This window comes from Juglans regia, chromosome 2 (genome assembly GCF_001411555.2).
Source record: "Juglans regia cultivar Chandler chromosome 2, Walnut 2.0, whole genome shotgun sequence".
Lineage (NCBI taxonomy): Eukaryota > Viridiplantae > Streptophyta > Magnoliopsida > Fagales > Juglandaceae > Juglans > Juglans regia.
Window position 1 is genome coordinate 7,063,305 of NC_049902.1, and position 72,089 is coordinate 7,135,393.

General features: G+C 37.5%; 4 protein-coding genes across 6 annotated transcripts; 2 read left to right on the top strand and 2 right to left on the bottom strand.

Moving 5' to 3' along the window:
• Positions 1-10,443: 10,443 nt before the first annotated feature.
• On the bottom strand, positions 10,444-20,851 carry LOC109013311 (U3 small nucleolar ribonucleoprotein protein IMP4-like). The gene is made up of 4 exons (XM_018995349.2): positions 20,745-20,851; positions 18,264-18,352; positions 10,672-10,785; positions 10,444-10,541 (listed from the first exon to the last, which is right to left on the bottom strand). The coding sequence occupies exons 1-4, from the start codon at positions 20,849-20,851 to the stop codon at positions 10,444-10,446; spliced, it is 408 nt and encodes a 135-aa protein (XP_018850894.1).
• Positions 20,852-23,453: 2,602 nt separating this feature from the next.
• Positions 23,454-29,046, top strand: LOC109013305 (ribulose-phosphate 3-epimerase, chloroplastic). 3 transcript variants are annotated; one of them, XR_001999574.2, is made up of 10 exons: positions 23,454-23,763; positions 25,547-25,661; positions 26,061-26,201; positions 26,289-26,402; positions 26,788-26,866; positions 27,391-27,500; positions 27,607-27,663; positions 28,232-28,301; positions 28,406-28,515; positions 28,866-29,046. XR_001999574.2 is itself a non-coding variant. In XM_018995341.2 (9 exons), the coding sequence occupies exons 1-9, from the start codon at positions 23,651-23,653 to the stop codon at positions 28,453-28,455; spliced, it is 849 nt and encodes a 282-aa protein (XP_018850886.1). In that variant the 5' UTR covers positions 23,488-23,650; the 3' UTR covers positions 28,456-28,790. The 3 variants fall into 3 exon arrangements, 1 of the variants encoding a protein (XP_018850886.1); XR_001999573.2 differs by having other exon boundaries at positions 23,488-23,763; positions 28,406-28,694; XM_018995341.2 differs by lacking the exon at positions 28,866-29,046 and having other exon boundaries at positions 23,488-23,763; positions 28,406-28,790.
• Positions 29,047-30,762: 1,716 nt separating this feature from the next.
• LOC109013304 (NEP1-interacting protein-like 2) lies at positions 30,763-42,097 on the bottom strand. The gene is made up of 5 exons (XM_018995340.2): positions 41,624-42,097; positions 40,870-41,048; positions 39,481-39,564; positions 31,456-31,614; positions 30,763-31,264 (listed from the first exon to the last, which is right to left on the bottom strand). The coding sequence occupies exons 1-5, from the start codon at positions 41,721-41,723 to the stop codon at positions 31,142-31,144; spliced, it is 645 nt and encodes a 214-aa protein (XP_018850885.2). The 5' UTR covers positions 41,724-42,097; the 3' UTR covers positions 30,763-31,141.
• Positions 42,098-56,754: 14,657 nt separating this feature from the next.
• On the top strand, positions 56,755-61,936 carry LOC109013303 (protein NEN1-like). Its single transcript, XM_018995339.2, has 6 exons — positions 56,755-57,128; positions 57,737-57,894; positions 59,297-59,343; positions 59,447-59,510; positions 59,912-60,639; positions 61,353-61,936. The coding sequence occupies exons 1-6, from the start codon at positions 56,795-56,797 to the stop codon at positions 61,585-61,587; spliced, it is 1,566 nt and encodes a 521-aa protein (XP_018850884.1). The 5' UTR covers positions 56,755-56,794; the 3' UTR covers positions 61,588-61,936.
• Positions 61,937-72,089: the final 10,153 nt, after the last annotated feature.

The following is a 72,089-nucleotide window of genomic DNA, read 5'->3' on the forward strand; positions in this document are numbered from 1 at the left end:
ACAGAGTCATTCTTTTCTGTCATTCCGTGCGACGCTGGTTTCAGTTTTGGTCTAACGAGGTCGACGGCACTAGAGGTAGCGGGGCTGAGCAAAGCTCGAAGTGGTTCTTGGTCTGCGGCGTGAGGTTTTCTTCATGCAGAAGATCTAGCGTATAAATATATATATATATATATATATATATATATATATATATATATATATATAAATAGGTGGTAGAGAACACCCTAAAAATAAAACCCTAGGGAAAGAGACGTGCATGCATGGGAGAGGAGACGTGCGGGGCGGAGAGGAGGGAAAACATGGAACTTAAAATATGAGAGTAGTTATCCTAATAACAATAAAATCTTAAATAGTAATAATAATCATAATACGATAAAAATTCTATTAAAAACTTTACACTTTATTAATAATATAAAAAAAATTGATAAAATAATAATAATAATAACAAATATAATAAATTTATAGCTATATGAAAAATTTTACATAAAACTTATCTTATATCCTAATCTTAGGATCGGGTTGTTACAATCTCATATTCCATTAAACTATTCTCTTTAATGATTGTACGACGATCGTAGAAGACTAATGTGTCTATGTAAAATGGTCCAAGAAGAGTTTTATTTTGTTTCCATTATATGTTGATGGCATTCTATTGACTGTAAATTATATAGGGATAATTGTTGCCACTAAGGAGTGGTTGTCCGTCAAGTTTGAGATGAAAGACAGGGGTGAAGCATAATACATTTTGTGGATTAAGATCTATAAACATTGTTCAAAAAGACTTATATGTTTGTCTCAACAAACTTACAGAAAGAATGTTATTGAGTGCTTCCAAATGAACAAGTGTAAACCCATTGACACTAGTAGATCTTATACATGTGTTCCTTATGCTAGTACTATAGGCAGTCTGATGTACGCAATGATGTGTACTTAGCTAGACATATGATATGCAGTTGGCATGGTCAATATATTTTAGTCTAACCCCAAACTGACTCATTAGAAATCAGTTAAGAGAATTTTGAGATATCTTAAAGGGATTGCAAACTATGTATTGTACTATCAAGGTTTAGATTTACAATTGAAAGATTACTGCAATGCTAATTGGGATAGTGACTTGCGTAGCATTACATGGAATAACAATAAACAACTCTACATAGCCTTATCCTCCATGGAAGCAGAGTACCTAGCATGTTCAGCATGGCAAATGAAATATTTTTAGTTATACTTTTTATTTTTTCATATATAAAAAATTGTTTTTTTTTTTCGTAATAGTTTTAGTAAACTTGAAACTTGAAATCCCACAAAAAACAATCTATCAGATGCAAAGACTTGTTTAAAAATTAGCTAATTATAAAACAAGAAAAGACCAAAATCCAAGCCTATGTAAATCGAAGTCGGATTTCCTGGATAATGACTCCAACTCTGCCCGTGCTCAGCCCTAATATTACTCAAATCATCCATTTGTATCAAACCTCTTAAGCACATCTTTTATTTTATGATATAGATTCTATATTGTTAAAAATACACTAGATACATTGGTTAAAAAGCCTATTTACTTTTCTCTTAAAATATATTACTGATTTATTTTTCAAATGGATGTATCCATAAATCCTTTATTTCACAATAGTTGCAGTTCCATTTATCTCATTTTCTGGCATTGCTATTTTTCAATGAAAGCAACAAATACGCTTTTGGATGGTCAAATACTACTTCAATTGATTTCGTCTGTGTATTTACTCCAATAATACTTTTACTAAATCCAAGCAAAACTCATAAGTACAGAATCTGCCCATGTGGTCTTTATCTAATCATTGAAGTTGTTTTTTTTTTTTTTTTTTTTTTTTTTTTTAAAGCTTTAATTAAAGTTCTACAAGTGATAGCCAACTTTGCTCATGATTTTAATGGGATATTTGTTTCTGGAGATTTTATCATTTCTAAAGTTGAACGATTTGGTCCTTTTTCGTAAATGTCTTCTCAGCTCTACCCTTAACTGTTATCATTTTTTTTAGCATATTTTTTACTATAAAAAATTATTGTGCTCTTTGGATGTAGATAAAAGGTCAAAATTCTTGTAATTGTGATAAAGAAAAATGCAAGATTTTTTTTTATTTTGTTCATTTCTAGCAACTAAATGGACAAAGACTCAAAAGGAAAATGCTTTGGGAATTGATCATCTTTTTTTTTTTTTTTTTTACTTAATAATTAATTAAATATTTTTTAATGATGGTGTGAATTTTTTTTAAATATTTAAGGAGATTAAAAAAATGCACAAAAAAAACACTCAAATAGCCTTGTAGTCTATGGCTGTCTTCCTTTTGTTATATATATATTTAAAAAAATATAGAAATCGGTCTTCTATTATGGAAAATTTTAAAAAACATACCTTTTGTGTGCCAGTCTACGATTGATCACTTGATTTCTAAACTAGTTTGAGCTTCTCTTAGGCATCGTACCTGGCTGAGCTTCTCTTCACCATCGTACCAGGCTGAGCTTCCACTGTCTTTGTACCAGTTTTAGCAGATATTCGTCTCTTCGTCTTTGTACTAGTGAGCCAAGATTGGTCTTGGTACCAGTGAGCCAACTTCATGGAGCTTGTCGTCGATAGGTTGTTGCACATTGAAGCCATGAAAAATCAAGGAACAGATATGTGCATAATCAATCTGCTACACTTCCTCTTTCTCGGTTGGGTAAAAATTTCCATTACTTTTGAATTTTGGATCAATTCATTAACGTTGGTCTGTTGGTAGATCTGTGAATATAATCGATCTGAGTTTTGCTGAGAGTATGGGCAGTCATTATTTAATAGGATCATAATCAAAATTAATTAAAAATTAGAAATGTAATTTTGCTTGAAATATGCATCACTGTGAGTTTTTTATTTGCTTGAAATATGCTTTATTTACATTGGCATACTTGCAGTTGGCTACTGTAAGCATGGAAGCCACAACAAGTGGTCGGGTCAAAGCATCCCAAGTTTTGTCCACATGGCTACTCGAACACAAGTCTATTGACTTGAGAACTTCGCGACCCATAAGCCAAGTCCCTTGACTCGCCGCGAAGAAGTAGTCGGGTCATAGCACCCCGAGCTCTAACCACATCGCTACTCGGACACAAATCCCTCGACTTGCCGAACTTCATGACAAATAAGCCAAGTCCTTGACTTGCTGCAAAGAACTGATCGGGCCATAACATCTCGAGCTCTACCCACATGGCTACTCGGGTACAAGTCTCTTGACTTGCCGAACCTCGTGACTCATAAGCCGAGTCAATTGACTCTCTGCAAAGAAATGGTCAAGCTAGAACATCCCGAGCTCTACCCACATGGCTACTTAAGCACAAGTCCCTTGACTTACCGAACTTCATGACCCATAAGCCGAGTCCCTTGACTCTCCGCGAAGAAGTGGTCGGGCAAAAGCATCCCAAGCTCTGCCCACATGGGTACTTGGACACAAGTCCCTTGATTTTTTGAATTTCGTGATCCATAAGCCGAGTTCCTTGACTTGCTGCAAAGAAGTGGTCGAGCCAAAGCATCCCAAGCTTTACCAGGTGGGTACTCAGACACAAGTCTCTTGACTTGCCGAACTTCGTGACCCATAAGTTGAGTCCCTTGACTTGCTATGAAGAAATGGTCGGGCGAGAGCATCCCGAGCTCTGCCCACATGGCCACTCAGATACAAGTTCCTTGACTTTTCGAACTTTGTGATCCATAAGCCGAGTTCCTTAACTCGCCACGAAGAAGTGGTAGGACCAAAGCATCTCGAGCTCTGCCCACATGGCCAGTCGGACACAAGTCCTTTGACTTGTCGAACTTCGTGACCCATAAGTCGAGTCCCTTCACTTGTCGCGAAGAAGTAGTCGGGCCAGAGCATCCCGAGCTCTGCCCACATGGCCACTCGAACACAAGTCCCTTGACCCATAAGCCGAGTCTCTTAACTCACCGCGAAGAAGTGGTCGGGCCAGAGCATCATGAGCTCTCCTCACATGGCCACTTGGACACAAGTCCCTTGGCTTCTCGAACTTCGTGACCCATAAGCCGAGTCCCTTGACTCGCCACAAAGAAGTAGTAGGGCCAAAGCATCTCGAGCTCTACCCACTTGGCGACTCGGACATAAGTCTCTTGACTTGCTAAATTTCGTGACCTATAAGCCGAGTCATTTAACTCGCCGCGAAGAAATGGTCAGGCCAGAGGCCACTTGAACAAAGGAAAAGAAAATGCGTAGAGACAAGAGAAAATACACAATCAAAGAGACACAAAGTTCATGTAATATATATATATATATATACATTTATATATACAGACATTACATCAAGAGGCCCTGCCGGGCAAGAAAATAAAATGAAAAAAGGAAAAAGGGAGAGTATAGAAAGCGCAGCTATCAAGGTGGAGGAAGGGCATCTGAAAAGGCGAGCGGCATCACGTCCTTCCCGAGGTCCCGACGAACGCAAAGGCTCAGGGGTTAGGCTCGAGGGAAGCCAGGTTCAGAGTGCTCGGATCGATCGTAGAGTGCTTTTAGATATAGTCTCTTAGCCGCTCGAGACTCTCCTTGTAGCCATATCCCCAGGCCTCATCCTGGACCAATCTGGCACCGTTGATCTGGGACATGACCGCTCCCCAGTATGTGCGGCAAGACGCCAGGCTGGATTCCATGGTCGATATTTTAACATCTCAGGCCAGGATGGTGATGGTCGTGGCACCCAGCTTCGCTTCAAAGGAGCGGACCTGGGCCTCACGTTGCTGTACAGGGGCTTTCTGGCAATGAACCAATTAGGTTAGTTTGAAGTGCATGGACAGCAACCGTGAACGCCACCCGGCGTAGGGTAGATGAGAGAGTGAAATCAAGAGGTGTAGGGCATCGACTTCAGAGAGAGAGAGAGAGAGAGAGAGAGAGAGAGAGAGAGAGAGAGAGTAGATGAGAGTTGAAACTTGAGAGTGTGATTCCGGGGGGGAGGGGGGCTAGGGCATCTCCGGATAACGATGCCTTTTATATCTAAACCTGGGTACCAAGTCTGAAACTGATATCGAATGTCAAAAATTGCATCCAGGCCGGATTCCGGCCTGGGTTTAAGAAAGCGGGTACCGGCCCGGGATTATTGCGGGCCGAAACCCGGTTATCCGGGTTCCAGACTAGGCCAGGAAAAAACCAAGCCCGAATGAACAATCTTAGCTCAAAAGAGAACATTGCATGCTTATGCTAATTGCTGCTATTAAGGAGAGAGCAAAAAACATATGTTTTCTCATATGCAAACAAAAACAAAATCTCCAACAACAATTTCAGGATGTTCTTCCATTTCTGAATATTCATAATGAGAGAAGCCAGTTAAGCACATTAGCATCCGAGATCGATCGCAAAAATTCAAACAAAACAAAACTTGAAATTATTTTTGAGGTGGAATTAAGCTCCTAGAAACTTTCGTTTCTTCATCGTGTTCATGTATGGTCTAATTACCCATTCAGTCTGAGCTTCATCCTAATCCTTGTTCCTAAATTTATCTGAAAACAGGAATATATATAAATATATATATATATATATATTTATATAAGTAACAGCCAATGCATACAAATATATACAATGATATACAAGTGCTATGAAAAAGACTCTTAACCATATCACTTTCTTTCCAACAAGTAACATAATTTCATTAAAGTGCGCAAAAGGTGCAACCCAAGTATAAAGAAAAGTATGTTAAGACTTCAAATGTTAAAAGTAATCCAAGAATCTCAACAAGAAGCAATGAATTATTCCTTCTTTTTTTTTTTTTATCGGTAATACCAATTAGAAGCAATGAATTATGAACCAAAGCCCCACCTAAAATAAATAAAAAAAAAAAATTATGAACAAAAGCCTTTTCATGTATTATCCGTACACGCTGAAGGGGTTGTGGCAATGTTTGGATGTTAAAAGTTGGAGAGCTTTTGATGAATATTGAAGAAATGAAGTTGAGATGATGAAAGTCTTATAGGTTTTTGTGAAAGTGACTTGTACAAAAAAGAAAGGTTTTTGTGAAAGTGTTGGTGCTTTCTATAGTATCTGTGAAAGTCTGAGATGAAAGTGTGGGCCCCACCTCAAATTGATGTGTTTTTATATTAAAATGAATTTTTTTTTTTATTGGTAAACAAATTTTTATTGATCAAAAGAGAGACAAAAATGCCCAAGTATTGAAAAACAAAGTTCTAAGCTCATGAAAAGATCTGCCATGAAAATCAATTACAATCGACCAATGGAGTAAAGTATTGAAAAACAAAATTCTAAGCTCTTCCATTGATCTCTCTTGATCTTCAAAACATCTTGCATTCTGCTCCCTCCAAATGCACACCATAGACATATAGGTAACATCTTTCATATGGATGCAATTTGAGAGTTGCCCCTAATACCTCTCCACAAGGCTAAAAAATCATATACCCTTTCCGGCATCACCCACGCTAATCTCACTCGTGCTAAGACTTCGGACCATAAGGTCATGGCAATCTCACAATGTAGTAATAGATGGTCAACGGACTCACCGCTCTTCTTACACATGTAACACCAATTCATAACTATAATGCCAAGTTTCCTTAGGTTATCTATAGTAAGAATATTTTCCAAAGTGGTTGTCCATACAAAAAAAGCTGCCTTTAGATGTGCCTTTGTCTTTCAAATACTCTTTCATGGGAACGGGGCTGAGTTGTGCATGTTCAAGGAATGATAGAAAGAGCGGGCTGTAAAAACTCCCTTGTTAGAGGGTCGCCAATATATCTTATCTTCACCTTCTCCCGCCACACAAATGGAGTGCACAAAGTCAAAAAAGGCTGAAAAGTCATCCATCTCCCAATTTTGGGCATCTCTATGGAAAGTGAGGTTCCATTGGGAAGGGCCATTGGAAAAAGTGACTAAATCTGCTATTAATGTTTCTTTCCTTCTTGCTAAGCTATAAACTTGTGGAAAGACATGCTTGAGTGCCCGATCGCCGCACCATAAGTCATGCCAAAATTTTGTTTTCGACTTTGAAGCTAGTATGTGTTGCATAAATGTCTCACCCTCTTCTAATACGTTTCCAAAGCCCAACTCCATGAGGTCCACTCACCTCATTAGAACACCATCCTCCCCATGATTCACTGTGCTTCAAAGCAATGACAATGCGCCACAAGGCCTCCCATTCTTGGTGGTATCTCCATAACCATTTGCCAAGCAAGGCTTGGTTGAAAGATTTCAAATTCTGTATATCCAAGCCTCTTTCTTTGATGGGGGAGCAAATTGTGGCCCATTTTACCAAGTGAATTTTAAACTCATCCTTAATCCCTCCCCACAGAAAATCACGTTGAAGTTTCTCCATGCGATGAGCCACCTTGGCGGGAAGCGAAAATAATGAGAGGAAATATGTTGGTAAGTTAGAGAGTGCTTTTTATGAGAGTTATCTGGCCTCCTTTGGATTTGTATAAGTACATCCGCTTCCAACCAGCTAATTTCCTCTCCATTTTTTCTAACACATCATCCCATATAGATTTCGATTTGAACGCCATGCCCAACAAAAGGCCAAGATATTTTATAGGCAACTGAGATATCTTGCACTCCAAGATGGACTCCAAACTCTCCACATTGGGTACATACCCCACTAGCACTTCTCTGATTTAAGCCAAATTCACCTTCAACCCTGACACGGCTTCAAACATAGTAATAGAGCCCTCAATGCTCGAATTTGCTCATGTCTGGCCTCACAAAAGATTAATATATCATCAGCAAACAATAAGTGAGATATGTTAAGCGAACCTGAACTTGCCTCTTCCACTGAGAATCTTGATATGAACCCAACCTCTACCGCCCTTGATATTATCTTGTTGAAACATCACAAAAACAAAGAGAAGATGAGAAAGTGGGTCTCCTTGTTGCAAACTTCGAGAGCTTTTGAAAAAACCTTTTGACATATCGTTCACCAATATGGAGAAATAGGCCATAGAGATACACTGATGGATCCAGGAACACCATTTAGTGCCAAAGCCACATCTCTCAAGCATATAAATTAAGAAACTCCAATGGACATGATCATACGCTTTCTCCATGTCTAACTTACATAGAAGTCCCGGCTCTCCCGATTTAATATGACTCTCCAGACATTCGTTGGCTATAAGTACCAAATCAAAGATTTGCCTACCTTGAACAAGTGCATTTTGAGGTTTCGAAATCAAGTTTTCCATCACCTTACTCAATTTGTTCGCCAATACTTTGGATAAAATTTTGTATAGCCTACCCACCAAACTAATAGGACGAAAATCTTTCACTTCTACGGCACCAGGCTTCTTGGGAATGAGTGCTAAGAAAGTTGCATTGAGATTTTTCTCGAACCGCCCGCTTCCATGAAATTCATGGAAAACCTCCATGATATCATCTTTAAGCACATCCCAACAAGTCTGAAAAAAGGCCATGGAGAAGCCATCAGGACCTCGAACTTTATCGCCCGCCATATCTTTGACCACCGACCTGACCTCTACCTCCTCAAAAGGCCTTTCGAGACGTTCCACAACCTGCGAGTCAAGAACATCAAAAACCAGCCCGTTAAGTCTTGTCCTCCACTCAAATTGTTCCGAAAATAGCTTATCATAATAATTAACAATGTGGTCTGAGATCTCGTTATGGTTGGATAAGACCGCCCCATCTATCAACAGAGTATCTATAGCATTGTTCCACCTATGTGAGTTGACCACTTAGTGAAAAAACTTGGTGCATCTATCCACTTCCTTTAACTATAACGCTCGTGATTTATGTCGCCACCATATTTCTTCCACAAGAGACATCCGTTCAACGTCCGCAATCACTTGGGATTTGCGGGCCTGCTCAGTTTCAGAAAGAAATCTCTCCTCTTCCACGCCCTCCAAGCCCTTAAGCTCCTCCATTAGAACAATTTTCTGACTTTCCACATTACCAAACTCTTGTGTATTCCACTCCTTCAAGTCCTTTTTCAAAGACTTAAATTTGCAAGCCAGCGTATAACTAGCATTACCATGGAAATGGTAAGAAGACCACCATTGTCTTATTTTGTCCAGAAAACCCTCTGACTTCAGCCACATGTTCCCAAATTTGAAGTACCATGGACCTCTTCTAATGCTCCCACAATTTAAAAAAATGGGAAAGTGATCTGAACACAACCTGGTTAGTCTCTTCTGAATGAGATCCGGATAGTGTGTCTCCCATTCCGATGAGATTAGAAATCTGTTTATCCTTGACCAAGATGGAAGATCTCGGTTGCTAGACTAGGTGAAGGAACCACCTGCAAGAGGGATATCCTACCTTAAAATGATTTTTTTATAAGACAACAATTTATTAATATAAGTAAATAGGCATAGCCAGAGGTATTCAAGCAGTATTCCTAGTTACATGAGGAAGTGAAATATATTGAGATCAGGAGTTTTGCAGAGCTATCATCCCCCCACCCCCCAAATTTTCTTCCTATCTTCTTTTCAGATAAAGGTACCAGATTACTCGTTCATAGGCATAATTGTCATTGATAATTATGCAGAATGACGATTCGACAAATGCAAATCACAGAAACGAAAGGACTCCTGCCCACCTTGCAATGAAATCTTGTATAGCTAGACTTTGAATTTAAAAATCAAAGGGTACTAATATAACTTTGAGGGCATAAAAGTGAATTGGATAATGAATAGATGCCAACCTTCTAGTGAGCAACTAGTAGGACATAATATTTGCCACAGATAAATACATGGAGAGAGCGAAAAGCCCATGAGAAAGGAAAAAGCATAGAAGAAAATTGGATTTACGAACTAACATACAATGATGAAAGTGATCTCAGTTTGTTTTTGGTGACAAACAAGGATCAAAAGGAAGATTCACGACAAAAAGTATTTTGGACATGTAAAACAGAACATTTTTTCTGGGTGCACAAAATCAAAAGCCATATGGAAGTATAATAGTCATAAGAGACATCCAATTGGGTGCAGTGAAACAATTTTGACAAAAATACATGCATAATTCTTAACATCAATATTGACAAATAAAATTAAGCTTCACTGAAAAGTGAACCAAGGAGCATAAAAATGTACTTGATAAAGCCGCTATTCAAACCGAGGACCAATTTCTTTAAGCTCAATTGATTCAGGACCTCTAGGCTCTCATAAATGTGATGCCTATAAGTTCATAAGTCATTAATAAGAGTTCAAAAGTCCCATGTATGCCACCTTGCAAGGGGAAAATACACCAAATTACCCTAAGCAATCTACTTTGAAGGGTACCATACAAAAATAGTTTGGGGTGAAAAGTATATTTTTCCTTATTTTTTTAACAAATCACTAGTTATGTAACTCAAAGCTCGCCTTCTGTACAAGTCCCATAATATATTTTCAATTTTACTTGAAAATCTGGACATTTTGAATGAACAAGGTTGAATCTCTCTTGTTATCAAGCCATCAATAAAATGTGTCACTACTTGAGGAGGCAACCTAAATTTGGGATATTAAAAATTGCGAATAAGACAGTGTACAAAGAAAAGCCATTCACTAACTTGACCACCACGATTCATTCGTTGTGCATTAGGAAAGATGAACTTCAATTCTGCCAGAACATGATAATGAATTCTAGTCAGTGAACAAAACTAAACCACTTGCAGAATACCAATGTATGTAAACATAAGTATAACCCATAATAGATGAATTGAGAAACACGGGCAAATAAAAAACTGCACTAACCTTTACAAACTGTGTAAGTGGAGCACTTGGATTACGGGATGTAGTTATCAAAATATTAGGATCTCTTTCCATTGCGTTCGCATACTCAACATCAATGTGTATCATCGAGACTGAAATTCCAGCACAAGTGCCTGTTGGAACCCTAAGGCTAGAAGAGGAACACAAAGTGAAGAAACTGCCAAAGTAATGTGAACTGGAAGCTTGCGGAATTGATGAAGAGCTAGAACTCAAAACGGCAGCGCATGGGTTGATCTCAAACGCACCGTTTGGGTTGTATGGGGAAAACACACAGTTTAGATAAAAGGGATAAATAGACTAGTTTGATTATTGTTGCTTTTGTAGTACGCACAGTTTAGATGAACTGAAACGGTGTGTTTTATTACTGTTTTTTATTATGTAGAGACCAATGGTCAGTTTAGCTAAAGATTTGAGAGTTTGTTATTGAGTGGGTATTTGAGTGGGGAACGAAGTGTAGTGGGGTGCTTTTTGAGTATTCTGGAATTTAAGAGTTTGTAAGGGAGGTGGGGTCCCTCGAAGAACCCGTAGCTATGAACCAGTGGCCCTTCTGAGCGTTTTATCATACACCTTCCGGGCATTCTCTTTTATTCTCCATATGGCATCCACTACAATTTCTTACATCCCTCACTACAACCAAACAACAAAGGATCAATTACTTATATTTCTCTGGAAGTAGTTTCATTCATTACATCCATTGAGTAGAATCACAGAGCTTTACAAGGAGGTTCCTAACAAGTGGTATCAAGTAGCACCGATCCTGCCAACCTTTACTTCCGCAAAGACAACCCAGAAATCCAAAAAAAAAAAACTCATAAACCAGAAATCCTGCCGAAGTACACATCCATTCACAATCCAGAAACCATCCAAACAGGCATCCATAAACCATACCCAACCCAAACAGAAATCCATAAACCAGAATACCCATACAAGACCATGGCTGATGCCACTAGATCCAAACACATGCAACAACAGATTGATAGCTTGGAGGAAAGCCATCAAGCAACAGCAACCCACCTCAATACCATTGATGAAAGACTCGACCAGATCACTGAAATGGTTTGCACCTTGGTAGCACACCAAGGGAACATGGCTAGGGACCTGCAAAACCAACAAGAAAATGATCAGCTGCAGCAAAGCGGTCCAAATGTGAGAGGTGTTCGCCTAGACTTTCCCCATTTTAATGGAGACAATCCATCAGCATGGATTTCAAAGCTTCACAATACTTTGAATTCCATCAAATTACCCCTGCCCAAAAACTTTTGTTGGCCTCATACCACATGAAAGGGGAAGCTTTGGTATGGTACCAGGAGGCCTTAGACACAGCCCAGTTTGTGAGTCATTGACTAGGTTAAAATAAAGCACCACAGTAGCAGCCTATAAGGCTAATTTTGAGGCACTATCGAATAGAGTTAGGGGCCTATCTGAGCACCATAAACTGAGTTGCTTTCTTTGTGGGTTAAAGGATGAAATAAGGTTGCCTCTTCGCATGTTTAACCCACACAATCTAACTGCAGCGTTTGGATTAGCCCGAATCCAAGAAGAATATTTCATGAGCACTAAGAAATCAGTGAAGTTGCCAGGTGAGAAGGGCTCGTTTAATCCGAGTAGCACTTATACCTCCTATGGTGGCAGTGGTATGAGTGGCACTTACACCCAGAAAAACAGTAGCCCCATCAAGAAAGTGTTCTCTACAGCGTGGGATGAAAAGCGGAAAAATGGGTTGTGCTATCATTGTGACAAGAAGTGGAACCCCAATCATGTATGCAAGAATCCAAAAATTTATTTCATACAAGGGATTGAGGAGTAGGAAAGTAAGGAAGAACAAGAAGAAACAGCTGTTGTACTTGCTGATGTCATTACTGAATTAGACTCAAAACAAAAAGGGGTCATGGTGGAACCCGAGATTTCTTTAAATGCGATCACGGGGACTCCTAGTTCAAAAGCTATGCGACTTGTTGGGTGGATTGGGAGTATACAAGTGGTACTTTTGGTGGACTCCAGGTCTACGCACAGTTTTTTGGATCCATCTATTGCACGGGCTGTGAAGTTGGGTGTCGATGAGGGTAAGAAGATTGTTGTCAAGGTTGCAAATGGACAAATGGTGCAAGGTCTAGGCCACTGCAGCAAGGTTAAAACAAAAATACAAGGTATTCAATTTAACCCTTCTTATTATATTTTGCCTCTTGGTGGTTCTGATGTGGTCCTTGGAGTGGATTGGTTGGAAACCCTTGGAAACATTGTGTGGAGTTTTGCTGAGTTGAGTATGAAGTTTGAGCACTTGGGTAAAAAGGTGGAGCTATTGGGGCTGAGGTTAGATGGCCTTACAATTGAAAATGGGGGAAAGGCCATGCGTGCTTCGATGTATAAAGGAAAAGGGTTTTTTTTACAGCTATTACTTGAGGAAGATACGGAGAAAACCGCAGATTTGAGGGAGGATGTCCAACAATTACTTACTAAGTTCTTCCAAGTTTTTGAGGTACCAAGAGGGTTGCCACCTTCAAGACCCCAAGACCATAGAATTCCCCTTAAAAATGGAACTCAACCCATGACGGCTAGACCTTATCGTTATCCCCATTACCAAAAATCTGAGATAGAGAGATTGTGGTGGAGTTGTTAGAGTCCAGGGTGATAAGACCTAGCACAAGTCCTTTCTCTTCCCCTGTGCTCTTGGTGCGTAAGGCAGATGGGAGTTGGTGCATGTGTGTTGACTATAGAGCTCTTAACCAAGTGACTATCAAGGACAACTTTCTCATACCCGTTATTGATGAACTGTTTGATGAATTATATGAATCGGTAGTGCTCCAAGTTGGACTTGAGGTCTGGATATCATCAAATCAGGGTGGTGCCTAAAGATGTGGCAAAAACAGCTTTCAGGACTCACGAAGGGCACTACGAATTCCTTGTGATGCCCTTTGGGTTGACTAATGCCCCATCAACCTTTCAAGGTTTAATGAATGAGGTGTTCTGGCCTTATTTAAGGCAGTTTGTTCTAGTGTTCTTTGACGATATTCTAATTTACAATAAGTGCTGGACAGATCATAAGGAGCATTTGGGAGTAGTGTTGGAGGTGCTGAAGAAAAACCAGTTATATGCCAAATTGTCAAAATGCCACTTTGGAGTTACCGAAGTGGATTATTTGGGGCACGTGATTAATGAAAAAGGGGTAATGGCAGATTCCCGTAAAGTGGATGCCATGTTAGAATGGCCTGTACCGCTGAATGTAAAATCATTGAGGGGTTTCTTGGGCTTGACGGGGTACTACCGCAAGTTTCTTAAAGGATATGGAACGATTGCTGCTAAGGGTGTAAATCCAAACCGAAAAACCGGTCCAGACCGGACCGGACCGGTTTTACCGGTTTTGAACCGGTCCGGTCCGGAACCGGTTCTTGGAATGTGAAAACCGGCCGGTTCCGGTCCGGTTCCGATTTTAATATTTTTCGGCCCGGACCGAACTGGACCAGACCGGTTGATAAAAATATATATAAAAAAATAATATTTCTATTATTGTATATATCAGTTTTATACAAAATATTATATATATATATTAATATATATAAGTTTTATATATTATGTATAATTATAAATTTTTATGTGAAATTTTTATATCTAATATATATAATTATATATTCATATATAAAATAATTTCTGATTATAATTTATAAATTATTACATAAAATATTAATACTAAATTACTAAAAGTTTATAACTAATATTAATAGTCGAATATAGACTAATGACTATAGTTATACTTATAATTAATACTACAAGTTTTTACTAAAAGTTTATGACTAATACTAATATTAAATATATAGTATATAAGTAACACTAATATATAACTTATAACTATACCAATAGTCTAATATTAAAACTATTATATAGTCTAATATATTATTTAGCTATATTAATAGTCTAATGTTAATACTATTATATAGTCTAGTAGATTTTTTTAGTAAAAGTTAAAACAGATTTTTTTAATAAAAGTATAAAACAGATTTTTTTAAATCAGTTTTTTTTTTTTTTATAAACATTTTTAATGACAAATTGTGAAATTTATATTTAAAAAAAATTAGAAAACCGGACCGGACCGGACCGAAAATCGGTAAAACCGGAAGTACCAGTTTATGAGGGTAACCGGTGCGTAATCGGTTTTGAAAAATATAAAACCGGTACATACCGGTTCGGTCCTAGATTTTGTCTAAAACCGGACCGAACCGGACCGGTTACAACCCTAATTGCTGCTCCATTAACAGATTTATTAAAAAAAATGCCTTTATGTGGGATGAAGTGGCAATGAAAGCTTTTAAGGAGCTGAAGTTGGCTATGACACAACCCCCGGTTCTTAGACTCCCAGATTTTTCAAAACCATTTACCATTGAGTGTGATGCAAGCGATAGAGGGATGGGAGCAGTCTTATTGCAAGCTGGGCAGCCCCTTGCTTATATGAGCAAGGCATTGAAAGGTAAGAAACTTCTTCTTTCCACTTATGAGAAGGAGCTCCTAGCATTGGTGACAGCTGTAAGGAAGTGGAGGCCTTATCTCTTAGGGCATTCATTTGTAGTAAAAATGGACCAGCAGGCCCTAAAGTTTCTATTGGAACAGCGGGTGGGGACCGTCACTCAACAAAAGTGGGTAAGTAAGTTAATGGGATATGACTTCACTATTACGTACAAACAAGGAAAGGAAAATGTTATGGCGGATGCCTTGTCAAGAAAAGAGGAAAGGGAGGAGTTGAATGAGGGATCCTTAGCTATGCTGTCATTTCCAACACCCGATTGGGTAGAGGAATTCAAAGAAAGTTATGAAGGGTCAAGTGAGCTAAGGGAGGTCCTACAATCTCTCAAGGAAGGCACGATTCTTGTTCAAGGCTATAAATTACAGCAAGGGTTAATTCTAAAAAAAGGGAGAATTGTTCTTGCAGCCAAGTCTGCCTTTAAAAGTAAGGTGTTGCAGCATATACATGATCATCCCTTAGGGGGACACTCGGGATATTTGAAGACCTACCAAAGTGCTAAGAGGGATTCTTACTGGAAATGGATGAAGGACATAAAAAAATGGGTACGGGAATGTGAAACCTGCCAAGCAGTTAAGTACGAGACAACACCACATGCGGGATTGCTACAACCTCTACCAATACCTCAGCAAGCTTGGACTGATATTTCTATGGATTTCATAGAAGCATTGCCCGTGTCGAGTAAGTTTACTGTGATCCTAGTTGTGGTTGATAGGTTCACTAAGTTTGGGCACTTTATACCCCTATCCCATCCTTATACAGCAGCTACTGTGGCTACTTTTTTTATGCTTCATATGTTTAAACTACATGGTTTACCCCGTACTATTGTACTGACCGGGATCCGGTATTTGTGAGTTCATTTTGGCAAGCCTTCTTCTCACTGCAAGGTTCAGTTTTGAACCACAGTTTAGCCTACCACCCTCAAACGGATGGGCAGACCGAAGCATTAAACAAGTGTCTTGAATCCTACCTAAGGTGTTATACTGGGATTAAACCCAAAAATGGTCACAATGGATTCCCTTTGCGGAATGGTGGTATAACACCACCTATCACACAGCCACCAAAATGACACCATTTCAAGCACTATACGGCTACCTTCCACCACCACTCATATCCTATATACCTGATACTTCATCAAACCAGACAGTGGACCAAACATTGCAAAATAGAGACCAAATCCTCAAGCTGTTAAAGGAGAATCTTGAAAGTGCAAGGAACAGGATGAAAACACAAGCAGATAAACATAGGACCGAAAGGAAGTTTGAGGAAGGAGATTGGGTGTACCTTCGGTTGCAACCATACCGACAGAAATTCGTGGCCCATCGCCGCAATATGAAGCTTTCTCCTCGCTACTATGGACCTTTTCAGGTGGAGAAAGAGGTGGGAGAGGTGGCATATCGTCTCAAGCTACCGGATACTTCTCGGATCCACCCCACCTTCCACGTATCTTGTCTAAAAAAGAAGGTGGGAAGCTTGATCCAACCACTGGTGACTCTACCTCCAATCGACACGAATGGGGAGGTTCGGCCAAAACCCAAGTTAATTGTAGATCGGCGATTACAAAAAGAAGGGAATCGAGGAATCACAGAGGTATTAGTGAAATGGAAGGGAACAACGGAAGAGGAGAACACCTGGGAGAAATTATGGAAGCTCCAGCAGCTCTATCCCCACCTTGTGGGCAAGGTGCTGTGAAGAAAGATGGAGTTGTTGGAACCCTAAGGCTGGAAGAGGAACACGAAGTGAAGAAACTACCGAAGTAATGTGAACTGGAAGCTTACGAAACTGATGAAGAGCTAGAACTCAAAACGGCAGCGCATGGGTTGATCTCAAACGCACCGTTTGGGTCGTATGGGAAAAATGCACAGTTTAGATAAAAGGGATAAATAGACTAGTTTGATTATTGTTGCTTTTGTAGTACGCACAGTTTAAATGAACTGAAACGGTGTGTTTTATTACTGTTTTTTATTATGTAGAGACCAATGGTCAGTTTAGCTAAAGTTCTGAGAGTTTGTTACTAAATGGGTATTTGAGTGGGGAACGAAGTGTAGTGGGGTGCTTTTTGAGTATTCTGGAATTTAAGAGTTTGTAAGGGAGGTGGGGTCCCTCGAAGAACCCGTAGCTATGAACCAGTGGCTCTTCCGAGCGTTTTATCATACACCTTCCGGGCATTCTCTTTTATTCTCCATACGGAATCCATTATAATTTCTTACATCCCTCACTACAACCAAACAGCAAAGGATCAATTACTTATATTTCTCTGGAAGTAGTTTCATTCATTACATCTGTTGAGTAGAATCACATAGCTTTACAAGGAGGTTTCTAACAGTGCCAATCATAGTCAAAAGTGAAAATTCGCATGTGTCAGAAGGGAGAAAAACAACACATAATAAAATTCTAAATAAATTAAATTTCACAACTTCAAATCGATCAAATGTTCAAGTATCACCTAATAAAGCAGGGAAACAATTTTATTTTACACATAAAAAAAAAAAATAGGGAAACAACCATATCTAAGTTAGAATTCAGACTCCAATGAAGAAGGAAATAAAGAAATATAAAGAAATCCAATTGGAAGCACCCTTTTGGTGTTTATTCACCAATCAAGAATGACACCCACTTATAAATGGATTTATGTTTTTGATAAATTTGTGAATAATCCCACGTGTCATACGTCCAAGAGCCAACAGTATTCTACTTTTTTGGACATTCTGCCGCAAAGATAATTATATCCAGTTCCAACAATATAAATCTCGGTAACTTTGAGAAAGAAAATTTTTTAATGTTCTAGATAGTTATGCAGCTCCATGCTTCCAATAATCAAAGTATGTTCAGCCCAAGTCCAATTCCATCCAAATTTTTAAATCTACGGGCGACCTAAACACCTCCCATCTTCATCTATCTTCTGCTGCCTTCCATTGCCCTAGCCTCCATCCACTCAACCAGTGACAAAAAGCCAAACTTTTCAAAAATATTCCACCATAGAATTCAATTTACATGTTGTAACTTTCTGTCTGCTAACCACGAAAAATAAAAGATTTAAAAAATAAATAAACACCATACCAGCTATGTTTTCATCCTCAAGGTCTATTTGGTGCCGAAGCTCCGCCTCCTCGTTCCGTAGCTCCGTGGGAATTGTTAGGAATTTGGACCTCCTAAATTCACCTCTTAGGATCCACCCTTTGGTGAAATATGAAGAAAAATAGAGAAATAATAACAACACAAGAATTTACGTGGAAACTTCCAAAACAGAAGAAAAAATCACTAGACCCAGAGAAGAAAATACACTATGTAAAAAATTATTACAATCACAATATTTTTCTCCTCACCCCAAATGACACCCACAAAGCTTCCCCATTAGCAAAACTTTAATTCTCACTTATTTCCCTTTTACAAGAAAAGACTAATAGAGGAATTTTACTAGAGTCATAAGTTACTAAATAAGCTTATGATTTGGTGTACTTTAACTAGAGGCTAAGCCCTCTTATTTATAGGCCATGGGCCTTGGCTCCTCCATCACTCCCCACCGATGTGGGACTCCAAAGGAGCTAACCCAACAATCTCCACCTTGCGAATTTGGCTGATCCCACAGCCACGCTCCACCGCAATGAAAATCTTCATAGCTTCTGCTATCATGCTCCACCATAAAAGCATACCCACTTAGAATAAACCAATTTCAAGCATTTCAATTTCGGGGCACATGTCGAAAATAATCTTACTAAAAAATTATGGTGCAACTTCCACGTTTGACTTTCCTGGAAGTTCATCAGCCATCGACATAAATTTCCACCACACCCTACATTAATGCCAAACCAATGCCTGTGTGCAAACTTGTGGACTCGCTAACATTAATACATCCTCTATCATGGCAACTTTGGAAATTAACGGCATGCCATGAGGATGTACATGTCCCTTTAACAGACATCGTCTTCCATGGAGAGGGACACAACGTTAGTTTCATTACCAGTATCTTCATTTACTGACTTGGAGCCACTTGTCGAACCTGCTCCTGCTCTTTGACAATTTTTCTTGACGTGCCCAGATTGTCCACACCCCCAGCAGACTACTTTCATCTTCATGGAGTTCTTCTTCTTCCCATTACCAGCTATTACTAATGCTAAGTTCACAGGTAGACCATTTCTTCCACCACCTAGCTTCTCTCTTCAGAAAAGAGTTTACTGGTAACCTCTGAAAAAATTATTTTCTCCTTTCCATGTATCAGAATAGGCTTCATATACTCATAGGAAGATGGAAGAGACCAGATGAGCCTCAAGGCTTGATCCTCATCATCAATTTTAATTCCAATAGATTCTAGCTCAGAGACAATGCCATTGAGAACACTTAAATGATCTAAAATAGTCGTACCTTCACTCATATGCAGTGTATAAAACTGCTCCTTCAGGTACACCCGATTTGAGACGCCCTTTGTCTGATACAACTCTTCTAGCTTTTTCCAGAATTCCTTTGCCGTAGATATTCCATGTATATTTGCAAGAACATTCTTGGCCAAGTACAGACGTATCGCACTTGCTACTCTCAAATCCAGATCTTCTCAATCTCCATCGCTCATTACAGATCTACTCTTTGTTTCATCAGTCACGCTAGTATCACTGCTGACTTCAAGGGTTGGTCTGCCCTTCAACGCCTTGTGTAATCTTGATTGAATCAAAACATCCTTGACTTGAACTTGCCACAAGCCAAAATTGATTCTCCCATCAAATTTCTTCATCTCATATCTGATAGAATTTGAAGCCTTACTTCCTGACATTGTCTCGATGAATTTTACCGTATAAATGAATGGTACTCACTAAGTAAGTTCTCAGGAAAAATTATTCTTTCCTAGACAGAACTTCAAGGTTCCCAAAAAAGATTGGAGGGTCACACTGGACCACTTAAATATCAATCTCCTAGACAAAACCTCCTTAGACTGTACGTATCCACACTACCATACCAAAACTCCACCCACCAAAAAGAACCTAGTGGCTCTAATACCACTTGTTAAGAATTTGGACCTCCTAAATTCACCCCCTAGGATCCACCCTTTGGTGAAATATGAAGAAAAATAGAGAAATAATAACAACACAAGAATTTACGTGGAAACTCCCAAAACAGGAGAAAAAACCACCAGACCCAGAGAAGAAAATATACTATGTGAAAAATTATTACAATCACACAATTTTTCTCATCACCCCAAATGACACCCACAAAGCTTCCCCACTAGCAAAACTTTAACTATCACCTCTTTCACTTTTACAAGAAAAGGCTAATAGAAGAATTTTACTAGAGTCACAAGTTACTAAATAAGCTTATGATTTGGTGTACCTTAACTAGAGGCTAAGCCCTCTTATTTATAGGCCATGGGCCTTGGCTCTTCCATCACTCCCCACCAATGTGGGACTCCAAAGGAGCTAACCCAACAGGAATCGGCTTACCCTCTGTGGAATAAAAAATCCCTTGTGAACATTAAAAGATAAAAAACAAATTACACCTAAACGCGCGTATGTATTCAATAGTAAGAATGGGAAAAGTGTAACTGAACCTTGCAGGGCTTCTTTGATCTTTCGCTTTTTCTCATAGAGGAGACGTTCTTTGCCTTCTAAGCTCTTTCTGTACAGATACTCTCTCCTCAGTCGTATATTTCTACGGAGCATCTTCTCCAAAACAATGGTTTTACACAGATTTCAGAAAGGTAGGACAGGAGGAAGTAGAAGAAGGTGAAGAAAAACCCGAGGTTAGGCATACGGTATCGTCTTCCTATTTTCACGTTTTCCTGGACAAGTTCTATCAATGTTTTCGAGAGAAATGATTTCTACAAATCCAATATAAGCCTTTGTAAGAAGTAGACTCTATTTTTAAAAGATATAAAAAATTTATTATTTATTAATGAAATTTATTTTTTTATAAAAAAATTTATATGAAATTTTTTTATTTGAGACTTGTATCTAGTATTACTCATGTTTTAAATATTGTATTAGATGCTAGATCGCTCAAGACACTGAAATAAAATATTTCTATATCAGTACTGTTTTATATATCATTTTGAAATAGTTGATATATAAATAAATTATATATATAAATATATACAAATTATATTTTAAAATAATAATCTATATATGAATAAATTATATATAACTATATATATAAATTATAAATAACTTAATCTGAATTGAAAGTTAAAAAATAAACTTGTAATTTGAAAAAAAAAAATTACAGGCCAAAATATAGGTTGATATGGCCGATATTTTGACCGATACGAAATATATATAGTTTAATTAATTTAAAAAAAAATAAAACATAAATCAAAATAAAAAATAATAATAATAATAATAGAGTAATTTTACATACAGCAGTAAAGTGCGTAAACGCCGCAATAATCACTTTGAAAAAGAGTTCGGTTCATTATTAAAAATTAATTTTTTTCATGTGGATCTCATATTTTATTTATTTTTTTCAAAACGATTACGCAGCGGTTGCACAATTCACAATTGCAAATATCTTTTCTTAAGAAGATTTTGGATGTTGAACTGAGTTGAGTTGATATGAAAGTTGAAAGTTAAATAAAATATTGTTAGAATATTATTTTTTAATATTATTATTATTTTTAGATTTGAAAAAATTGAATTGTTTATTATATTTTATGTTAAAATTTGATAAAGTTATAATGATTAGATAAAATGAGTTTGGGATCTGACCTAAAAGTCTTGTTATTGTACTCTACAATTTACACACCACTTTAAAAATAGAGTTTTTTTTAATGAAAAATCTAATTGTAAGCGATTCTGCGCACTAATACGTATACATATTCAATATAATTGATCAGAAAGTAGATTTTATTGAAAACAATATTAATTTAAATTTAGAATATGAAGGCAATAACATTAATATGCAGATTAGTACGCAAACTTACTTGTACATAGCAAAACTCTTTTTTAATAACATAAGGAATATATTACCACTTAGAACATTCTCATTGGATTGGCCAAATGCATCTTCAAATTTTAGCTAATATTACATGAATTTTCATTTGTCTACTCCATTTAAATTCAATTCCACATTGGATTATCTATTTACTCTCTATATAATAATAAAATATTATTATTTTAATAATTAATTAATTTAATTTAATTTTATCACATTTTATAGTTCTACCAATTAAATGTTAATAATAATTATACTCTAATTAAATTAATATTAAAAAAAGTATTATTAAATGTTAATAATAATTATATTCTAAATGTTAAATTAATTATATTTTAATTAATTTAATTTGTTTGCTTGGAGTAAGAAACTAATATGTTAATGTTTGATGAAACAATTATAGTTAGCTATATTTGGTGAAGCACTGTAGCTGAAATTCAAATTGTTTTAGAGATGTCCAATTTAATGTAAGATTTTTTTGACACAGATTATTTAAATTTTAGCCATCCTTCAATTTTGACCAAGCCAATAAAAGTGCTCTTAATTGTCGGTGTAGCAGTGTCCAATTGAAAATACTCTTTGTGAAGTTTTTGTTTTTTTCTTGGACATATTTGGATAGATTTTGAATCTAAGACTTTAATTTTAAAGGTTGAGGATTTATGCCAAAGCATGGGCACGGCAAAGTTGGCTCAAAACCTAACGTAAGGCCATATAACTTCGGTCCGACTAATGGCCGAATGCATGAAAGAACTACTGAGGAGATCAAAACAAATTGGATTAATTGCAAAATTAGCACATGTTTTTTTATGTTTTTTTAATTTGATATCTCTATTTTTTATTTTTTATAAAATTGGTATCTGAATTTTAAAAATCTTGCGACTATCAAATTTATTGCAAAGAAATTCTCAAAAAATAAAAAAATATTGCAAAGAAATTAATTAGAGGTCACATATCATTCTTTGATTAGCTAATATATGACATCAATATCAACATTATCCAATTGAAGGCTGGCATGTGAAATAACATAGCATGGCAATTTCTTTATTAATTTTTTAACGAGAGATTGACATAGATTTTTAATTTTAAATTCGTGAAATTCAGTTATTAATTTTACAAAAGCTGAGAAATGAGCTTTTAAATTACAAAAGTATAAAAATTCAATTATTAATTTTAAAATCAATTTAAAAAAAATAAATAAACTAAAAATCCAATCCAAACAATCTCTCTCAGTCTCTCTCTCTTTCTGTCTCTTCTCTCTCTCTCTCATTCCCGAGTCAGCAACATAGAGCGCCAACCATTGCAGATAACCATCCGACCCAAAACATGAGACACGTGTCATAGTGCAAAATTTTCCCAAGTTTTCCCAATTTTGGTCTTTACCTTGAAACTCTACGCTGAAAGATTGGTGAGAGAGGGAGAGAGGGGGATAACAAGAACCAAACTTTCTCTTGCTACCTAAACGTTGTGTCTTCAGGTAGAAACCCATTTATAGATAGAGAGACGCAGAGCCTGACACGCAGAACGAGGAAAGGATGTCAACAACTTCATTGTGTTCATCGATCCAATCCCAGATCAATGGGTTTGGTGGGGGTCTTAAGCTTCAGAAAACATCTCTCTCTCAACCCAACTCACTCACCTTCTCCAGGTATAGCTTACAATGCAATAATTCTGGTGTGCTTTCTCTGTTTGGGATTTTTATGGGTTTAGTTGTTAAGTTGAGTTCTGAAGGATAGAATGGCATATTTGTGTGTTAGAGTGAGACCTCAGACCCGGTTCAGAAACATCATGGTTTTACAGTTTAACTGTTAGAACCCTGAAGCTGTAAAGATTCCAGATTTTTTATTTCAAGATGATTGTGGATACTGATGTGGACAACCTATTCTGGGAATGTTTCTGTAGCCTTTCTGCAGGATTGTTGAAAGATTCAAGTCAGTTTAATTGAAATATTGTGATTGCAGGAACGAGACTTATGAAATTGGTTTCCTTCATTTTTTTTTTTCCGTATTTAAGATGGGTATTTGTGATTAATGCCACTAATCTAATGGTAGTCGTGGTTAAAAGATTGAGTTGAGTCTCTGAAATAACCAATTTTTTTTTGTATCTTTTTCATTGCTTTGGTGAGTCATGGATGAAGGGAATATATCATGAAGAGTTCATTACAAGGCAATCTTATTCAAAGCACAAATGTGCATAACCCAGAGTATACAGGAGGAAATACCCAACTATGTGGAAGAAGGGAAAAAACATAATTTCATGAAATCTAGAAAACTAGAGACACTGAAACATTTGTTTGTGACCATCCAAATATAAAAAGAATGGCAATGATCAGGTGACTAAGCCATATATGTCTTTGTATCTATATGACTACAAGAAGTTTAAGATGCAATGTTACTTTCTGCATCTTCAATGCGAATATCATACTTAATAATGGCTATATCTGAATCTAAAAAGGTGGAACTATTCGGTCGCCTTTTATGGATACGTCTCATGATATTACATTAGCAAACAAATTTTTCCCTTATACAGATTATTTCTGTAAATCTTATTCATGTAGCCTCCGTAGGGTCGACGATAAGTATTTGACTCAAGGGAAAGCTTCAATTTGCCAGATACTGTCTATAACCTTAATTGAAGCACGAATGGGCAAGAATCTCTTAATCACTTCTTGTTGCCTATCAGTTTTAACTTCATTTCTATATTTAGGAACAGCTTGGATGCTTCTAAACTTCCACGGTGCATTTCACTCAGGAATTCTATTGTTCTAGTTTCTGGCTTTTCCTTCTATGCTTTCATTTTTAGGCTGGAGGTTGTCTTCATTTCCAAGGTGGAATAATCGCACCAAAAGTAGATTGTTCAATATATGAAATTTCATGTTCTATTTTTAAATATTAAAGTTTCTACCTTTTAGAAAGCTTTTCCAACAAGCACATGAGGCAAGGGATCTTACATTTAGGGCAATTAATCTTGTTTCCCTAATATCAAACTGTTTAAGTGTTATTCCAGGTTTAATCTGTGTCATAGATTTTAAAGCTAATGTTGAAATCTTATTTCGTATGTTCACTGTCCTATAACATAGACCACTTTTTTATCAGTAAGTGGCAGTGTAGTGTTTCAAACCGGTACCAACCGGTCAGGAAAGGATAACATAGACCACTATAACTTTTTATGTTTGAGTTATATTGGATATATTGTTTTTTTTCTTTATCTCTCTATATTTTTTTTAAGTAAAAATTTATTAATATCAATAGGCGTAACCACGTACACTGGATGTATACAAGTCCTCTATCTCTCTATATGAACACACAAAGTTCTCTTTTACTTTATCTGCTTGGGTTTGGCATAGCTTAAATTGAAGTTTCTATGAGCCATTTAAGACATGTTGCTGTCCATTTCTAATAAACTTTGGTACTTGTGTTGTATGATTTCAGGAGGAAATATAAAACTGTGGTGAAGGCTACATCTCGGGTTGATAAGTTTTTAAAAACTGATGTCATTGTTTCTCCATCTATTCTGTCGGCCAACTTTTCAAAGTTGGGAGAGCAGGTTCCATTTAATGTTTTGATAGTTATCACCACCTTACCTTTTGGTTTGATTATGACCATTCTGTGTTAGTTAGACACTCTTGACTGTTTTGTTAAGTTTTATTGTTATATCTTTTTAACCCCTAGGGTTTGGCTCAAGTGGTAAAGGCCTTGGGCTTAGGGGTATGCTCCCCCCAGGTCTAAGGTTCAAAGCCCCTTGGGTGCAAACAATCCCTAGGGGCCATCGGATTGGGGAATTTTTCCCTTGAATTACCTGCGGGAAACTCCTTACCGAGGGCCTATGCACCCCCGGGATTAGTTAGGACCCTGCTCCCGGACACCCGGTACCAATAAAATATATATATCAATTTGTTATTGGTTTTCGTCGGTGTTTTTCACATACGACTCTCAACTTATTTAGGTAAAAGCAGTGGAGTTGGCAGGTTGTGATTGGATTCATGTTGACGTGATGGATGGTCGTTTTGTTCCCAATATTACAATTGGACCTCTTGTGGTTGATGCCTTGCGGCCTGTGACAGATCTTCCTTTGGATGTGCACTTGGTAGTCTTTCCTTCTATATGTACTTTGTCAATTTTGTCACTGATAAGCCTATTTTCTTTGGCTAATGTGGAATCAAATGTTCAACAGATGATAGTGGAACCTGATCAACGTGTGCCGGATTTTATCAAGGCAGGAGCTGACATAGTTAGTGTTCATTGTGAGCAATCTTCCACCATCCATTTGCATCGCACAGTTAATCAAGTATGATTTTTCTCTGGTTTTTGTTATTATGTATTTTATTAGAATGGTGACACAATTGATACACTATTGTTAGATTAGTTTGCAATGTCTTGGGTCTCTGAACTCAGAAGTCATGAAATGTGATACATCATCCCTGAAAGTCTAAGCTCCCAAACTAGGTGACCAATGTCTTGGATTATACTAAAGCTGGTTGGGATTCTTACCATTCTTTTTTTTTTTTTTTTGGCTGTCTGTAACGACTTGTGTTATTCTTTGTTACGCTAGAAGAAGATCCCCCGTCCTTACTGGGAGGGGGTTACAAAATCTTAATTGGATATCCTTCCCCTGTTGTAGTGTTCTTATTTGCACTTATTTGACTGCACTCAATTTGTTGCTTATGACTCAGATCAAAAGTTTGGGAGCCAAAGCTGGAGTTGTTCTTAACCCTGGTACCCCATTAACTGCAATAGAATACGTCCTTGATGGTGAGTTATTTTTCTTTTATTCATTCATTCATTCATTCATTCATTCATTTTTATACAATATGCCTATCCGGATGGCTGCAATGCGCAGTTTGTATTAGGATAAGGTGCGGGCATAATCCAGTCTTGCCTACGGGCTATTGAATAAGTAATGAAAATGGCTAAATAGCTTATTCTTAGTGGTGAAAAAAATAAAACTTTAAGCCGTTTGGACAGACATAGTAGTGTAACATGTAACGTGTAGCTCCCAAAAATCAAAGTCTAATTCCCATAGAATTTGAGAGACAAACTGATACGCCCTACCTAATTCCCACATTGAGTGGGTGAAATTTGATTGAATTCGATGTGAATGATAAGTTGCATTGAGTACCAAGTCTGATACAGGTGCCTTAATAGGTGGAACAGAAGTTTATAACGATTTTAGGGAGTTTCAATTGTAATTTCGACTAGTTTTTTTAGATTATAGACACAAATGTGGCTAGCATTTGAATATATATGGAACTAACAAATCTTTTGCATGTTAACAGTGGTGGATCTGGTCTTGATTATGTCTGTAAATCCTGGGTTTGGTGGGCAGAGCTTTATTGAGAGCCAAGTGAAGAAAATCTCAGACTTGAGAAGAATTTGTGCAGAGAAGGTAGGGTTTTCCATTCATATGAAGTTCATTCTTGGTGGCTTTCCTTTATCTGTATTTTATGAACTTAGAAGTCATTGACATTTTGTTGGTTTGTCTGTTTTTGTAGGGAGTAAACCCATGGATTGAAGTAGATGGAGGAGTTGGTCCAAAAAATGCGTATAAGGTGTCTAATCGAAATTCTTTCTGCCCTTAGTGAACATATAATTTACCAATCTTTGGCGGAAGCTATCTGAATTCCTTTTTATCACATTTGAACAAAAGTTTGGGTATACTAAGGTTATTATATATCACACTTACATTATATGGAACCAATTCCTTCCCCAAGGGTGTAATAAAACATCAAATAAAAATAAGAAGAAATACAACGAGAAAAAAGAGGAAGGATTAAGTATAAACATACCATGCCTTTCTTTAGCTTTTGGAAATCATGTCACTCTATTCATCTTCGTTGAAGGCAACTGTGGAGCCAAATATTCTATAATATTGACGTTAATTAAGATTATTCAATTGGAGAATGAAAAGGATGGGTAAATCCAGATATTGTTCAGATCTGTCATCCTTTTTTTCTTTTCTTCTTTATGAAAAATCATACTTTTTACAATTTCCAGGAATTCAACCCATTCTCCGGTTGATCTCGATGAAATCTTAGAAAGATATCATGTAATAGAGTTGTATGCTATTCTCTTGTTTAATCTACAAGACCAATCTATAGTTGTTTTCCGCACTGCCAGGTTATTGAGGCTGGAGCTAATGCTCTAGTTGCTGGTTCTGCTGTCTTTGGAGCCAAAGATTATGCTGAAGGTATGGCAAAAACTGAACCTAGACTAGTCAAGATTTTTAATTGAATAATGCGCATAGTTGATGTACTGAAATCATTTTTGTTCTTTAAATTGACTATCTTCCAGCTATTAGAGGAATCAAAACCAGCAAAAGGCCTGTAGCTGTTGCAGTGTGAACTGACCTCGAACAGATCATATTCTATGCAACTTGTGATACTGTATTTCTTCAATTACGTGTATGTTACCTTGTTACGCCATCTTGAGTTACTCGATTAAATTCTGAAAGATGAACTCCATGGTTCAATGGTGTCAAAAGAAGAACCGTGATTCTAAGAAGTTATCCCTAAAGTTGATAAAGAAGTGCATGTCTTTTGGTGGCGGTTCATCCGACCAGATAACACTCTGAATTTCTATTGTAAATGCTTTTTGATAACTGAATTTCCTTTATAAATGTGTATGATGCACAACTACTATATTTTATGATAATATTTTTTTGTTGTTTGTTTGGAAATTATCTTGTGCAAGACTTCCATTTTGTTGAAAAGTTTTGCTACCTAATCTGATCATGGTATCTTTATACTTGCAGACAATACACAAGTCAATAGGCAGCTTACTGCTAGTATCAAGTTGTCAGAAGTGCTGTGAGTTACTGTAAATTATCTGTCATCAGCGATGAATTAGTAAGATTTCAAATGTGGTAGTTGTAACCAGAATAAAACCCTGTGAGGAGTTAATAATTCAAAATACTTGAAGCCCTTTGTTACAAAGCATTTGTCCCAAGTCTTCAAGACTCTCAACCTATCAAAAAGTCTTCAAAAACTCCCATTTCGTAATGCATTTTTTTTCATTATTTTAATCAGTGGAAGAGTATGATAGAGACTACAGTTTACTCTTTCAAGGACTTGTCAAAAAAAGTTTACTCTTTCAAGGAATCTCTAAAAAACTTGGGAGTCTGCTAGCGTGCCGTCCATTTTTGACTGCTCTGCATGCCCGCTAGCACAAAATCACTTTTTTATTTTTATTTTCTTTTTTTAATATTTTTAAATATTTTTTAAAAACCCTGTGAAGATATTCCAAATACTTGAAGCCCTTTGTTACAAAGCATTTGTCCCAAGTCTTCAAGACTCAACCTATCAAAAAGTCTTCAAAACTTCCATTTCGTAATGCATTTTTTTTTCATTATTTTAATCAGTGGAAGAGTATGATAGAGACTGCAGTTTACTCTTTCAAGGAGTCTCTAAAAAACTTGGGAGTCCCAAGCGTGCCACCCAGCTTAAACTGTTCGCATGCTTGCTAGCACAAAAGCACTTTTTTATTTTTATTTTTTAAATATTTTTTTAAAAAAAATATAAGTCAATACATTAAAAATTACTTTCTTAATCATTAAATAAAAAAAAATTAAATGCATGTGCGGTAAAAATGAAGACAGGCATACTAGCATCTTTCAAAAACTTGTTTAGCCCCAGGCCAAGTTCTTGTACAGCAATAGGACAAGACCATTGCCTACCATAAATGATTCCATGAAGGAAATGATAGATCACTATTTCCACTTTCTTCATTGTGCGAGCATTGGATTACCACCTAATGACAAGGTTATTTATTTGAGAAGTGCTAGAGAGTATCAACTGTAGTGGTGCATACAATGCACACACTACGTGGATGGCTCTCATCCACTTATTATTTTTTTTTTCTTCTTTCAAACACAGCGGCTTCTCTCTCTCATCTTTCTCACCGGCGTCTCTCTCATCTCCGCTCTCTCTCATCTCTGCTCTCTCTCTCTCTCTTCTCGCTCTCTCTCATCTCCGCTCTCGCTCTCTCTCTCATCTCCGCTCTTGCTCTCTCTCGTCTCGCTCTCTCTCCTCTCTGCTCTCTATCTCATTTCTGCTCTCGACTTCTCTCGTTTTCGCTCTCTCTCATCATTTCTCTTATCCATCTCTAATTTTAAATTTAACAAACGTGGTGTAGATTTTGACACATAATGTGTACAAAAATGACTGCTATGAATAGTAGCTTCTACTAATAATATTTCTATTTATTTATATATGTAAATAAAATTATTTATGTAATTACAAAGTTTAAGAAAAATGGTTATTTTTGCCTACTTATAGAAAATAACATTCCAAGAGAGGTGGCACTGTAAACTCACAATCCTGTGTAAAGGGATTGATATGTAAATTCAAATTCATGGGTATCTGAATTGAAGAGACCAGTGAAGTGGAGTAGGAAGCCTTCCTCTCGGAAGTAAGATAATCCTGGAACGGCTTAATTAGACCACACTCGGAATTAGAATTAGAATTAGATCTCATCTTATCTTCTTACAAACTGCAAAGAGCTTTTATCAACATTCAATCACCCATCAAAGGAGACATACGCAGATATTTTTCGGAACTGAATACTGCAAATATTGTTATAATTTTTTTTTTTTATAAGCAAGAAACTTTATTGAATGAATGAAACTAGGCAACGCCCATGTACATAGAAAGTATACAAAAGAGACTTCAAATTACATTCTAGAAAGCTGAAAAGAAAGCAATAACACATGAACATTCCCTCCCTTTAATACAATAGCAGCCAACCATTGAACTAAAGAAAATATTGTGATTATGAAACAAAAAAGTACCTGAATCACTTGGCCTAACTGAACAACCCCAACAAACTACCTAATTATGTGGGACACTAAGCTATATTTTCTGCTAATAACACTATATTACAAACACAACATTTCTTTTTTTGACAAGTTATTACAAACATTACATTTTGCCAACAAAAGGAAAAAAAAAAACAAACAAACAAACAAACAAACAAACCTAAATAATCACATATAGGGCTTTTCTGTACACTAAGCAGGATTCCCACATACATTTAAACTTCTTGTCTGCATACAGGGCATGAACCATGTTTGATGAGCCATTTATCCACACATTTCAAGTGAAAAATGTGGTGACACCGGGGCAGGGTCCTAACAATTTCTCCCACTTCAGTATCCTGCAAAATGCACATATAATTATGGCTGAATTGCAATAATATTAAGAAATTAACTTTCTAATAAAAACTAGCAAATTCAATTTATGAAAAGATCATTGCAAAACCCCTACTAACACGGCCCCTGCTATCATAACTACAACAGAACATGAATGAACATTGTGAGATCCTAATCTTTGCAAAAAGAGTAACACCTGCAAACAGATTGTACAACAGATATTTTGTGCTCCCTTGATTTCCTCCAATATCACATGACACGGTAATTTCTTCAGTGAATCCTCTGACAACCCTCTGGATGCAACTCCACCATAAACACCATGCATCTCATCGTAGCCTATATTAACAATGCCATCCTGCCCATTCCAACAAAAGACCATTTTGAAAGTTAACGCTCAAGATAAGTTTACCCAAATACAAGCTTTACAACTAGCCAAATTGTAAAAGATAGATCTAATAAAGCTAAGGCATTCCCAGAAAGAGATTATCAACCAAAGGGTATATAGATTATCAAAAGAACCACAGATAGAACGTCAAAAAACATTATGACACCTGAAAATAGTTACACTATTGCTCATAAATAATTCAATGAATGGCCACGTGCAGAGTAAGTTTAATATGCATGGTGGAAGAATACACAGCATATTTGTTTTTTTTTTTTATAATTAAACAAATTATATTGATCAAAGAATAGGCAAAGCCATGTACAGAATTCTAGAAGATAAAACAAAAAGAAGCCCCTAGGCTAGGTATGCGCATTAAAATCATGTAGGTCTATGCCATTGAAATCAACAACAATGGCTCATGTACATAGTGCTCTAAAAAATAAATCTTTAAGCCCCTCCAGCGATCTCTCCTTGTCTTCAAACATTCGGTCACTGCACTCCTGCCACAAACACCACATACATATAGTGATCATCTTCCAAACAGCTATAATCTGTTGAACACCTCCTAGATTTGTCCAGCTGGCCAGAATTGCCACCACCGTCTCCAGCATAACCCAAGCCAAGTTTAATCTACTGAACACCTCATACCATAATACCCTAGCTGTCTCACAATAAAGTAAAAGATGATTTACAAACTCGCCCCGTTCTCTACACATACAACACCAATCTGTAATGATTACTCTTCGTTTCCTCAGATTGTTAGTTGTGATAATCTTCTCCAATGAGGCTGTCCACACAAAAAATAAAAACTGCTTTGGGGGGCGCCTTATGTCTCTAAAGCCTCCTTCACAGGAACTGAATATTGGGTCCTTGTGTGAGAGCCTTATAATAAGAACAAACCGAGAATACCCCTTAGAACCGAGAATGCCATCAAAGCAGTTTGGAAAATGATATTTATCTGTATTATGTGGTGCTTGTGGCAGGAGCGCAATGAGTGGACGTTTGAGGACAAAGAGAGATTGATGGTGAAGCTAAAAGTTTTCTTTTTTAGAATTCTTTGTACTTGGACCATTGCTGTGGACTTTAATGGCATGGAACTTCATGATTTCTTAGTTTCTAATGCGCCTACTTAGATAGGGCATATGACTTTTGTAATTGGCAGTTTTTGCCCATTCTTTGATCAATAATACTTACTTATAAAAAAAAAAAAAAAATACCCCTTTACCAGCGGGTATCCACCACAATACATCTTCTTACTAATTGCTCGGTTTTATGGAGTACAAGAGGCTGTAAAAATCTGCAAAACTACTCATTTTCCAGTCTTGTGCTGCCCTACTAAAAATGATGTTCCAGTGGACTTGCTCCCCTGATCTTTCCACGACTTCCGCCACCGATACATCTTTATCATTTGCAAAATGGAAAAGTGATGGAAATACCTCTTGTAAAGGACTATTATCGCACCAAGTATCTCCCCAGAATTTAATCCTGGACCCCTCCCCCAACTGAAGTCGAGTGTGCCGATTCAAGACCTCCCATCCTCTTCTAATGTGTTTTCACAATCCCACTCCATGCGCCCCTCTTACTTCTTTAGTGCACCCCCCCCCCCTCCTCTCTCTCTCTCTCTCTCTCTCTATCATAAGCCTCCATATTTGCTCTCAATCACCAAGTTCTATAGGGCTTTCTATCATAAGCCAACATATTTGCTCTCAATCACCAAATTCTATAGGGCTTATGGTTCCTTATGATATCTCCACAGCCATTCGCCAAGTAATGTTCGATTGAAAATCCTAATATTTATGATGCCCAATCCACCATTAGAAATGGGGTGGCATATCGTCTCTCACTTGACTAAGTGAAACTTGAACTCCTCCCCCACTCCACTCCACAAGAAATCCCATTGGAGTTTCTCAATTCGAGACGCCACACTTGCAGGTATAGGAAACAATTATAGAAAATACGTTGGTAAGTTGGATAAGGTACTTTTAATCAAAGTAATCCTACCATCTTTCGACAAATATATCATTTTTCATCATGTCAGTCTTTGCTCTACTTTCTCAATCACACCATCCCATAAAAAGGATGCTCTTGAGGGAGCTCCCAACGGGAGGCCCAAGTAAGTCATAGGAAGTGAAGCATTTACACCCCCAGCATATTGGCCAACTGTCGTAAATAGAGAACTCTTTCAATTGGCATCATCTCTGATTTGTCGAAGTTCACTCTTAAACCGAATACTGCTTCAAAGCAAAGGAGCAAGGCCTTCAGTGCTCAGATCTAATTATGATCAGCCTCACAAAAGATAAGAGTATCTTATGCAAACAACAAATGGAATATGTTAATGATTCCCCTCTCCAGGGTTCTAATCAAAAAGTCATCCACAAAACCATTAGTAACCAAAGCCAAAAGTCATCCTGCTAAGCGCCTCCATCACAATAACAAACAACAATGGCGATAATGGATCTCCTTGTCATAGGCCCCATGTTTTATGAAAAAAACCGGCTGGACTACCATTTATCAACACTGAGAATTTCACCGTTGATATGCACCAACGGATCCATGACCGCCACTTCTCTCCAAAACCACACCTCCCAAGGAGATAAAGAAGAAAATCTCAATTAACGTGATCATAAGCCTTCTCCATATTGAGCTAGCAAATTATCCCTGTTGTGTCAACCTTCATTCTACTATCCAGACATTCATTGGCAATAAGAACCGCATCTAGAATTTCTCCCTTTTACAAAAGCATTTTGGGATTTTGTAATGATCTTCTCCAAAACCTCACTTAGCCTGTTCGCAAGCACTTTAGATATTATCTTATATACCCCATTCACTAAGCTTATGGGCCGGAACTCCTTAATCTCTGTAGCCCCCACCTTCTTTGGTATCAACGCAAGAAAAATGGTGTTAAGGCTTTTCTCAAATTTACCAACCAAGAATAGCTCAAACACCTTCATCAGATCTTCTATTAACACTTCCCAACAAGTTTGAAAGAAACCCATTGAAAAGCCATTAGGCCCCAATGCCTTGTCTTAAACCATTTTCCTAGGGGTGGGCAGCGAGGGCCCGGCCCCATCCGCCCCGTCCCAGCATGAAGGACCCATAGCGGGAGCGGGGGGCAGGCTGACCCCAACGGGGCCCCGCCCCGCACCCCGCTCTGCACAGTCCCAAAAATAAAAATAAAAATAAAAATAAAAAATTATTTTTTATATTTATATAAATAATTTATATAAATATATATAATTTGTTAAAAACTTAAATTCAAGTTAATGGATTGTCTTGGCCTCCTATATAAAGGTTGGCCTAGAAGGCCAAACCAATCTAAAATAAAACTCTAATGAGTTTATATTTTTTTGAATAAAATTTATAATTATATTATATTATAATTTGGGTCTAAAATAAAATTTAGACCCAAAAAAAATTATAAATCCAGTGAATCACTAGATTGAGCGGGGGGTGGGGTGGGGCTGAAACCGCACCCCCCCCCCCCCAGGCGCATGGTGCGGGGCGGGGAGGGGGTGCCCCGGCCCCTCACCATGCAGGGGGTAGCACCCCTACATTTTCCTCACTACTTCGTAGACCTCCGCCTCCTCAAAGGCCCCCTCCAACCGAGATACATCATCTGATCCGATGGAATCAAAAGCAAAACCATCAAGGGTAGGTCATCATCCCACCTGCTCAGTTATTAGCTGCTCAAAGAAATCAACTACATAGTTATCGATTACCTGCTCTTCCCAACACTCAACCCCGTCAATTTTCAACATCTCAATGTTGTTGTTTCTTCTATGGGAGTTGGCAACTCTATGGAAAAATTTCGTACTTCGATCTCCTCCCCTTAGCCACAAGGCTCTCGACTTGTAAGAGGTTGAGTTTCATGTAGTCTCTCTAACTCTTGGATTTCCATCACCATGCTTTTCTTACGCTCCCATGTATCTCCAAAAGACTGCGTATTCCAAAGCTTCAAATATTTTTTTAGTGCTTTCAGTTTATCCGCTAAGATGAAGCTAGTGGTATCCTAAATCTGATACAAGGACCACCATTGTCTCACCCTTTCTACAAAGAGTAATGCTAGAGAGAAGCCACTATAGTAGTGCACACTTTGCACTCACTGCGTGACTGCTTCTAGTTGATTGTTCCCAACACTCAATTGGGGAGATGTGTGGTCTAGATGATGCCACATCATGTGTGCAAAATAGATGCTCCCAATAGTGGCTTCTATCTATATTTATTCTTCTACAAAACCTTCTGATTTTAGCCACATGTTTTCAAATTTGAAATACCAATGCCTTCGTTAGAGACCACCACAATCAAGCATGATAGGCCAATGATCCGAACAAAGACAAGGCATACGCTTTTGCCATACCTCCAAAAAGTGACTCTCCCATTCTGGTGACATTAAAAAACGGTCTAGTCGAAACCAAGTCTGATTATTAGACCGCGTGGCTAAACCCCTTGCTAAAGGCAAATCCACGAAATTCAAGTCAAATATGCACTCCGAAAACTCAGTCACTGCAGGCCGCAATCTTCTATTCCCCAAACACTCGCTTGGGAATCTTGTTACATTAAAATCTCCCTCAACACACCAAAGGAGGTCCCACCAGCTATATACTTCAACTAGTTCTTCCAATAATAAACTTCTGCTGTTGTCTAAATTTGGACCACAAACACCTGCAAAAGCCCACAAAAAGTTATCAGATACACTCTTGAAAGAGCATGCCACCGAGTATTGCCCTATAAATTCCTTCATTTTCTCCACCACCCTTCTATCCCACATCACCAAAACACTTCCTGATGCCCCAACAGAGGCCATATAAACCCAACCCACATGGACACAACTCCATAAATTTCGCACAATTCTTCCATCAATCATTTTCAACTTAGGCCCCATTTGGATTCAGAGATGAGTTGAAATGGTTTTAGATAAGTTAAATAAAATATTATTAGAACATTATTTTTAATATTATTATTGTTTTGTGATTTGAAAAAGTTGAATTGTTTATTATATTTTGAATGAAAATTTGAAAAAGTTGTAATGATGAGCTGAGTTGATGTGAGTTTTAAATCCAAACGGGGTCTTAGTCTCCTAGAGACAAACAATGTCTGTATTCCACTCACGAAGCAGGTTTCTTATTTGAAGTCGCTTATTAGCCTTGTTGAGTCCGCGAACGTTCCACAACACTATTCTGGGTTTCATTGGGGGAAGGTCAGCCCCTTCCCTTTCGACTTGCCCTTGCTAGAGCTGCCCTCAGAGTTCATAGACCAAGTCAGCCTCTTCATCTTACACTTTTTTTTTATCCAGCTTTTCTATGACCTTGGTGCCCCGCTTCAATAGCTGTAAGCAACGCCATAAATTGATCCTCATACCCTTTGCACTCCAATCACACAACTTTTTGTAATTCTTTTACCTTATGAAAAACCCAATCAGAGACATTACAGTGGACTGGTAACATGTAATTCAGGGGGATAGGATCACCTCCTGCAAATCAGCAGTGTGCCTTGGGTCTCCTCCACCAAGGAAATATCATCTAAACCCAACTGTCCACTTAGTGCCTAGGCTAGACTTTGGGATTTTTCTTCATGTTACTGCTCCCTATCGAAAAGCAGAAAACCATCAGAGCTCACCCCATCTTCATCGTCCAACTCAAAGGCCTCAAGGAACTATGCAGGTGAGAGAACTTAAGTGGGACCAGGTCCCACAACACAGATCGGCAGACTCTGTCCTCCCTTCAAAGGAGAACCACCACCCTATGCTGCCAAAGAAATCGTTTTGGGCTCTACGGTCTTATTCTGCTCTTTCGGCTCTTTCTGGCCTTCATCGAAGAGCATCACTGTCTTCACCGGCGTTGTCTGTCCTTTCTTCGACAGTGAGACACTGCTATCTTCACTATCCTCTTTCGAGGCAACTATTTTGGGCTCATTGGGCTTGTTCTGAGCATACGCTGCTCTCTGGCCTTCATCGGAAGCCACCACCGGCCTTGCCGGCGTCTTCTGTGTCGCCGGCGGCTGGTCCTCCAACACCAGTGTACGACGTGGCGTGGTGGCTAGTGGCCGAGCACCACTAGTGCCCCTGATTGAGGCACTTGAACAAACCTGCCATCTGGTTTTTTTGGGGGCTTGGGCCCATTAGCTTTTTTGGGCTGAGGCCCAACCCTGGCTCCCTCCCCCTAGGCTGAGACCTGCTAAGTGGGCCCATAATGGGCCTCAGGAAGCCTGCTACCTATTTCCATCCCCTTCCTTTTATTCCCCCCCCCCCCTTTCCTTAAAACACCCAACACTTCTCAGCACTTCTTCCATCAACTTCTGCAAATTCCACATTTGTTCCTACATTTCTACCAGAGAATGTCGCACATCAACTTCTTCCTGGCCGACACCCACCTTGCCACAGCCCACTATTCATACAAGAGGGGCTCAATGCATATTGCTAACCTTGCATCTCTCACCACAGTCCCCACCTCCCTGTGCTTTGAGCCGCGCCGCATATACAAGGGCCTCTTTGTAGGACCTAGTGTTCTAGTTCCTCCATTGGTCTCCACCATGCGAGCCACCCCTGTATCTTTCCAGAGTGTACTCCCATAAGACTTCCCTTGGTCTCCTCCTCCTCCACCCCTTCCCCCTCTCCCCTTCAGGTACCATAAAAAAGTTTCTTCTCCCTCCTTGGCAGTACTCTGCAACCATCAAGTATCGCCCACGCCTATTTGAGCACCTTTGTGCTATAAAATTGTGGTATCCATCTCTACTTGCCGTATAAAAATTCCTCCACTACTCCTCCAAGCCATTTCACCATATTTTGTCCTAGCAATAGAGTTGACTCTCCTTTCCATCCTCTCTGTAATCCTTAACAAACCACCCTCCTTCACCAATATAAAATGTTTTGATTCTATTACTATCTCTCTAATGAATCCCATCATAACTGTAATACTATTCAGCCATTAACGCACCATCAAAACAAAGGATTCTACGTGTTTTTTGCATGTGTACAGAGAGAGAAAGTGTTCAGGAGCGAGAAAAATTTTGTACTTAGTAGATCTTCAACTAAAACTCACCAAAAATACAGCATATTTGTTTCATCAAATATTGAGTCTTTAATGATAGAACAGATGCGTAGGTATGTAATATTAAAAGTTTTAATACAACACCATCAGAAACCTCATACCGATAATGTCGATCAAATATCGTTAAATTAAATTAAATTTTCCAGGAATTTAAACTATTAATCTTTACTTTCCACCCCTAAACCCTTAGGACATTTTGATGCAGTCAATTTTTTTTTTTTTTTATAAGTAACAGATTATATTAATAAGAAAGGCATAGCCCAAGTATAAAGGGGATATACAAGATTTACGCAGTCAAGATTTTTCCACATCTTGCAAAACTGAAATACCCATGGAATGTTAAAAAGAGAAAAACATATTGAGTAGAAGCATCTTATCTAGAAGAAAAAGCACAAGGGAAGATGAGGTAATTAGTTTTTTCAATTTACTTCATTAACCAACCTACAAAATAAAGACAGGACATAAAGTGAAGAAAAATCAAAGTACTGATAATTGATCAGCATTCATCACGAAGTGGAAAGATGCAATCCTGAGACCAAAATTTACAGTTTCCATGAAACAAGAAGCCTGATTATAGACTGGAGTTGATCACAAAGCAGAAAGATATAATCTGGAAACCAAATTGGCAGTTTCTATTAAGTAAGAAGCCCATCCACTTGCTACCACCCCAATATGTTGGATGTGTATATGAACATCCATGAATTCAACAACTACTGCCTACTGCTTTATGAAATTTTGTAAGGCAAAGAAAAAATATTCCATAGGAGGGCAAGGAAATAAGAGTAAAAACCTGCCAACCGTAAGCAGTTAACATTGCTGGTGTAAATTGTTCCTCTACAAACCTCCCACGAAAAAGCTCCTCTATGAAATCTGCCTGGACCCAAAAGGTAGACAACTGATCCATATTAATAAGTTAAGACAAGAAAACTTTTCACAAATACTAAGAAAGCTCTAAGGTAATAAAATGTGAGAGAATGGATTATAGCAGTATATATTTCATCAGGAGGGAGAAAACTGATCCTTAGCCAGATTGAGGAGAACCACCACGCCACCTCCACAAAAACTAATGAAATTCTATGATGCTGTCACCTGAAAGAATAAACTTCTACAAACACAGAACTGTCTATAATCCCAAACATCAGGCTGCAAAGTTTATGTAAGGGCCTGCAACTATTTTTACTGTTTCGTTGATTGGCCAGGTTTTGAAACCACGACTCAAAACAACTTTTATCTGTAAAAGTGAGTGTCATTTTTTTTTTTTTTTTTGAGATAAGTAGTCAAGTCTTTCTGTGGCATCCCACGGTGTTCAAGACCTTCCTTGCCATTTTTTAGATTGCATGAGAAAATGATGCAATGATAGCCAATCTCTTGGTCTTTTCTAGTGGCTCCTCTCAATGGAATGTAGAATTCATTAAGGCAGCCCAAGACTGGGATATGGAGACTATCACAAAGTTCTATGAGGCATTTGTATTCTGTAAGCATGACAGAGGGTACCATAGATAATATGAGCTGGAGCCCCTCCAAGAAAGGTAAATTCACGGTCAAATCATTTTACCAAGTTCTAACAAGCCCTGGAATGACCATGTTCCCATGGAAGAGCATATGACAGACGAAAGCTCCTTCAAAAGTAGCTTTTTTTATATGGACAGCATCTCTGGACAAGATCCTCACCACAAATAATTTAAGGAAACATTGAGTAATGGTGTTGGATTGGTGTTGTATGTGTAAGAAGAATGATGAATCAGTAGATTATTTGTTTTACGTTGCGAGGTGACCAGGACCATGTGGGATGATTTTTCGCAAGAATTGGATTGTTATAGGTCATGCCCCTTAGACTGGTGGATTTCCTTGCAAGCTAGAGAGACCTCCGAGGCAACTCACAAGTGGTAGTGATCTGGAGAATGGTTCTTATATGTATGTGTTGGTGCATTTGGCGGGATAGAAATGATAGAAGCTTCGAAGATCATCAAAGAACAATGGATGAGCTTAAAGTTAGGTTTTTATGGGCGGGGCTATTGTTTGTAATGGGCTAAATGTCCATGATCTTCTATTTTCGATTGTAAACTCTAATTAGGTTATTCTAATGTATACTTCCTGTGTACTTAGACTTTGTCTACTTCTATGAATAAAACTTCTTGATTACCCATAAAAAAAAGACAACTTGGCCGAAAAAACCAACCATTGATGATGAGCTCCGTGATCCATATCGTTCTAAAGACCAGTAAGCACGGGAAGCCTCCAGAACCTCTACAGAGAGCACAGCCCCAGCGATGGCACCAAGTCCAGCTCCTCGGAGGATACCACTATCAGAAGCCTTGCCTGCTAGAGCACCAGCAATTGCTCCTGTGAAAGCTCCAGCTGCAAGAAGAATACATAAAGATACATCAGTAAACGCAATGAGATAACACAACAAGAATTACAAATACAAAGTTACATCCCTTCCCCATAAAGAATCCAATATGGTTTCTCTTTCTTTTTCATTAATCGTAAATATCACCAGGTTAGACAATAAATTACATCAACCCACAATTATAAACCTCCCCAAAAAAAAAAAAGATGAAATTGTTGCAATTTTCATCGTCAATAATGAGTCAAATGAGTTCGGAAAAATATTATAGTCCCTAGTTCACCGAGAGAGAGAGAGAGAGAGGCCAGTAACAGCAGGATTTCATTTCTAAAAGTTTTCTTAGTATGATGAATCAAAATTCATAAACAACCGAGATAAAAACTGAAAACTACACACAACATACCCAAACTTACAACAGAAGAAAAACAACGAAATCTCAGCGAACAATAACATGATCATCAATTTGCGTATACATTTCAGCATAGAAAACATTCAAGCCCATATCCTGATTTAGAATTTCAGTCAAATCCCACAATTATATATAGCTCAGTTCCTGCCAAATGAAAATTTTACAAAATCAAATTACCAACAGCGAAGAAGCCCGTAAGAGCTCCGGACACAGCGTAGACGATCAACCGAGGTAAAGAACGAAAAGCCCTAGCCCCATCAAACCCTGTATTCTCCATGATGGGAAGGTACGGCCGAACCCACCTCGAAACGCAGGAACCACAGGCGTCCGAGCCGCACCAGAAGTGGCTACAAGAGTTGTGACCACCGAGTGACCGAGACGTCACATTCAGTCATATGCAGGGAAAAGAAGGAAAAAGATGGGGAATCCTACAGATTCTCGGATTCTGCGAGAATAAAAGAAGCCCTGGATTTTGGGTTTAAGTGGAATCAGTGGCCATGTACAAAACGGAGAGACAGAGAAACGGAGACCTGGGATTTCGGAGGGAGGTCGTTTGGGTCCTTGTGTTATGGTTAGACAGCTCAGAGAACTTTTAACTACGAAACTGGTGATATCTAGGAATGAGTTAGGTTTCGTAGGTTGGTCTATTATAACTTATTATTATAATTTATTTAAATTTTAATATAAAATATAATAAATAATTTAAAATTTTTAAATCTTAAAATAATAATATTATTAAAAAATAATATTCTAACAATATTTTATCATCTCAACTTAACTCAATTTAATATTTAAAAATAACTTAATTCTATTCTTTTATTTTCTCACACATCTCACACCCGGGTGAAGTTGAATTCTTTTTATTTTTTATCTAAAAACATTCGTTGCACTTTCCCCTCTCATTAGCGTTTTACCCACCCCTCCTAAAATCCTGAATCATCCCCTCTCCTCTTCATCAACTACCCCACACCCAAAATCCAATTCTCTCTCACTGTATAGATCTATATCTTGAATTTTCCTCAAGCACAAAATTTAGCTTTTATAAAATGATTTAATTTGTTTTTTCTATGCAATGTGGAAGCTAGAAGTAGATTAAAATGAAATGTTGATGCTTGAGATAGAAGGATTTGATTTTTTTTTTTCCTTTACATTACTTAGATTTTAAATATTTAACTCAAATTTTGGCCCAATTTTTTTTCTACAACGAGTCGGATGTCTAACCCAGATTTTGAATATTTGACATTTCATTCTGTTGTGTTTAACGTTTGAGATAAAATCATCTGTGTCTAGAAATGCATTGGTTGGGCTCCTTAACTCAGTCATCCAAACATTCTCATGTTTAGAGAGAGAGAGAGAGAGAGGGGATTGGATTTTGGGTGCGGGGGGCTGACATAGAGGGAAGGGGATGATTCGGGATTTGGGATGGGGTAAAACGCAGATGGAAGGGGGAAGTGAAACGAACGTTTTGAAAAAAAAATTAAAAATAAGTCCACCTCACCCGGGTGTGTGGTGTTGGAGAAATAACGGACTTAAGAGTATAATTACTCCGTATGAAGATGATGAATAGAATTTTTCATACGAATACCAATTAATGTATGTAACATCATTTGGGATTAGGAGGGATAAAATATCACAGACCTAACATGGCCTTCCAAGCCCAGCCTAAGGGTGGTGTTCTCATCAGGAGAAAGGAGTAAGGGAGGGAAAATAAATGGTGTCGGGAGAAAAAAAATGAGATGTGATATAAAGGAGAATAGATGTGATATAAAGGAAATATGGACAGAGGATAAAAGAAAAGAACCAGACAACTTCAAGGGGCTTCCAGACTAGAACTTCTCATTCAGCTTCTTCAACCTCGCGACGGGAGCTCCAAAGAGAATATCTCCACGAGAAAATAGATATATGATCTCCATTGTACAGCGAGGATGAGAGACCATGAGAAACTGTAAAAACAATCATATTATAGTGGATTCTCTCCCTCAAATAACCCGTGAACGTAAGCATTATGCATAATCACGTAAATCTATGTATCTTCATCTCTTTTATTTTCCTTATATTTATTTCATGTTCAATGTCATGGATGTACATACGGATGTTGTACAACCGCACTGGACTACCGCCAGGGGCTCCAAACCACACTGATCGAGACCCAAATTATAGCAGCGGGCCGAGAATTCTCCTTCCGGTCTATTATGCGATTTTTTAGCATTAATAGTTGGCGTTGCCTATGGGATGTAATTTACTTTCTATACCGGAAATGGAAGAATGAAGATTTTCTAACACGCTAAATAATCTCTAAAAGAGCAGATAAAATTTTTCCAGATAAGTATTCTCGTTCTTTTGACTTTTATTTTTATGAATAACACTATCACAAAAATTGGGCGAATAAACACTTTTCTCACCCATGTGGTTGCTCGGGAAAATGAGCAACCCAACCACTTGAGATACGAATACACTATGCACTATGCACTTAAGAGTCATGTGCATGTCGGACATGCATCACGGTATAGGAGTCGAGATCGAACCCATTGTAGGAAAAAGCATTGTACACAAAGAGCATTGTTCACGCAAGTCCATAGTGCACCAAACGCACTGTTCACTTAAGTGCACGGTGCACTCAATGCATTGTTCACGTATAATATGCACACTCGTTGCGCAAGGCACAGCTTCACAATGGGCGCAAGCCCACCGTGCACCGAGGAAGCTCACAGAGGTTGGCATAACGAGTAGCTCTTCCCATATGCGGCCATCCCTCCCAAGGTCACTCTTCCCATATGCGGCCATCCCTCCCAAGGTCACAACGTCCAACGTCCAAGGCTCTACAAAACTCCTTCACCTGCCAACGGTAAGCTTGGCGAGGCTGCCAGTGGCCACCTCTAAGGCCGCCATCGATTTCAGCTGCCACGATAATGGTCGCCATCCACGGAGGCAACACACGCAGCATGCACTGGGTGCTAAGGATTCTCACGGACTACGAAGTTCTCCAACGACCACCACCACGCTGGCGACTGCTTCACCTGTTGACATCCACCTCTTGGGCCACCGGCAATTTCTGTCGCCACAAGAGCGGCCATCATCCACGAATGCAACACATGCAGGGTGCACCACGTGCTAAGGATTCGCACAGACTGCGAAGTCCTCCAGCGGCCACCACCACGCCAGCATTTTCTGTCGCTGATGTGGTAGTCCTCAAACGCAGAATACACAGGTGGGGACCCTTCCCACCAGTCACTCAGCAGAAGACGACGAGCCCCGGCCACATTGTGAATTGCTCGACCATTGATCTTTCTCGGCCACCCGTGGAGGGCTCACCTAAGTGCTTAGCTTGAGCATTTGCGCTGCTTGAGCAACTACTCGACCTAGGCAATAAATCAAACATAGGTCCCAAAGCCACCGTCCACTCCTCGCCAAAGTTACAAGGCCACGGCTGAAGCTCACCTTCTTCAGCCTAGAAGCCACGAAGCGCAAGGGTGCCCGCCAATATGCATGGCAAGCACGATGCCAGCCACCTCTCATGACGAGCAACCTCTTGCTCGCCACGAAGCGTCCTCTCTCAAAACATGCAAACATCACAACGTGAGAAAATAAAATTTGGCTAGATTCGACAAGATACAAGAATCTATCCATGCAAGTCTTTCTAGCAAGCACCCACCATGGTACGTTGCATGGCCCATGCGACATACTCCACCGACCACCACCTCTCTCGGTCAACAGCCACATAGAATTCCTAAGACACAGCTAGCCCGGCGACAATGCTTTACACAACCATAATGAACTCTGCTCGAAGATGCAATTAAAAAAAAATAGAGAGATGAATGAAACAACAACCAGCAGCGAGCAATTTCAGTCAAGCAAAAATCGACTCTTGTCTCCCTCAAGATTTATGTGAATTTCATTTTTACTAACAAAATTGGTTTTTGTGGTGTAAAACATCAGCTACCCAGCCCCACTCGGGGCACCTCTTGAAAATCTCAATATGTCTCCATCGGAATAAACTACTTGGTAGTAACATGCGTGCGAACAACTCCCCCAACAACAAATAGTCTTAGCGAGAGAGAGAGAGAGAGAGAGAGAGAGAGAGAGAGAGAAGAATAAGAAGAAAAAGAAAAAGAAGAAGAATAAAAGTCAGCGATGGACAAACTCAGTCAAGCGAAAATCAGAAACAACGGCATTGCCGCCCTGTCTCTCTCCACCAAACTCCTTGAGGTTTTGCTGGAGTCCCATTGTCAGCACACCTCGAGAACATACTTTTTCGGGACTCACCAGCATAACGCGGGACACTGGATACACTACCCTGCTCAGTCTCGCAGGCACCCCGGACCTTCATCATTTTCGAAATAGGGTTGCCCATAGGCCTCGTTGTCGCGCTTCAAGCTTGCACCACACTCCAATAAGACGATTCAGGCTTGCAAAGCTCACACTTGTGATTGGGGATTAATGATTGTCTATGCTAACCAGTCTGGCTTTTGCATCACAATCAAGCAACTTCTCCATTACCTTCCTTTTGAGAGTCAACAAGTAGGTCTAGTCTTTCAACCGCCTGACCTCCCTCACGGCAAAGCGCAGGTCTAGCCACTCTGCTGCTCGACTACTTTACCTACCACATGGAAACGAGCATCCGAGCTCCACAACTGCCTCACATGGGTTATCTCTAGGAATAAGTTGACAGGCTCGGCAACTACTTAAGATGGACTCATGGGATCGACGGGCTCCCTGACCATTTAGTGTGGGTTACTAGAAACAAACTATAACACTAACAGCAAAATGGGAACATAAAAAACGATTCACATCGAAAGGGAAAAATCTGATAATGCTATCGAAAACAAAAGCGTTGAAAGAATAAATTATATCTGCTAACGTCAAACGTTCATGCAAAAGAACTCAAAACCAACTCTTACCTTCCTCATGAGAGTCAACAACTGAGTCTAGTCTTATAGCTGCCCGACCAGCCACATGGCGAAGTGCAGGTCCAGTCGTTTCACTGCCGACTTCATTACCTTCTAGTTGAGTATCAACCGGCGGGCCCAGTCTTTCAACTGCCCAACCTCCCTCACGGTGAAGCGTCAGTCCAACCTCTCGGCTACCTGACTATTTTACCTTTCCGTTGAGGGTCAACAGGTGGGTCTAGTCTTATAGTTGCCCTACCTGCCTCACGGCGAAGCGCGGGTCCAGTATTTTGGCTTCCCAACTTGTGACACCCCTTCCCAAGGTTAGGTGTGTTACGTAATTTTCATATATAACTTAGCAAGGGATCTCATATTTAATAATATGAAATTAATATTTATTTCATAAAATGAATTGTCTAATAAAATGTCTTCCAAAAATATTAAATGAATAAACTGAATACAATTTGTGTTATAAAAGTAATTTTATTTTAGAAAGTTTGAAATTAAATCAATTGCTCCTAATCCTGGTCTGCCTGCTCATGTTCATCATTCTCACTTGGGTAGTTAAAAATATGAAATAGAAAATGAGTTGAAGACTCAGTAAGAAATTCATCATAATGTAAACGTAATAAATATAATAATTTTCATGCTCTTAATGATTTAATTTATCTAAATGATCTGACTTAACCGACTAATTTAACTGGCCAACACTCTTTAACTCTGTGTGTAAGGTTATGCACCAGCTCCACGTCCCGTTACAACAAGGGGAGTTGTTGATAGTATTTTGGCATACTATGGTGGACCACACTTGAGTCCATGGATTGCACATCCACCCTAAAACTGTATTGGTACCATACATCTGAATGATCAAATGATTAAAATGATATGATCTTATCTTATACTTGAACTTAAGATAGCTTATGTGTCTTATGCGACGTGAAATACATTATATACATACTGATATAAATAATTGTAAATTTCTGAATCTGTATATGATGCCGAATAACATGATCATGTGATGTGCTTGATGACATGCTTGCATATGACATGAGTGGTACATAAAAAAAATTGTTACCAAAGAATGAGCTCTAATAATAATTTATATAAGCTGAACGGTAATGATTCTAATTTGTTATCAAATTACTTATCTCATATCGCAAATTCTAAAATCTCACTTTGTACATCGTTACCTATACGGAATACCATATGTCACTAATTTCCTAAAAAATGTCGTAACATTCGATTTAATTAAATTGATATCATAGAGAATAATTTAATATGAATAATTTAATAAATATTCTTATATATGGTAAAATTAAGATATAATAATATGATTCAAAAGTCACAACATATACCTTTATTTTTCAATTAATAATATAGCATAATAATTTTATCAAAATCCAATAAAATAGACATTGGAAATTCATTCTACTATGTAATTTATTATCGTAATCAAATCATAAATGAATATTTAATATAATTTAAATTGTATACAAGGTATAAATGTCAACTATATGCAACAAGGACCAATTTAAAACTAAGTCAACATATTATATCTGTAAGTAAAAATAGGTCAATGTAAAGAAACCCATTTTAAACACATTTTGTCATGCCCACACAAAAGTTAAAAATGTACAACTCCAAATAGTTCAAAATACATTTTACAAAAACTAAAAAGTGGAGTAAAAAAGGTTGAAGTGCATTATTTTGAAATAATAAAAAAGTTTGCAGGGCTTATGGGAAAGTTGATACACAACAAAAGCTCAAATAGTAGTTTTTTAATTAACTAAAAAGCATGAAAGGCTTTATGGAAAAATGGAACTAAGATAGAAATGGTAATACACACAAAACCAAAAGGGCAAAAATGGAATTACACAAACAATGAGGCTTTAGCTTCTATAGACTTTTTACTGAAGTTAAAATATATCGTGTGAAGGGTAATTTGGTGATATACAAAGAGCTGCAGGGCTTTATTGGACAAAGTTAAAATAAAAGTGAAGGATATTCGACACAAATGCACGAAAACATAAAGAGATGAACACTGAAGAAGAAATGCATCATGCGAATCAGTGAGGTGCTCGGGCTTACCGTGAGAGAAAGCAGAAGTCGTGCAACGACGGATCTGGGTGGCTAGATAGAGATTAGCGACTGCAAAACAGAGATATCAACCTGGTCTTACCGAGAGGATGATGGAGTGCAACAGTGGTGGCTAGTTATTGGAGATCAACGGCGATGGAAATTCTGAGAGATAAGTGGGATATGTGTCGTTAGCTTGAGAATGAGAGGGTCAAAAAGGAAGAGAGTGTGTGTGCAACAGTTCAACTCATCTAGGGACAACATGCGGTGGTGGGTTTGGTGAAGATCGACAGCGGTGGAAAACACTGTGAGAGGCCTCTGTTTGTGACGAAATACCAAGAGAAGAAAAGAACAAAAATACATTTAGTCTTGATAGTGGTTATGAAGAAGGAATTAGGTAGAGGAAGTGTGTAAATTGACGAGAACTTACAACGAAAGAGATGGGAAGCGACGAAGTTGGATGGCAATCTATACCAGTCATGGTTGGGGTCTCCTTTGAACGGGGTGGTGGAGAAGCACGAACTCGATGTGCTTTATATTTTCATGTGAGACGGAGTTTGATTTCTCAATTGAGTTTGTGTTGTTTGCTGTGTCAATGTGTTGAGGAGTTGACAGAGGGAAAAATATATAGTTGGAGATCGGAGTTTGACATGTTTAAACTAGAGTGGTTCTAAGAATTTCCAATGGGAGGGGGACTCGATAGAGTCACGAGATCAGAGAGATAAGCATGGAGGAAGTGGTCTTGGTAGTTTGAGTCATGGGGGAAGTGCAGTTTGAATTAAATACGTTTAAAAACATAAAGAAGTAAAAATCTTGACACTCTCAATTCATGATTAGTAATTGATTTAAAAATATTTATGAAAAAACTGAGATAAGTAAACAGATAAATACTTTAAAAATAATGAAAATAATAATAATAATAATAATATAATGAGTAAATTTAATTTATTGTCCAAATTTTGAACTTGTATGTTACAAATTCTCCCCCCCTAAAAAAATAATCTCGTCCATGAGATAAAACGTACCTCGTTTAGAATAGGTAGAGATACTTCTCTCTCATGTCGTCCTCATGTTCCCAAGTGGCTTATCTCTCGTTGTGATGACTCCAAAGAACTTTGACCATTTGAATAGTTATATTTCTTAGCACTTCTGGGCTGATATTCTCATTGGAGCTTATTCATAGGTGAGGTCGTCTTGAATCTGAAGGGGCTCGTACTCTAATACATGTGTTGGACCCGGGGCATACTTTCGTAACATAGAGACATAAAAAACATTGTGCATTGACGATAAGTGAGGTGGAAGTGTTAGTCTGTAAGTAAGGAGACAGAGGCACCATGCGACTGTCGCTCCAAGTGGCCAGACTGAGGTCAACTACAGCGGATTCCATGCATGGTGGCGGGGACCTGGTGCGGCATGGGGATGACGAGAGGTGATCAGCCGACTATTTCTATGGCTGTCCCAGTATTCAGTGGCGGCTAGTTTGCGCGTAGAGATACCCTATTTCGGGTGTAGCAGAACATGGCACTATCGTTGGCTATTTTCGATGGTTGGGCGATGGTGAATCTCGGAGGAGACGTGTGATGGTGCTCTTTCATTGGTTGTCACGGCAGTTCAACGTGATTAGAGATGGTTGTTTGCCAAGCTAGGATTACGTTGGTGCTGCCCATGGTGGTGTTTGTTGGCTCACGGTGGCTTTTTCCCTGGTTGTGACTCTATTATGAGGTTAGGGGCTGAGGGAGGTGTCGTCACGTGGCTGGGGGCGTAGAGGATATTTTATGTGTGATGGGTTCCTTTGATCAACGTCGGTGGTTACTTCCATGGGTGGTAGCGGCGAAGATTTACAAGCATGGCCGGGCTAACATGGTTGCTTCCGTGAGTGGTAGCGGCAAAGATTTACGTGCATGGTGGGGCTAACGTATGCTGCTCTATTTTTGGGTTGTTAAAACAGAGGTGTTTTGTGTGTGTAGAATCGAGGATCCTATGAGGTGCACCATGGCAGTGAAGGGGATAGAAAGTGGTTTCGTGGTGGCAGCGTGGATGCTTGGCTAACGTGATGGCGGTGGTTGTCGAATGTATAAGTTGAGGACGAAACCATGAAGAAGGCAGCAGCAGACATGCATGAATTTATCTGCTGCTTCTGGAAAAGAAAACCCTAGTAGATGAAGATCAGGAAAATGAATGTATGTGAAGCTAAACTAAATTGAGTGGTTTGCTACGAATCTGCAACGGTTTCACGTTTCAACGTGGTTGGGTTATATATAATAATTAATAATTAAAATTAATAACAATAATAATAACCTCAAATAATAACAGCATAAAACTTTCCAAAGTTTGGAGTCTCTAAAAATATTTCAATCCTAAAATCTTTAAAAATAAAATAACATTGTGATCCTGGGCCAATGGATCATGGGCCCACATCTCCAATGTGTTACTCTAATTACACTTGTCTAGCATCCATGTCTAGCTCTTAACAATTACCTTAATATACGCTTAGAGACATCAATCAAACTCCAAAAATTTCATGGCATTCCTAATATGCTTATTGGATCTTTAAACCTATCAATCATCTTCTCCTTATAAACATTAAATCTCCATACCCGAAAATATATTGACTTCACAATTTCTTTATATAACTCTATTGCTATGAAACTCCACGATACATGAAAATTTCCTAAAATCAGTTGTCCTCATTCATACCAAGCAAGAGAAATCACATTACCTAAAGTAATATACTTTCCATCCGTCATTGGGAAATACCAACACCATATACAAACTTATGTCATAACTTCAAACCTACTCGACACATTCCTAATTTTCTCAACTAGAAACTTCTTAAATGTAGGAAAATTTCCATTCATTCTCATGAACAAAATTCACCATAAATATTAAAAGCAAAAGCATTTTAGTTTCACCTATGAAACTCATCTGGTCTAGAAGTGTACACAATTTCTAAATTGTCTACTTTGGGCTCATAACCAATCCAATAGTAATTAGCTCAATCAATTACAAAGTCTTAACCATATTGACATGTAACTCTAGTACACATAATATCCATAAAATTCTAAATATCTATGCTACATAAAATTATCTGGTGCCAGGTGTCGTATTCTAAATTAACCAATAACTAGTATGTCAAAAACTTAAAACAATAATAATAACAGTAACAACATCATAGTACTATCTACTGAAAGCTAATAAACGATTTATCTTAATCTGAAATATTCTAATAACTCTTGAGTGAGCTAGGAGCATCCTAGGTGATTTTATCTTAGAATTAATAAAATTGTTTTTTTTTAAAAGTCTGCAGAATCTCTTGACCAGTGCTGATACCAAATTGTAACACCTACTTCCCAAGGTTAGGAGTGTCACATAATTTTCATAAGATATAACTCAACAAGAGATCTCATATTTATAATATGAAGTTAACATTTATTTCATAAAAAGAATTGTCTAATAAAATGTCTTCCAAAAACATTAAATGAATAAACTAAATAAAATTTGTGTCATAAAAGTAATTTTATTTTAGGAAATTTGAAATTAAATCAACTACTCATTCTAATCCTAGAATGCTTGCTCGTGTTCATCATCCTCACCTGGGTGATTAAAAACATAAAATAGACTAAAATGAGTCGAAGACTAAGTAATAAATTTATTACAACGTAAACATAATAAATATAAGAATTTTCATGCTGAGAGCTCAAATCATGACTGTTCATGCTGATAGTATTCAGACATACTATGGTGGATCACGCTTGAGTCTGTGACCTTCACACCCACCCTGAAACTGTATTGGTACCATGCATCTGAATGACCATCTGATTAAACTAATACGATCTTATCTTGCACTTGAACTTAAGATAACTTACGTGTCTTATGCGACGTAAAATGCACGATATACATAATGATATAAATAACTGTAAATTCCTAAATCTAAAGATGATGTTGAATGACATGACCATATACTATGCTTGGTGACATGCTTGCATATGACATGAGTGATACATAAAAAAAATTGCTACCAAAGAATTGGCTCTAATAATAATTTATACAAGTTGAACTATGACGATCCTAATTTGTGATCAAATTACTTACCTCGTATCGCAAATTCCAAAATCTCACTTTGTAGATCGTTATTTATACGAAATACCATATGTCACTAATTTCCTAAAAAATGTCATGACATTCTATTTAATTAAATTGATATAATTGAGAATAATTTAATATGAATAATTTATAAAATATTCTTATATATGCTAAAATTAAGAAATAATAATATGATTCAAAAGTCACAACATATTCCTTTATTTTCCAATTAATAATATAGCATAATAATTTTATCAAAATCCAATAAAACAAAAATTGGAAATTCATTCTACTAATTAAACTTGATTATACTTAAAATTCAAATTCTTGTAATTTATTATTGTAATCAAATCGTAAATGAATACTTAATATAATTTAAACTATATACAAGGTATATGTGTCAACTATATGCAACAAGGACCAAATTAAAACCAAGTCAACATATTACATCTATAAGTAAAAATAGGCCGACGTAAAGAGATCCATTTTAAACATATTTTGTCATTTCCACACAAAAATAAAAAACGTACCACTCCAAATACTTCAAGAGATATTTTATAAAAGCTGAAAAGTGGAGTAAAAAAGGTTGGAGGGCATTATTTTTAAATAATAAAAAAAGCTTGCAGGGCTTATGGGAAAGCTGATACACGACAAAAGCTCAAATAGTAGTTTTATAATTAACTAAAAAACGTGAAGGCTTTATGAAAAATTGAACCAAGATAGAAATTGTATACACGACAAAATCAAAAGGGCAAAAATTAGATTACAGAAACAATGAGGTACTTTTAGCTTCTAGAGACTTTTTACGAAAGTTAAAATATATATTGTGTGAAGGGTAATTTGGTGATATGCAAAGAGATGCATGGCTTTATTGGACAAAGCTTAAATAAAAGTAAAGAAGATTTGACACAAATGCATGAAAACATAAAGAGACGAACATTAAAGAAGAAAGACATATTGCGAATCAGTGAGGTGCTTGGACTTATTAACAGTGATGTATTAATGATGGCGGATCTACATAGAACTTGAGGGGGCCCAATTTTTTCAAAATTCAAAATAGCCCCTAAATGGCGTTCTAAAGATCACTTGATAGTTACTACGAAAAAAAAATAAATTCTAAATATCTCATATTGTTCAAAAATCTAAAACCGAGATTAGTTGTGTTTTAAAATTTTATTTTTATGTTATTTGCCAAATTATGGAGATTTAATTTTATATACAGTTATGCTTTATGATTTTATAATATTTTTTCATTTTACATAAGCATCTTGTACCGAAGAAAAGTTAGTCCCCTAAGAAAATTTGATGGTTCCGTTATTGCGTATTAACATACCAACTTGTGTGTGTGTGTCATGCGTGTGTGTGTATATATATTATATATCGAAATTCGAAACAACTTAAAAGTTTTCAAATCCAATAATATTGTTGAATATGTTTTTAATTTAATGTAAGTTATAGCATTGTTCTTGGATAAAAATGAAAAGCATGACATCATCATGCATGTTACGTACCCAACCAAAACCCGACATCACCTCATGCTTACTTGCCCTAGTCAAATGCTACGCGTTGTACATTCTTAACTTTACTCTCTTCCTGGCCTCTTCCATACACGGTGGGCGGATTATCGGTGGTAGATTTCTCGAACCTTTAACGCCTCATGCAAGCACAACAAAGAAGCCGCCGCAAACTGCATGTCGTGCACACAACGTCCTACCCACTCATGGGTTTCAAACTTGATCTCGACAACTCCAATATAATATATGTACGTGTATATATATATATATGATATAGAGGCACCCTTTTTCAAATGAAACTCAAATCGTGAGACACCATAAATTAAGTACTGAATGATATTCGGGATCCTATCATCATAAATTAAAGAGAAAAAGATATTTACAATTATAAATTATATAATTGCTGTATAATTACTTTAAAAAAAATGAATAAAATATGAGATTTATATAAAAAAAATTAATTTTTTAATAATAGATCCTACTCTTTTTCAAAATGATTACGAGTTATTTATATATTTTATAATTATATGTAGAATTACTCTTCAAATAAAATGATACGGGACATTTTTGTAATGGGCTTAGTCTGGGCGCGTTTTGTATTGGGTTTAACATTTATACAATGGTGTTAAATGGTGTGTTTTGTACCATTTAGTAATATTACTGGGCGTTTTACTATGTTTTGTTGTATGAAAGGGTAAACTTGAAGAAGTTTCTCAGTATATTGAAGGGAGGTTGAGTTTTCCTAAAAAATAAACTCATTCTTGATTTTCTTGAATTCTTGATTCCGTTTCTTCATTTCGGGTGAGTTTGGTTACCAAACTCATCTCAACTCATCATTACAATTTTTTCAAATCCCAATACAAAATATAATAAATAATTTAACTTTTTCAAATTTTAAAATAATAATAATATTAAAAAATAATATTCTAACAATATTTTATCATCTCAACTCAACTCAACTCAACTTACTTCAACATCCAAACACAACCGAGTCCATGTTCAGCTAGTACTTCTCTCCTAACATCAATTTAAAAATATTATAAAATTAAAATATTATTAGAATATAATTTTTATTTTAAAATTTAAAAAAGTTGAATTATTTTTTATATTTTATTTTAAAATTTAAAAAAATTATAATAATGAAATAATGATTAAATAAAAAAATAAAAAAATATTTATTTTTATAATATTTGAATGTTGAAATGAAATGAGATAGAACCATCTCTTTTCTATTCCAAAAAGTTTGATTGAGTTGGAGGAAATGTACGGTCAACAACTTATTCAGGATTCATTGCGGGAATCCATTCAAATACATTTGAATTTGGGTCTAAAAGGAGATGGAGACGTAGAGATTACGACAATGCCCTCCTCTATGTTTAGGAATTGCTTGTAATTTTGGTTTTAATGGAAGCTAGCTTTGGTTGTACATAACGGCAAGGAATGTGATACCTCTACTCCTACATCTCAATATCTCATATTCTAGTATTGCTGGATTGGACTTGTCTATATGCACGTTATTTATTGTGAGACATTATAATTATTTAAAAAAAAAAAAAACCACCCATACTTTTTTCGATATTAATGTAACTGTCTTCAATGTAGAACTGAGAATCGATAATGTTGGAGTCGGAGTCGAATCTGACCTCTAACTCCAATTCGCGTAGCCTTCGACTCTGGCTTATTGGAGTAGAGTCCAATTTTTAAATTTTTACTTAGTCTTACTTCAATAATGATTTGGGTGAGTTAAAAACATAAATGTATTGACACATTAAATATATCGTAAATGTAGAAGTTTTTTTTTTTTAAAAAAAAGCCGAGGTCACATGTCATTCAATAAAATATTTAAATATAGAAACTTGTCATACAATTTATATAAAGAAATACTGTTGTTTTTTTAGGAATATCATGAATCTTACAATAGATAGTGTATTACATACCACATTAAGAAAATAATTTATATAGGTTAGCATTTTCTGGCCAAGCCTTTTAAAGAAAAATAGAATCTATATATAAAAAGAAAAATCTAATTTTTATGGTAGGCCCCTTATTTTAGAAAAGAAATACTACCGTCATAATGATATATTATAAAAATAAATTTATAAATTGACATAACTTGATATAATACGTTATATCTAATTTATAATAAAAATTATTTTATAATTTTATATATCACATCAATTTACATCAATTTATTTCGTGTGACTTTATTTAAATAAAATATTTCTCCTTTTAAAAAAAAGATTACACCAATTTTACTCACTCACTCTTATATATATTTATAGCATTTTTCTTTAACATTATCTTTGTAGACAGGAAAAAACTATTTTGCCTCTCAATTGTAGTGCTCAAGTTGACTGTTTGATAATTTTTTTTTTAATGATTAAGTAAATGATTTTAAATGTATTAAAATATTTTATATTTTTTAAAATATTTAAATATATTAAAAAAATTTAAAAATTCAAAAATTAAAAAGCTATAAGCTGTCAAGTTGAGCGATTACTCTAGAGTAGTCCGGACTCCTGGTAGATAACACTCCTGTGGTGAGCGTTGGGCCATGCTGGCATTGCCATATCAGATGGAACAATAACAGTAAATTACTATTAATCTGACGTGTAGTGTCACGTCAGCATGTACGTGCACGTATCATTTTGTTGTATGACGATGTATCTTGTCGTGGAAGCCAGATTAAAATGACAAATTAATTAAAGTTTGGAGTCCGTGTAGAGGGGTATAACAAGGAAGCAAAGCACAAAGCAACCCAACCCGGCAACCCCTTTCCCCCTCTATATATGTATGAACTGTTTTCAGACGAAAGAGGGACGCAATTAGAGCAACCAAAGATGGGTTCGAGAAGCGAAGACAGATCCGAAATTGTCTTCTTCGACTTGGAGACCACGGTACCCACCCGAGTCGGTCAGGGATTCGCCATTCTTGAATTCGGGGCCATCCTTGTTTGCCCCAGGAAGCTGGAGGAGCTGGACCACTACTCTACTTTGGTCCGACCCTCCGATCTCTCTCTCATCTCCTCCTTGTCCGTGCGCTGCAACGGTATCACCCACGATAACGTCGTTTCCTCCCCGACCTTCCGCGACATTGCCGATCGGGTTCACGACATTCTCCACGGTTAACTCACTCACTCTCTCTTGCTCTCTGTTTGTTTGCCGAGAATATGGTGGAAACAAAAAAAGAACTTTGGATTTTGTTTATAAGGTCCCGTATATGTCAAATGCTAGACTAGACTGAGCCTGAGCTTACTTTGTGTTTGGTCACTAAAAATCTAAGAAAAATGGAAGACGCTAAAATGCTTTTTTTGGGTGTTGAAAACTTATCCTGGCATAAATACTTGGATTTTGGGGTCTGTTAAAGTGAGAGTTGCCTGTTCTCGGGTCGCGGCTTTCTTTTTCATAAAGAGAAAATTGCGATTCTTTTTCAAAACTTTATTTTTCCCGTCTGCATTTTCTCAGCAAACAAACACCGTAAAATGGTTCCCAGAAATATAAAATGAAAAATTTATTTCAGGAAAGGCCAGTCAGTATTATTATGCTAGCTTGGATGAAGATGAATACCTTTTCTTTCTTTATTGAACACGTAAGATTTCGATCTGACACCCGTTTTCTTTTTTTACATACCAAAAAAGAGAAAGGATTACGTTATAGCTTTAGGTTTATATTGTTGGTTGCATTTTGCTTTTTTAATACTGTATGTAAATTAATTTGTTTTATTGTGTATAGGACGCATTTGGGCAGGTCACAATATACTGAGATTCGATTGTGTAAGGATAAGGGAGGCATTTGCAGGGATTGATCGGCCAGCACCAGAGCCAAAGGGTATTATTGATTCTTTGGCATTGTTGACTCAGAAGTTTGGAAGGAGAGCTGGTGACATGAAGGTATAGAACTCTCTACTCTGAAACTCGGGCCTCGGGGTATATTTCTGAATGATGTTTAAAAAAAAATACTCTCAAATGTTACAGACTTCCAAAACGCCGTCCATTAATATTAGCTGAATTGATCATCAATTACTAAAAATTTTCCAAATACAGGAAATGCAAAGATTTTAATTTCTTTTGAATTTAAAGCTTGGAAACTATTATAGTATAAGAAGGATTTTAAAATTGTGAATAAGTGGAGCAATTGGGAGGTGTTTGGATTGCAGTAAAAAGGAATTCGTTCAATTACAAGCTCCTTTTTGTTACATAAAGTTGGGAAGCACCAAATTTCCGGGATCAAATGATATAGAAAAAACCATTGATAAGCATGCCACATCGTTTAGATATAGTGCCCAAGCCATTATACATTCAATTGTAAATATAAAGCATTTGGATGTGTGCTTTTCAGCCATGTGATGTGTAGGAATGTATTATCTAGGCTTGAGCTATGATGTTCCATGAATTTCCAGGACTTTTTATTTCGTCTTTTTTATGGTTTTATGCTGCTATGATTAATGTTTATATTTCTAGTTTATTAAATTTTTGGTATGACCTTGTAAATTTATAAAGTGCTAGAACTTGTCAGTTATACGATATGAGATGTCTAAGATTATAGCCTTCTCTAAACCTCGTTTTATGAGTGTTGAGGTTTTTGTTTGAAAGACTTGGGATATTAGTTAGTTGGGTTTTGTATTATTTGATACTATTCAATGAGTCACATTATCTATGCATCAGCATTTTTTTTTTTATTGGCATCGGGTGTTCGGGAATGACGTCCTGATTAATCCCGGGAGTGCACAGGCCCTCTATAAGGAGTTTTCCTCAAGTACACCTCGGCTAATTCTAGGGAAAACTCCTCCAGTTTGATGGCCTCTAGAGATTGTTTGCACCCAATAGGATTCGAACCTTGGACCTTGGAGGGAGCATACCAACAAGACCAAGGCCTTTTCCACATGATTTGTTCTTTTCTGGTTTTGGCTACTGAAAATTTAGGTTTCTTGATCAACTCGTGAGGAAAATAAATAAAGAAGAAAGCCAGGAATATCTTCGAGTTACCTCTGCTTGCAGCCGTGTTCAGTTATTGAAATATAGTTAGATGATGACTCTTGTTAGCAACATGTATGATGAATTTTTTAAATCTTTGGGCTCTGTGCGCCTGTAATCATACGGTAGCAATTATGTAAAGTTCCTAGCTTTATACATGTCTTAAATATAGTTCTCTGGCTTATTTAGTACTACTGTCTATATATGGTCAGAGGGATCTCGAGTTGTGTTGAAGTCTGAGACTAAATAGTTGTTGCACTTTAGTTTTTAATTGATTTGAAATTTTGAAGTACTGATAGACTTGTATTTTTCACTGCAGATGGCCACCCTTGCTACATATTTTGGGCTTGGACAGCAAACACATAGGTATTCTACAAGCCTGAAAGTAACTAATTTTCCCACACTTTGCTTCTAGATTAGCCTGATATTAAGTTCCCTCAAAAACTGTTCCTTTTTGTTCATTCTTCAGGAGCTTGGATGATGTGCGGATGAATCTTGAAGTTCTCAAGTATTGTGCGACAGTTTTATTCTTGGTAATTTAATAATTTTGAAAGCTAGAAAATCTATTCTTTAGCATAAGCCTTTAATCTATATCATTTGATATATTATTTTCCATGTTAATTAAATATAGCACTTGTTCAGTTTGACCACTATGAATTTGACACGTATTGTGTCAAAGGTCTTGGGTAATGTTCTCATACTGTGAGAAACACTAATCACACGATACATCAGGATATGCTTTTCTAAAGTTGGGTGATAGGCAATAATCTTACATGAAGTTCTGGCAAAGAGAATTGTTAATTTATTCCACAGGGAAGTATTAAACATCCTGGTGAATTGTGAATGAGGCGAAGTAGAAGGGCTTGCTGAATTTCATGCTTTATAAGGTTGATTTGATAATAATGTAATTGACAAAAATCTGGCAAACATGCAGGAGTCTAGCCTCCCTGATATATTCACGGCAAACAGTTGGGTTTCTCCAAATGCTACCACTAGAAGTCGTAGAAATGCAAATTCATCTCCAGATGACATGATCCAAGACAAGAATACTCCCTCATCAAGTTCAAAGTTAAAAGATGATCCCATGCTGTCCCTGGCAAATAAAAATACAGAGAAAAATCATCCAATATTATCACTTATGACTCACAGCATAGCGGAGGAGATTGAACCTAGTACATCTCAAAGAGATCCTTTTGACATGGGCCTGCTAAGGACTGCAAGTGAATCCCTTGAAACCAGCACCAGCATGGAAGAAACGCTGGAGTCTTCTGAGATGTCTTCCACAGCTGCTGTCTCTGAGGGTTACAGCAACTTGGGGGGATTTTTGGAAATTGATGAAGTTTCTATTCCTGCTATCAATGCATCTTTTGTTCCATTTTATCGTGGAAGTCAAAGAATACAATTATTGCACAAAGGTGACATTTTGCAGCTTTCTTGTACTCGTTTGAAAGTGCGGTTTGGATTAAGTACGAAGTTTGTCGATCATGCCGGCCGGCCACGTTTGAGTTTTGTGGTTGATGCATCATGGAGTTTATGTAAAGTTCTTGATGCATGTGATGCTATAGCACAGAAGCTCTCCTTAGATTCTGGTAGCAGCTCTGAATGGAAGCCAGTTGTGACCAGAAAAACTGGCTACGCCAACTACCCTACAGTGAGATTGCAGTAAGTTTAGCTCCATTATTTTCTTTTCCGTCTTTCTCACGTGATTAGGAAAAGATTAAAAAAACTGCACTAGTATAAGCAGTATAGTAAAAGTATAGATTGTGGTACAGAAGATAGGGAGTTGATTTTACCAGTGCATTCTGTAGTGTGGTAGGAATTTGGAGCACCTTGATGGCGTGCAGGGGTCTGTTGCCTCACAGCAAGCCCACCCACTTCCACTGCACAGATGGTGCCCCTGCATGCAGTGAGCATGTGCGCACACTAGCTCTGCATGCAGCAATTCCTCCGTAAAAAAATCACAACAAAAAAACAAAATAGATTAATAATTAGCCTAATAAATTCACCATGCTCATTCCTACACGCCATAAAAAAAAAAGTATATCAGCTTATTGATACTTTTGAAAAAAAAAGTGTTTTCAGCTTATTGTTAATTTTTTCTTAGTTTCCTTTTCGGCACGAAAGGGAAACTATACAATATGTCGAAGCATGTTCGTTTGTAGAGATGTTTTGTTCCAGTTTATATAGTTTCAAAATAAGGCAAGAAGAAAGTCTAATTTAGATTTTGCAACCATTTGAGTTTATATAATCATATTCATTAAATTTCAGATTTCTGTTTCTTTTGTCTAATATGCAACCACATTGTATCAAGTGTTGTCAAGTTCTTTGAAAGAATTCCATGATTTGATTGATCTGTAATTTCTTTGTAACAACAGTATCCCAACTGCTATACGTGGAGATACTTCTGCATATGCAACCGAGATGTATCTAAAAGAACCTTCCAGCGTTGTGCAAAGGCTTGTGTTCAGTAACTTTGATGTGGAAGAGCTTGGTTCTTTCTTCACCCCCGGGACCTTTGTGGATGCGTTCTTCTCCTTAGATCCATACGACTATCTGCAAAATGCTGGCATTCGCTTGGTAGCCAAAAAATTGATTATTCATTCTAATTGATGGGACAAAAAGAATTTCTGATTTGTTTGGTCAAGTGTCAATTAAATATTTACAATCGCACATACACAGATTTAGTTGGCATGGATATTGATGATTGCTTAGACATGTAAGTGCAAAACTCTGTTCTGATTTTAATGTCATATGTTACCTTCAATAGGAGATAGACTGTTTAATTTCTTCTTCTGATAATAATTGCTTTGCTATGTAAGTGCAAAATCTGTTCTGAATCTTCTGATTTTAGTGTCAAATGTGACATTCAGTTTGATACAGAGTGTTGTATTTTTTGTTCTGATGGTGATGATAATTGCTTTGATATGAAAGTGCAGATTCTGTTCTGATTTTAGGGTCACATGTGAGCTTCAATTTGGTATAGACTTGTATTTTTCTCTTCTTCTGTGATGATTGCTGTGAAATGTAAGTGCAAAATCCGTCTTCAACTATGTGACCTTCGATTGGATGATATACTGTTGCATGTGCTTCCTCTATTTTTGGATCAGCTAAGACATGATAACTATCTCAACAACAAGAACTATAAGGGCTCGATTGGATAGTGAGATAAGATGAAATGAGATGATTTTAGATGAGTTGAATAAAATATTGTTAAAATATTATTTTTTAATATTATTATTATTTTGAAATTTGAAAAAGTTGAATTGTTTATTATATTTTGTATGAAAATTTGAAAAAGTTGTAATGATGTGATAAAATCAATGTTTTTAATTTCGTACCGTACCGGCCGGTACGGCCGAAATTTTTCGTTTCGGCTGTCCGGCCGGTACAGGTACTAGATATATATCGTACCGGCCAAAATACCGGCCATTTCGGCCTGTACCGGCCGATATTTCGGCCTTTTTTTTTTTTTTTCGTTTTTTCAAACTACAAGTTTATTTTTTGACCCCTAATTTAGATTAGACTATTTATAATTTATATGTATGTATGTATTTATATATAATTTATTCATATATAAACTATTATTTTAGAATATAATTGTTATATATATTTATATATATAATTTATTCATATATCGACTATCCCGAAACGGTACACGAAACGGTACCGGTACCGAAATATTTCGTTCCAGTGTCTTGACCGGTACGCCATCCGGTACGGTATTCAAAACATTGGATAAAATTGGTTGAGTATTTTTGTATCTAAATGGGCCTAAATACCCATTGATCAACCTAACTAAACCAGCCCCATGACTCATTATTTGCACCAATGAAATACAAACAAGAAAGGAAATGATGATCATAGGACTCTTTTAGAATGTATTAGAGATAGAGAGATAGAGAGAGAGAGAGAGTTTAATTATTTAATTTATATTTTAACAGTTATATAATGTGTGAGACTTTATCCTTCATTAGTAGACTGGAATATAAATAATAAAGTTAGAAATAAACTTAATTTAATTTATATTCTTCGGCTATTAGGGGAAGCAAAAAAGAAAAAAAAAAAAGTGATAGGAGTTCCAAACCCACCATTTGTGGATATATTTGGTTCATAAAGGAAAATAAACTTGATCCAATTCTAAATATCAAAACCAATGATCTCTGAAGAGTCTCCATATCTCTAACTTTCCTTAATAAAAAGAAATTACAATTTCCCACAAAACTCCTAGGTTATGTCATTAGGTAACCAAGAGAAGTTATCTAAAGTTTGAAAAATGCATTATGCATGAGGTGGTACCCTATTCTATACTGCAAGAATATTCCTGTCTATGGCTTATACGATGAGAAGACTTTGGATGCAACGAAAACGATTGATGATGGAATTCAAAACACAATTGAGGGGATATTTTTTGCTAACAAGGAATTGTGATTCTTTGGCCTTTAAGGAAGCAAGATTTTATGGAAGAGAAATGATTGTTGCAGAGTCGTGAGTGCGCAAGTGCCTTTTGAAAAAAGTGAATAAATATGAGAACTATATAAAATAATAATAATAATAATAATAATAATAAATAATTTTTTAATAGTAGATCCCACTCTTTTTCAAAATGATTGCATGGTACTTATGCACTCCATGATTGTATGTAGCATTATCGATATTAATATACACAGAGATTCTAAATGCAAATTTTAAAAATATGGTAGTTAAAAAGATAGAATTTTAAAAATATAACTATCTAAAATAAACATATTTTTGTATACTGCTACTTTTGGAAGAGACACACGACTATACTGGTGCATGGGATCCACAAGCCGATGATTAAGGGTGTTGCTAGATAGATTTGACGTCAAGAAAATGTGTAGAACAATGTTTAGTGGCAAGCTAAAGATTTGGAGGTTTGAAAAAGCAAAGTAAAAATGAAAAAGAAATAGAGATTTTTTTTAGCAAGATTAGTAATTCAACAAGATATTAGTTAAACGACTGAATGAAAAATACAACTGTAGAGGACTCTTGGCTAGGAGAGCTGACGTGGCAGGGCGATTTTGTTTTCTTTGCTAGGGTTTCGTTGGTTTCTTGTGACTGCTTACGTTTCTTCCCTACATGGGCGGCCCTCCGGTGCCTATGGTTGTCGGTGGGATCGAGAGGGCTCCTCTGTAGGGGTCCCTGTTGAGGGGGTTGGATTCTTCGAATGATGGTACGTTGGTTGTGCAGGATACGAATGGGTCTGGTGCAGGTGATAGGCTCTGCAAAGGCCTTTGCCTCAAGTTAAATTTAGGTTACCTTTACGGAAGCCAGAGTTTATTAATGGAGAATTGAGGTTCGTGTTTTTCGACGTTGAGATGGACTGAGCGGCTGAGGATTTGAAATTTGCTCTTGTTCCGAAATTTATTTCGAGATGTCCGTCTATTGATGTGTTGAGGCTAAATATTATTAAGACATGGGGCTTCAGTGAGGTTCCGATGATTAGTTTTATAGATGAATATCACGTTTTGCTGCATCTGGCCAATGAAAAGGATTATTTACATGCATGGTTGAGGGAGGGAAGGGTTGTGGCTGGTTGTCAGTTTCGATTATTTAACTGGTCAGTGGATTTTGATGTGAAAAAAGAACTGTCCTTTGCTGCCCAATGGATATTTCTTCCTGGTTTACCGTTGATGTTGTATAGGTTGGACTATCTTCAAATTCTTGCTACAAGGTTTGGAAGGTTTCTTGGTAATGATAATGCTACGCTTTATCGAACTCGTGCTACAAGGGCAAGGATTTGTGTGGAAGTGGATCTGAAGGTGGAGCCAATACAGGGTTTCCCATTGGTGGTTGGTCAGAAGAATCATGTTTGGCAGGAAGTGGTTTATGAGAAACAAGGTTTTTATTGTAACAAGTGCTTCCGCCTGGGACATACAGAGGTTGTTTGTAGGATGGGAAATGGAGTCAAGGCGAAGCCAGGTCCTAATCATGGGTTTCAGTTGGAAGGAAAGAAAGGGGATGGTAAAGCATGGAAGGAGGTGGGACAGACGGAAAATAAAAATAAATAAAATAATAAAATAAAATAAAATAAATAAAAATACAAATTTAGAAGATGGTGCTAGTGGAAAGGTGCATGTAGATCTCGGTATCGCGTCAGCAATTGAGGATAGTGGCCTACAAATAATATTGGTTGAGGATAAAGGAAAACAAATTATCAAGGAGGAGAGCCCTCGGCTGTTCCTTGAGGTTGAGGGTGCGATGGGGGAGGGACCTAGTAACGGTGCTCAGTTAGTTGAGGTGGAAGAGATGGGGCAGCGTGAGGTTCGTAGTGAGGAAAATAAGCTGGTGGGGAGGCTGGGAATAAGGGTGGTAATACTAGTTCAACGGTGGTTGAATGTGGTGCGCTTTAGTCTAGTGAAAGAGAGAAGGATGGGAAGGTTTGGAATGATTCTGGGGTGTTGGGAATGAATAAAGAGATAGAGGAAGGAGAGCTTTGCGAAATTTTTTGTGAGGTTCGGTGTTCAGCGATACCACGTTAGGAGGAGGCTGTTTGGTGGAATGACGAGGCAGAGGCATTGATCCCTTCCCGTGATAATACGATTCATCAATTTAATCTGGTGTCTGAAATGCTGGAACAAGAAAACCAGGTTATGGTTGAGAAGAAGGGGATGGACTTGGAACAATTTCAGCTGGCGTTTGAACAAGAGAGTAGGTGGCATGGGTTAGCATCAGCTAAAGGATATGACTCGGAAGGTAAGGTACTCAAACTAGAACCCAAGTTTTGGAAGAGCCTAGTATTGGTGTGCGTCAATCTCAACGAGTTATTACCCGTCGTGCTAAACTAAATTTATGAAGAAAAACATGATGGTGTGGAATGTGCGCGGCATAGGCACGTCAAAGAAGCGATTGAGGAGGTTGGTCAGGAAATATTCAATATCTATGTTGGCCATTTCGGAACCGTTCATGAAAGAGGATTCGATGTTACGTTTTGCTCAATTTTTAGATTTCTCTAATTATTGCTCAAATGAAGCAATGAGAGGTAAAATATGGGTAATGTGGAATGGGCAAGATGAGTTTGAGGTAGAGAGTATGTCGAACCAAATGATTGCGGGTTGGGTGGTTGTTAATGGGTCTAAGTTGCTTGTCACATTTGTATATGCGAAATGTTCCTATTTTGAGCGTAGGGGGCTGTGGAATGATTTGGAAGATTTACAAGTAGGTGAAAATCCTTGGATAATTGTGGGGGATTTTAATATTATAAGAGAGGATGGGGAATGGATTGGGGGGCAGTTTAGACCTTTGGTGGCCATGGAGAAGTTCAATAATTGTCTGACTAATTGTGGGGTGGTGGAGTTGAAGTCACGGGGTGGCTGTATGTCTTGGTTCAATGGGCATGTGGGTCCGACTAGGCGTTGGGTGAAACTTGACCGTGTCTTATTGAATGTAAAGTTCGTCAATATTTTTCAATTGGCTAGTGTGGATTATTTGGAGAGGAAGATGTCGGATCATAAACCGATACTGATTCAGTTCTCTAATCCTATATCTAGATATGGGCCTTCGCCGTTCAGGTATCAAAATATGTGGAGTTCTCATGACAAGTTCTTTGAATTTATGAAACAAGTTTGGATGGAACCAGTGCATGGATCGGGGATATGCAAGCTAGCGGCTAAACTAAAAAAGGCAAGGATTGCTCTTAAGAGGTGGAATGTAGAGGTATTTGGTCGGGTGGATAGTGCTATTATGGAGTTAGAGAAACGTTTGAATGGTCTGGAGGAGATTCTGAAAAGGGATTATGATTAGGAGGTGGAGATGGAATACTTAGTTGCAAAATGTGAGTTGGATTTTTGGGAGAAAAGGGAGGAGATGCGGGTTTCACAGATAGCGAAGAAGAGATGGTTAATGGAGGGTGATCGTAACTCAAAGTTTTTTCATACGATTATTAATCAGCAACGTAATGCTTCGATGATTAATTCAATGGTTCTGGACGATGGGAAGATTCTGGCAACTCATGAGGAAGTGCACGAGAGTGCGGTGATTCACTTCCAAAGTTTTCTGTCTGAACAAAGGTATAGGGTTTTGCCTGACTTGAGTCCGTTGGTAGCGACGTTGATAACAGATGAAGATAATGAGAATGTTGTACAAGAGCCCTTGGAATTAGAACTGAAATTGGCGCTGAAGTCTATCCCAAAAGATAGTAGTCCTGGATCCGATGGCTTTGGTTCGGGATTTTACGACGCATGTTGGGATTTGTCAAAGAAGATTTACTGGAAGCAGCCAAAGATTTTTTCAGTGGGGTGCCACTCTCCAGATTTTTTACTTCTTCATATTTTGTCCTTATTCCTAAAGTACAGAATCCAAGAAGTTTTGACAAGTTTAGACCTATTAGCTTATGTTCGGTTGCCTATTAGATTTTTTCAAAAAATATTTGTAGGGCGATTGACGAGATGTCTCAATAAAATTATTTTGCCGGAGCAAGGGGCTTTTCTCCCTGGCAGAAGTATCTTTGAAAATATTACTTTGGCTCAAGAGATGGTCATTCTATTAATAGGAAGAGTAAAGGGGGAAATGTAGTTTTAAAAGTGAATATGGCGAATGCTTATGATCGAGTTGATTGGAGATTCTTGTTGTGGGTTTTGGGTTTTCTAGCTGTGTTTGCAAATTATTAGCAAAATGTGTTTCCACCCTATGGTTTTCGATAATGATGAATGAGACTTGGGCTTTTTTAAGTCGCAACGAGACATTCGGCAAGGAGACCCGTTATTGCCCTATTTATTTATATTTATGGAAGAAATTCTCTCTCGGCTTTTAAGGAAAAAAATTGAGAAGGGGAGGATTGAGAATTTCTATCATCCGAGGGGAGCGCCGTTAATCTCTCATTTATTATATGCAGATGATTTGATGGTTTTCGCTAATGGAGAAAGACGATCTTTGAAGATGCTGATGAAAACGTTGGAAGTGTATGAGAGTTGGTCTGGTCAGTTTATAAATAAAGAAAAATCTGCATTATTTTTTTCTAATAAAATAAGCATAACTAGAGGCAAGGATCTTTTACGTCTAACAGGTTTTGCGGAGGGGAAATTTCCAGCGACATATCTTGGAGCGCCATTGAGTCTTGGACGTTTAACAGCTAGAATGCTTGAACCATTGGTCTCAAAAATTCAAAGTAAGGTAGCGAGTTGGAAAGGATGGCTGCTGTCACAAGGAGGTCGTCTCATTCTTATTCGGCATGTCTTATCTTGTATGGCGACCCATACGCTAGTGGTTATGGAAGTTCCGAAGGTTGTGATTAGGAAGATCAATGGCATGCTTTCGTCGTTCCTATGGGGGGAAAATAATGGCAAAGGAAAAATAAAATGGTGTGCTTGGTCTAAGGTTTGTAAACCAGTGAAGGAAGGGGGTGTTGGGGTAAGTGATCTTTGGACCCCTTTTTTTGAGGCAAAGTATGTTAGACATGGGCACATAGCGTTAGTTACTCCCTCTCATACGGATTCTCAATTTTGGAAGTCAGTATTGAAGGTCTTTCCAGAGGTATATGAGAATGTTTATGTCAGGATAAGAGAATGAAAAGCTTCTTTCTGGTTCGATAGGTGGCTGAGCAGTGGTCCTTTGGCTGAGAGTGTTAACCCGATACAACGGTCAGAGTTAAAGGTACAAGATTGTTGGGATTTGGAGACCTAGGATGATACCGTTCTAGAAGAGTTGGTAAGGACAGAAAAAATGAGTGAAATTTTGATGTAGAGCTTAATGCAGAAGGTGGGGCATGATGTGGTCATTTGGAAACCATCCATTAATGGATGTTTTTCAACTGCTTCGGCTTGGGAAGTTATCAAAATTAAAGTGGTGCAGAGGCCGTGGATGGAATGGGTTTGGCATAATCTTCTTCCTACGAGAGTGTCGGTGTGTATGCGGAAAGTATTATTTCGTTGCCTGCCGTTAGAAGAGAGTTTGCATGTTGGGCATCCTGATTGTTTCAGGGTGTGATTGCTATGTGGATAAAATAGAGGAGACTCTGAATCATGTGTTAAGCACGGGTTCCATTGCTAGGTTGGTATGGAAGAGAGCGGCGTCAGTGTTTGGAATAATGAATGTAGATGTACTTGGAGGGGGAAGATAAGTAGGTGGTTCCGAGCTGCAAAAAAATCTACACAAAAGGGGGTGGTAATTGGCTTGCTGCCTGCGATTATTACTTGGAGACTCTGGCTTTGGCATTGTAAAGCTCGCGTGGAAGGAGATAAAGAATCGGTAGAGGCAGTGTGGTTATCTATGAGAAGTTGGCTTGTAACAGTTGTAGTTGGCGTGAAGGGGGCTCTGTCCTATATAGATCAGAAATTACTTGAAGAGTTATAGGTGAGAACAAGAAAACCAGAGAGTAGAACTCCTCGCAAGGTGGTCTAGGAGAAACCTCCTGTAGGTTGGTTGAAGCTAAATGTTGATGGTTCTTGTAGAGGGAATTCGGGTTCGTGTGGGGGTGGGGGTATTATCCGAGATTCATATGGTAACATGAAGGCAGCTTTTTCTGAAAAATTAGAATCGGGTACTAATAATGGAGCGGAGTTTAGGGCGATTACTAGTGGTGTTCGGCTTTGAAAATAGATGGGATATCAGAATATTTGTATTGAAAGTGATTCGGAATTGGTGGTGAGTTGGCTAACTTCGGGAGTTTGTACTACATGGTATTTATGGGATTTTTGGGAATTACTAGAGGAGGAGTTAGTCGGCTTTTGTGTCTTGTTTAAACACTAGTTTAGAGAAGGGAATCAAGTGGCGGATTTTTTAGCTTGTCTAGGAGAGGGAGGCAACACGAGGATGTAGGTGATGAATTGCTGAGTAAATTGAGAGGTCTAGTTAGGATGGATAAGCTTAGCTTTCCTTTCCTAGTCTTTTGCTGTATTTTTGTTGAGGATCTAGGCTTGGTGTTTGGTGGATTGTTAGTTTTGGTAGTGTGGTCCTTTTGTTATTGTTGTTTGATTTGTATGGATGGAAGGTTATTTATTTGTTTTGGGTGATATTTGTCATGGTATTCCTCCGCCACAAGTGAGGTCACTCGTGGATATGTGGCATTTTTTCCTTATAAAAAAAAAAAAAGAAAAAAAAACCAAGATATTAGTTAGGGTTGAAGGGATCTAACTTATTTAATTAAAAGATTGGGTTATGATTTACTCTATATACAACTTGAACTTAATTTGATAAATCCGGATCTAACATTCAACATTTAAAGTTCATAATTTTGGCAAAATCTGTTAACTCATAATATAAATTAATGTAATAGAGTTAAGGGGTTTCATCCATTTGACTAAATAGATCAGATTAACGTTGGCTTATGTACAATCTAAATCCTACTTTATATAACTCAAATCCGACATGACAATACAAATTGTCCTGTCCATTAACACATGTTTTATGTAAGCACGGATAAAAGAAAAAAGATTGGTTATGTAAATCTAAGATTACAAGTCAAATAGAAAATTTGCTGGAGGACCCCACCCCCGACAAAAAAAAAAAAAAATCACTTGCCAAATCAAAGACCTTCGTCCATTCCTGTTGGGAGAAATCAATTACCGATTTGGAATAATCAAGCCAATCACTAAACAAGAAAATAATTTTCTCCCACTTTGTATGAACTTGTTAGGAAGTAATTAAATAGAGCACAATATAAATCAAAAGTGAATACATAGAAACAAGTAATTTTATGTGGAAAACCTTCTCGGTATTAGAGGAAAAACTACGGGATCATACTCCACCCAAATCTCCACTATCAACAAAAAATGGGTATACAATTGTTCTCTCTAGATAGAACTAAAGGCATACACTCAAAAATAATTTCAAGAAACACTTTCTTGGCAACCAAACAGAGTGATTAGTAGACACCTAACCAAAACACATTACTGTTTACAGCCATCGACACATGAAATAATGTTTCAAATTCGATCTTCATCGTTCAGATTATAGAGCCTTTAGTTGTGAACGTGACTACAAAATTTCAGCTCATTCGGACCACAGAAGACTCAAATCAAAGCATATGACTGAAGCTAGACGAGCTCCTCTATTTTGGCTGTTGTCTCTCCTCTCCCAATATCACTCACATGTTTTTTTTTTTTTTCCTACTCTCTAATAACATCAGCACTTAGGTTTAAAACCTAATTAACTGAGGCCTAAACCCTCTCTCCATGTGGGCTCAATGGTCCCACGTGTCATCCTCCATATAGAAGGGAAAACCCAACACAACAAGTCTCCCCCTTCCCGACTACGTGGGAGGACTCACTATCTTAGCAATTGAGCAACAAGTCTCAAACTTTTCCCTTGGTTCAGCCTTCATTAACATATCAGAACTACATTAGGGTGAGTTTTTTCACGTTCTAACAACACATAGAGACAACCCACTCTACCTTGTGTTCATCTTCCATGATTTTTGCATAACACTTGGGCTCTCTCCCGTAGTCATTAACACATACTTGTTTGTAGCATACCGAGTGGAAATATGTCATTCTCTAGTAGACCTCCTGAGTGGAACATGCATGGTACCTCTGGTTCTGGCAACTGATCTAGGGACTCATTCTGTAAGGGAGCATTTGCATCACTTGGACTTTATTGGTCATCTTGAACATCATGTTCAACCTGTGCTAGCAAATTTTTCAATGGCATCGAAACACTGCTCTATTTGTCTTCTTAATATCTTGTATGGTTTGATCTTCAATAAGCACAACGTTTCGACTTCTCACTAGTTTCTTATCAACTGGATCATATAATCTATACCAGAACTCATCCAGACCATAAACTAGAAAGATGCACTGTCGGGTCTTCACATCGAGCTTAGATATCTCATCCTTGGGAATATGCACAAATATTTTACATCCAAAGACACGTAAGTGATCACAGGTAACATCCTTGCCAGTCCAAACTCTGTCTGGTACATTAAACTGAAGAGGAACACATGGTGTGAGATTAAGAACATGTACAACCATACTCAAAGTCTCACTCCAAAAAGATCCCGGCAATTGTGCCTGTGAAAGCAAACATCTCACTCTCTCAATCAGTGTTCTGTTCATCCTCTCAGCTAAACCATTCAACTGAGGAGTCTTTTGATGTTGAATACTTTGCTGTCTACAATAATCATCAAATGGACATGAATACTCTCCCTCATTATCAGTTCG

What these genes read in the sequence shown, in the direction of transcription:
- LOC109013303 (XM_018995339.2), top strand. Translation starts at nt 56,795, where the DNA reads ATGTATGAACTGTTTTCAGACGAAAGAGGGACGCAATTAGAGCAACCA. An exon ending in GGTTCACGACATTCTCCACG is followed by an intron (nt 57,129 to 57,736) that starts GTTAACTCACTC and finishes TATTGTGTATAG; the next exon opens with GACGCATTTGGGCAGGTCAC. An exon ending in GGAGAGCTGGTGACATGAAG is followed by an intron (nt 57,895 to 59,296) that starts GTATAGAACTCT and finishes TTTTCACTGCAG; the next exon opens with ATGGCCACCCTTGCTACATA.
- LOC109013311 (XM_018995349.2), bottom strand. Translation starts at nt 20,851, where the DNA reads ATGCTCCGTAGAAATATACGACTGAGGAGAGAGTATCTGTACAGAAAG. An exon ending in CGAAAGATCAAAGAAGCCCT is followed by an intron (nt 18,353 to 20,744) that starts GCAAGGTTCAGT and finishes TGAATTTAGGAG; the next exon opens with GTCCAAATTCCTAACAATTC. An exon ending in TACACAGTTTGTAAAGGTTA is followed by an intron (nt 10,542 to 10,671) that starts GTGCAGTTTTTT and finishes ATGTTCTGGCAG; the next exon opens with AATTGAAGTTCATCTTTCCT.
- LOC109013304 (XM_018995340.2), bottom strand. Translation starts at nt 41,723, where the DNA reads ATGGAGAATACAGGGTTTGATGGGGCTAGGGCTTTTCGTTCTTTACCT. An exon ending in TACGGGCTTCTTCGCTGTTG is followed by an intron (nt 41,049 to 41,623) that starts GTAATTTGATTT and finishes TTCTTCTTGCAG; the next exon opens with CTGGAGCTTTCACAGGAGCA. An exon ending in TAACTGCTTACGGTTGGCAG is followed by an intron (nt 31,615 to 39,480) that starts GTTTTTACTCTT and finishes TGGAATGGGCAG; the next exon opens with GATGGCATTGTTAATATAGG.
- LOC109013305 (XM_018995341.2), top strand. Translation starts at nt 23,651, where the DNA reads ATGTCAACAACTTCATTGTGTTCATCGATCCAATCCCAGATCAATGGG. An exon ending in AATAGAATACGTCCTTGATG is followed by an intron (nt 26,867 to 27,390) that starts GTGAGTTATTTT and finishes GCATGTTAACAG; the next exon opens with TGGTGGATCTGGTCTTGATT. An exon ending in AGCCAAAGATTATGCTGAAG is followed by an intron (nt 28,302 to 28,405) that starts GTATGGCAAAAA and finishes ACTATCTTCCAG; the next exon opens with CTATTAGAGGAATCAAAACC.